This window comes from Peromyscus eremicus, chromosome 10 (genome assembly GCF_949786415.1).
Source record: "Peromyscus eremicus chromosome 10, PerEre_H2_v1, whole genome shotgun sequence".
Classification (NCBI taxonomy): domain Eukaryota; kingdom Metazoa; phylum Chordata; class Mammalia; order Rodentia; family Cricetidae; genus Peromyscus; species Peromyscus eremicus.
The window spans coordinates 93100930-93173018 of record NC_081426.1 but is presented as its reverse complement, the minus strand read 5'-3'; the positions used below and the strand labels follow the sequence as shown (position 1 = coordinate 93173018).

Sequence of the window (72089 nt, the reverse complement as noted above, 5' to 3'; positions counted from 1 at the left end):
TATTCTTCTCCTTCTTCTATCCCTATTATTCTTAGCTTTGGTCTTTTCATGGTGTCCCAAATTTCCTGGACATTTTGGATCATGACTTTGTTGGCTTTAGTGTTTTCTTTGACTGATGAATCTATTTCCTCTATCGTATCTTCAATGCCAGATATCTGCTCTTTCATCTCTTGCATTCTGTTGGTTATGCTTGTATCTGCAGTTCCTGTTCGTTTACTTAGATTTTCCACTTCCAGCATTCCCTCAGTTTGTGTCTTCTTTATTGTCTCGATTTCAGTTTTCAAATCTTGGACTGTTTCCCTCACTTGTTCAATTGCTTGCTCTTGGCTTTCTTTAAGGGATCTACTAATTTCTTCCAATAAATTGTTTGACTTTTCCTTGAATTCTTTAAGGGAATTTTTCATTTCCTCTTTAAAGATCTCTATCATCATCTTAAGTTCATTTTTAAGGTTGATTTCTTCTGTTTCTTCTGTGTTGGGATGTTATGGTCTTGCTGATGTAGGTTCTTATGGAGCCACATTGGTTTTTATGTTGTTGACTGTATTTTTGCACTGGCATCTACCCTTCTCTTTCTCCACTTGGTGCAAGCAATGTCTGTGTCTGAGGGAACCTCTCTTGGTCTCATCAATACTCTTGGTCCAGTGGGAGCTCTTGGTCTAATTGGTGCTTGTAGCTCGAGTTTTCCTGCCTGGCCCACGGTCAGGGCAAATCTCTATCACCTGCCAGTCCCACAGCTACTCAGACCCGACCAAGTAAACACAGAGACTTATATTGGTTTCAAACTGTATGGCCGTGGCAGGCTTCTTGCTAACTGTTCCTATAGCTTAAATTAATCCATTTCCATTAATCTATGCCTTGCCACATGGCTCGTGGCTTACCGGCATCTTCACAAGCTGTTCCTCATCATGGTGGCTGGCAGTGTCTCTCTGACTCAGCCTTCCACTTCCCAGCTTTATTCTCCTCCTTGCCCCGCCTATACTTCCTGCCTAGCCAACGGCCAATCAGTGTTTTATTGATTAATTAGCAACACATTTGCCATACATCCCACAGCAGGTGCTGATGGACTTTTTGTCTCAGGGAGCAGCTCTTAGTCCAATTGGTGCTTGTGGGCCCTGTCTCAGGGAGTGGCTGCAATCTTGGCATGTGGGTGGGTTGGGAGGGGTGGGGCTTGTGGGTTACAGGGTCTGGTGGGGAATGATGGTAATCTGACCTGTTTGCAGTAGGTCTGCCTGTTAAATGGCTTGAAACTGGGAATGCAATGGATGGCGGTGTAGGGGTGCAGGGCTGTGCCCCTGGGCCCAAAGCATAAGGGCTGGGGTGTTCTGGTATGAGGATAAAGACCCACCTCTTAATCTAAGTGGGTGCTGGCAAGCTCTGTCTCAGGGAACAGTTGCAGTCTCAGAGGGTGGGTGGGATTTGGGAGAGGTGGTGCTTGTGGGTTACAGGGTCTGATGGAGGATGGTGGTAGTCTGACCTGTCTGCAGGAGTTCTGCCTGCCAACTGGCCTGAAACTGGGACTGCAATGGGTGGTGGTGTATGGGTGCAAGGTTGTGCCCCTGGACTCCACCTAGACAAAGACTCACCTCTTAGTCCAATCTGGCACTGGCAGGCTCTGTCTCAGGGAACAGTTGCTGTCTGGGAGGGTGGGTGGGATTTGGGGAGGTGGAGCCTGTGGTTTACAGGGTCTGATGGGGGATGGTGGTAGTTTGACCTGTCTGCAGGAGGCCTGTGCATTGGATTGAGACTGGACTGCAATGGATGGTGGTGTGGGGGCACAGGATTGTGCCCTTGGGCCCCACCTAGACAAAGACTCACCTCTTAGTCCAATTAGGCACTGGCAGGCTCTGTCTGAGGAAACAGTTGCAGTCTTGGAGGGTGGGTGGGATTTGGGGGAAGTGGGGCTTGTGGGATACAGGGTCTGATGGGGGATGGTGGTAATCTGACCTGTTTTCAGGAGGTTTGTCTGCCAACTGGCCTGTAACTGGGACTGCAATGGGTAGTGGTATGGGGGCACAAGGTTATGCCCCTGGGCTGGGGTGTTCGGGTATGAGAATAAAGACTCACCTCTTAGTCTAATTGAGTGCCGGTGGGCTCTCTAGTGATACAAATTTAAGGTTATTTTTGTTATATCATACTGTATATATGTTTTGACTCTTGTTTAAGCTATTGTACCTATGCATCTTATTTAAAAATTGTTATTATAAACTATTTAGGATAATTAAGAAATGCAGGTTAGTAGTCAGTCACCCATAAGAATCAAACTTTTAATTGTGTTAGGTATGTTTTTGAGATCAAACAGAGGTATATTTTAGATAGGTAGATGGTCTCGAAACTGCCATTGCCTCGAGTACTGTCCAAATTGGGCAAGCAGGGGACCAAAGAAGGTGACTGCTGAATTTTTCCAGGACAAGGTAGGACAGTCCTTCAAAAACTCCTGCTTCACAGAGAAGTCTGTTAGATATTTTAGGCCAGTAGGCTGAAGATGGATGCCCAAAGTTTGCAGGGGAACCTTGGGTGACTGTCCAGGCTGCCAACTGTTTCTGTCATTTCTACAGCTTTGGAAGTTGTTTGTTTTGCACTTCGTGTTTACTCAGGTAATATTATATCTGTCTCGGCTCTCTTATGGGATTGAAGACTATATAGTTATAGTTGCAGTTTTCCTTGCTACAAAATTCAGAAAAGTATAAGGCTGAGAGACATAAAAGCTTACATTGTATATCTAAGAAAATGTTTTAAGGCCAAAAAAGATATTTTTAGGCTGGTAATACTATTTATGATAGAAAATAGTTTAAGTATAAAACTTTGAACTCACCAAGATAGGATAGATAATAGAGTATTTTCTCCAAATTTGCCAACCACAAATGGATTGGACATTGGGAATGTAATCCATACCTGATAACTGTTCTTATTATGTACAGTTTTACTGTATTAAAGTTAAAGCCCTTTCCTTTTCATTTAGGCAAAAAAGGGGAAATGTTGTGGGACATTTGATTACACTGCATGAAAGGTGCCTTCTGATTGGTTTAATAAAGAGCTGAATGGTCAACAGATAGGCAGGAGAGCATAGTCTGGACTTCCTGGCTGTGAGAGGAACTCAGGGTTATGCATCTAGGTTTGAGAGATGCCAGTGAGACACTGAACAAGTCAAACATACAGAATAGAAGAGAGGTAAAAAGTCATGTGACAGATCATAGATTAACAGAAACAAGATTAATTTAAGTTATCAGAGCTAATTGGGAACAAGACTAAGCTAATAGTCAAGCTTTCATAATTAATAATAAGTCTCCAGTGAAGTGAAAACCCATAGATGTAACATGAATCTTAAAGGTCTTATAATAAAAAACCCAGAGCCAGATATCAGGGTGAAAGCTGAAAGATATGGGAAGCGGAGCAGCCAGCCACTGGTTCTTACTTCTATGAAATGCTCAGTCTAAAGAGACTGAGTTCCTGTTTCCTCACTCCTTATATACTTTTCTCTGCCCAGACATCACTTACAGGGATTAAAGGCATGTATGCTTCCCAAGCAAATTCATAACATCTCAAGTGCTGGGATAAAAGGTGTGTGCAACCACGCCTGGCTCTGTTTCCAGTTTGGCCTTGAACTCCCAGAGATCCAGATGGACCTCTGCCTCCCAAGTGTTAGGATTAAAGGTGTGTGCCACCACTGTCTGGCCTCTATGTCTAATCTAGTGGCTGGCTCTGTCCTCTGGTCCTCAGGCAAGTTTATTTGGGTACACAGTATATCACCACATTTCCCCTTTTTTGTCTAAAATAATAAAAGAAGTTTATAACTAATATAAGAAAAACTATATATACTAAGTATATATAATGAGTGAAGAATTACATTAACAATGTTCAGGCCATTAACATTTGACAAATTCACAGAAAATACTCCATTGTTTATCCTATTTTGGTGAGTCCAAAATGTACCTAATTCACTTTCTATCCTAACATGTATTACCAACTGAAAACTATCTTTTGATGTCTTTCAAACTTATACACTTTACGTTGCCTTAGTGAGTTTCTTTTCTGAATTTGTTAACAAGGAAAACTATAACTATCTAGTCTTCAAATCCCACAGAGATCTGAGAAAGAAATAATATTAACTGAGTAAGCAGCAAGTATAAGCAAGCTACTTACAAATATGTGAGAAATGACAGAAACAAGTGGCTACCTGCATGGTCACCCCAGGTTCTTCTGCAGTGTTGGGGCATCCATCTTCAGCTTACAGGCCTAGCATATCTGACAGACTCATGTGTGAAGCAAGATTTTCTAAAGGGCCTTCTTACCTTTCTTGGCAAGGTTCAGCAATCCTTTCTTTTGTGTCCTGCTTGTCTATTTGGACAGCAGTTGAGGCAAGGGCATTTTCTTGCCCAGTGACTAATTTGCCACAAAGAAAGTAAACTCTATATGGAATTTCTTTAATGCCCATCATCTTCTCTGAAGTGGATTAGTGCTGCCAGGAGCAGACATGTCTCATAGTTACAAAAAAAATCTATGTTATTAAAATATAGTTCTGTTTGACTTTGAAAATGTACATAATATGACTACAAGTTTGATTGCAATGATTAACTATTAACTTGCATTTCTTATATCCCAATTAGTTGGCAATAACTTGCATGGCTTAGCAATTTACATTACATTGTTAAATGAGCTATATAGGTACAATATCTTGAACAAGATTAAAAATATATATATACAGTATTTTCTAAAAAAATCAGTCTCAAATTTGTATCAATATACATAATTTGTATACAATATATAAAAATCCAATCCAATGTAAAATATTTAAAACTAGTAGTTGCTTTTTAAAAGTAGATTCAATAATCTACCTTTTTATCTTATCATAGCTGTATTCTCCCTTTTTTCTTTTCAGAGTAAATTCAATAATCTACCTTTTTTTAAACTATCATTTCTATATCCTTTTAGAGTAGATTCAATAACCTACCTATCATGTATATCTTCTTTTTTCTTTTTCAAACAAGAACCCTGAATCTAATTTTCTTTGTTTAGCTTTTTTCCTGACCATTATCAATTAACAATTTGTAAACAACCATCCTAAACATTGACAATTATCCAAAAGTCATTGAATGACCAAAACCCACCCATCCCACCTCTTGGGAATGTGGGTGTTATGCTCTTAAAATTATTTCCTGCTGTATGGGGGCAAAGGCATCATTAGGGAATACTGAAAAGAAAATTTTTGGATTAATTGTCAAGTCCTGGAAGAGGTAGCTATATTATTTATTTTCCAGTCTCTTATTAATGGAGAAAAAACAGGGCTTATCTGAAGTCCTTGCTCCAGTAGGATGTGAGGATGGATCATCTCAGCCAGCACCTTGAAATTGTCCTGAGCAGTTTGTCATCCAAAGCCAATCTTTGGGTGGTGTTTGTCAGCTTGATGGCTTTAACACAGTCCACGTGGAACCATCATTGTTGAATCCCATCATCTTTTTGTAGACTTCAGAGATCACATTAGGTCAGATTATTCCTTTTCTTGATAATTTTTTTCTGGGTTATTCTTCCTTCTTCTTTAGATGTTTATTTGTCCCAAGGTGTTTAAATTCCTCAAGATGGTTGTTTTTATTTTCCTGAAAAGACAAAAACAAATCCCTTCCCCAACCCTAACTTTGTGGAGTTTCCAAATCAAATCTGTATGATTTTGATTTATGACTTCTCCTTAAATTTTTGTTTTATTTTCTAAAGCTGTTCTATCTTCCAAAACAGTATGGTTTGTTTTGTTTTGTGTTTTGTGTTTTGTTTTTTCAATAGGCATTAGGTCCTTTAATTGCTCTGGGAAGGTGTTTCTTCCACAATGACAGGAAAGGGCTGAACTGAAATGGTCATGGGGGCCTGCTAGAGGCCCCTCAGGGAGTTTCCTGACTTCAAAGGCAAAGGATTACCTTGTCTGTCCCTTGTTGATCTGCATTTGTTAGTCCAATGTTTGTTTTTACCACAACTTCTGCATAATCCAGAAGGGAGGGGTATTCAGTTGGGATTATTCATTGAGAAAACATTATTTCTAGGAACACGTTGTTTATAATCCCTCTTTAGGTGACCTTGTTTTCCACAATTGAAACATCTGACATTACTATTTTTCTTCAAACCTCTGGGAACCACCTCTCCTTTCCAAGTATGACCTTGGCCATTAGATTCAACATTCACTGTATATCAGATCCATTTCTCCAAGGGTGCTGACCTTGCCTTTAATGGCCTAATTACCCTTTTGCCTTGTGCATTAGCATTTTCAAAAGCCAGAGATTCAATATTATCTGTTTAGCTTCTGAATTCAGTATCATTCTATTTACTCCTGAAGACAGCCTTTGTAAGAAATCAGTAAAGGTTTCTTTGGGGTGCTGCATAACTTTTGCGAATGACTCCATTTTCTTTTCTACTTCTTCAGTTCTGTCCCAAACATTCAAGGCTGCCATTTGGCATAAAGCAAGGGTGTGGTCATAAGTTAAAGATTACCTTTCTACATTAGCATAATCTCCCTCTCCAAGAAGTTGATCTTGGGAGATTTCCATACCTCTAGCCCTACTTTGTTGTTCAATGGTCTTAACTGTAGCTAGAGTTTTTTGCCTGGCCCACCTCAGGAGAAATCTCTGTCACCCGCCAGTCCCATAGCCACTCAGACCCAACCAAGTAAACACAGAGACTTATATTGGTTACAAACTGTATGGCCGTGGCAGGCTTCTTGCTAACTGTTCTTACAGCTTAAATTAATCCATTTCTATAAATCTATACCTTGCCACATGGCTCGTGGCTTACCGGGATCTTCACATGTGGCTTGTCATGGTGGCGGCTGGCAGTGTCTCTCTCTCAGCCTTCCACTTCCCAGAATTCTTCTCTTTGTCCCGCCTATACTTCCTGCCTAGCCAATGGCCAATCAGTGATTTATTTACTGACCAATCAGCAACACATTTGACATACAGACCATCCCACAGCACTTCCCCTTTTCTTTTCTTAAAAAGGAAGGTTTTAACCTTTACACATCTCCAAAGTCAGCTTGGTATATTTGGGAATTTGGACATAGCTTCTCTTACTACTTCCTGCTGGAGGGGGGCGCTGTATCTTATGGGGACATAAAGAATATTTTAGGATTATGGAGTAGTCCATGAGGGTGTATCATCTGAGCCAGTTGCCTTGAAACCATTCTGGATGTTGGATCACCTGGGCCATGGTGTCATCAGAGAACTTTCAGGGGGTCTTGGCTGGTCAAACCTGATGTATCTTAATCTGGAACAAATCCATAGCCTCTGGCTTTCTGTGGAAACAAAAGCAGAGCCTCCTTTCCAAAGCAACATATCCTTACATCCAAATTTTGAAGTCAAGGTACCTTTAAAATATACATTTTGGCATAACTCAACAGCTTCTGTAATCAAATGTTTTTCTTCAGTTACGAATATCAAAGAGAACATAATCCAGATTCTCTGTGTGGTAGCCATCTTTATGTGGCTTATTTTTTATACTACCTTTACTGTCTCTTTAAAGACTTTATTTTTAAAAACTATTTATTTCTTTATATAACTGTATATATTCCTTTTTTGTCTCTTTCAAGCCTACGTATACTTTACACACATTGTAAACTATTATATCTGAATCTGTCTTATTGTGAATCTATTGCCTTAAACTGCAGCAGCTGTGGCTGCTGGCTCTGCCCACCTCAGCTTCCCCACATGGCCAAGTTTACCACCAGCTCTGGGAGCTATCCTGGGTCTATGCTTTTATCCAAGCAGCGTATAGCCCAGAAACCTCTTTTTTGTTTTGTACTAGCAAAGGCTAAATCCACCAAGCAGCTTAATGTGCCACTTGCAGAGGCCTCATTCCCGCCATACAGCAGGTCGAGCGTGCAAGCTAGGAACCCACCAGTAGCTCAAACCGGCAGCTGCCGTTCATTTGAGAGAGACAATTAGGAAGCTGTTTTTAGCTCCGTTTTAGAATCTTTTTTTTCAATTTTTAGGTGGAAACTCTTGCCACCACGTTGGATGCCATTTGTAGCTAGAGTTTTCCTGCCTGGCCCACCTCAGGAGAAATCTCTGTCACACAGTCCCACAGCCACTCAGACCCAACCAAGTAAACACAGAGACTTATATTGGTTACAAACTGTATGGCCATGGCAGGCTTCTTGCTAACTGTTCTTACAGCTTAAATTAATCCATTTCTATAAATCTATACCTTGCCACATGGCTCGTGGCTTACCAGGATCTTCACATGTGGCTTGTCATGGTGGCGGCTGGCAGTGTCTCTCTCTCAGCCTTCCACTTCCCAGAATTCTTCTCTTTGTCCCGCCTATACTTCCTGCCTAGCCAATGGCCAATCAGTGATTTATTTACTGACCAATCAGCAACACATTTGACATACAGACCATCCCACAGCACTTAACATCCTCTTTCCACCAGGTCCTCCATTCTAATTGTGGACCAGCTTCTATGACAGCTGTAACCAAATCTCTCCAGTCTTCAGGGAAATTTCTATTACATGTTGACCACGAGTTTAACATCTGCTTCACAAATGGGGAATGCATACCATATGACACTATAGCTTCTTTAAATCTCCTCAAATCTAACATTTGCACAGGAGTCCAGTCAGCTCTTATACAACCTTGAGCATTTGGCAGTTCTTGTAAGGTCACTGGATAGATTAATGTTGGTTGTTTGAAAGACTTAGGCTGTTTTTCAGTTACCATATAATGAATGCATTACTGAGATTGGTTTACCTTTAAATTCTTTTGTCTGGGTCTCAATATCTCTATGATCTGTTTTAACAAGTTTTTCTAAAACTTTTATCTTGGCACTCATATTAACCAACTTTATAAATGATCTAACAAAAAAGATCAAACAAATAATATTTATAATTGACATTACATCTGTCCCATCTACATTAATTATCCTCTCATTTAATTGTGCCATTTTCAAACCATCAATTGTATTATCACATGGAGACCAAATTCCCTCCATTGTAAAAATGTTGTTTCCCATTTTTTAAATGTGGGGGGAAAAAAACTTCTTTTAACTAATTCTTCCCATTAAAAAATCTTAATTGACTCACCAAACCGGCTGACAACAACAACTATGATGACGGTGTGGCAGCAGCCAGAAGAGGAAGCCCAGAGAACGTCAAAAAGAAGAAACTAGAGAGCCAGATATTTGTATATGAGAATGTGCAAAAGCAGATAATTCTGTTGCTTTTTGAGCCTGGGCCTGTGGAGTTTGCTGCAGAGAGGTTACAAAAGAAACTTAGTCAGGCAGTTAGGCACTCCAGCTATGTGTAGTTCAGGTCTACAAGGCCACAGGCAAGTGGTTTTTTCATGAAGTCATGCCCCACAAGTTGGATGCCAAAAGTAACAAGAATATTAAAAAGTCTTATAATAAAAAAAACCCAAAACCCAGAGCTAGATATTGGGGTGGAAGCTGAAAGATCAGAGAAGCAGATCAACTAGCCACTAGCTTACCTCTACAAAATCCTCAGTCTAAAGAGAGTGAGTTCCTGTTTCCTCATGCCTTATATACCTTTCTGTGCCCAGATATCACTTCCTGGGATTAAAGGCATGTGTGCCTCCCAGGCGAAGGCATGAGATCTCAAGTGCTAGGATTAAAGATGTGTCCTACCACTGCCTGGCTCTGTCTCTATCCTATACTGGATTAATCTCATGTAGCCCAGTGTGGCCTTGAACTCCCAGAGATCCAGACAGATATCTGCCTCCCAAGTCATAGGGTGCATGCCACCACTGCCTGGCCTCTATGTCTAATCTAGTGTCTGGCTCTGTTCTCAGATCCTCAGGCAAGTTTTATTGTGGTACACAATAAATCACCACACGTGGAAGTCTGATCAATAATTTACTAATGGGTGAAATGGGAATAACACACTCACAATACAGAATGAGGTGGTGCTGCTGCCTCCTTGTCCACCAGGGAAGGATAGGGAAAACCCTATACCAGCTCACCAATCTGTGGTGTCAGGAAAACGTCCATGTCCCAGAGAGAGAGAGAGAGAGAGAGAGAGAGAGAAAGAGAGAGAGAGAGAGAGAGAACGCAGACCTCTTCCTCAGTTCTTATCCAGTCATGTACCCAGACCAGACCACGCTCTAGGGCTTGTCACCCCAATACCATTGGCTGATTGGATCTAATTCCCACACATTCCATGTCATTATTTGGGGGCTAGAGTTCCAAGAAAATCTGACAAGAAATTCTTACTAACTACACCCATAAAGTCTCATCAACACAACTGCCCAAACATGGGCTGAAGAGGAGGACAGCTGTGAACATTCCAACTGCATGGAGAAAAGTCCAGGAGGTCTCAGCTCTACAGAGAGAACTCCAGGCAGCTGAGGAAAGCTGGGAGTGGGAAACGTGTTCTTCCCAGGGAAGAACACAACAACAGCTGGTCGTCCAGTACCAAATGGTCAGCCCTGAAAACACACATACAAGTAACATTATATGTACTCAACAGGTTATATATACTTTCAATAATAATTTAGGAAAAAAAGAACCTATGCATTTGAAGGAGAGCAGAAGGGCAGGGAGGGCTATATGCGACTGTTTGGAGGGAGGAAAGGGAAGGAGAAATGTTGTAATTAAAATACAATTTCAAAAATAAACAACAGCAAAGTGATAGTTGGTAAAGTTTAAAGACTAACATTATCTAATACCATTTCTTAATAAAATGCTGAGGCATCTGCTGTGGATATCGCTCTGTATAAATAAAACACTGATTGGCCAGTAGCCAGGAAGGAAGTATAGGCAGGACTAACAGAGAGGAGAATTGAGGGAACAGGAAGGCAGGGAGAGAGACAAGGAAGACGTAAGGTACCAGTAAGCCATGAGCCACGCAACAAAGTATAGATTAATAGAAATGGGCTGAATATAAGAGTAAGAGCTAGACAATGATAGGCCTGAGCTAATGGCCAAGCAGTTTAAATAATATAAGTGTCTGTATGTTTATTTTATAAGTGGGCTAAGGGACTGCAAGGGATTGGCAGGACCCATAAAGAAAACTCTCAGTTACAGGCATCAAATCTTAATGCATAAAAAATATCAAAATAGATGTCGCTGGACTTGGAATATGTTCCTATTAACTATGAGAATCAGAAAGTTCCAGAAGATTTTATGGCAAAACTGTCGGGGGTGGGGACTACCAAGGCACAAACAGGAAAAAGGAAACAGTAAGCTTCACTACAACCAGTCCCTTCTCGTGAGCTCCAAGTTTGTTCTGCTTCACAGGGCCCCAGGGTCAGAGTCCTCAGCCTGATAGCCTTAGTCTTCCTGATCCCACCACAATCCTGGCAGTGTAGGAGCATGATTTCAGCAGCCACTCAGACAAATAGCAGAACCCAGGGTGTGCATGGTCCCTGAAGCTTCCAGAAGGTTTCTCTCACTGAAGGGGGGTGTACTCAAGCAGTGTCATGTGTGCTGAACCACTCAAGGAATAGTACACACATCACATGTATAGCTAGGATTCCCACACTAGGGTACAGAGTAAAATGTGGAAATTTCATCACTCAACTATCATGAGTCAGTCAGAGTAACTTCATAAGCAACTACCTGCCTCCTAAATTTACTAAGTACTGTTTTCCAAAACCACAGATTACAGAATATATACATTACTAACAAGAAGAAAGACATTCCAGGAGCTAGAGAGATGGTTCAGTGTCTGGCTGCATTTCCAGAGGACCAAGGTTCAATTCTCAGCACCCACATGGCAGCTCACAACTGTTGTGACTCTGGTTCCAGGGGACTCAACACCCTTTCTTTGGCCTCCACAAGCACCAGAGATGCATGTGATATGCAGACATATATGGAGGCAAACACTTATACACATAAAATAATAAAATAAATTTAAAAAGAAATAAACTCCAACACTGTAGTACCACCATTGAAATAACTTCACTAGAGACAACCGCTCTTATTATAAGTAAATAGGAGTGAAAAGGAAAGAGAATGAAAAAGCAAAGCAAATAATAACACACACACACTCATACACAGACACACAGACATAAACACATACACACACAGACACACACACAGATATACACACAGATACACACACGGACACACACAAACACACAGAATCACACACACACATACACACTCATAGATATATACAGTCACACACTCACACACAAATACACATTGACACTCACACACAGACACAAATATACACACACAGATACACACTCACACACACTCATACACAGATACATTTACATACAGACACACATACAGATACACTCATACAGACACAGACTCACAGTCACACACATACTGACACAGATACACACACACACACACATTCACAGACACACACTTGCATACACACATACTCACTCTACCATGGCAAATCAGGGTCTAGGCCAAGGGCCCTGGGTCAGAGGCAGACTACCAAGGACTCTTCACACACTGCAGAGAAAGCATCAGCACTTACGGCACAGAACAGCAAATATTCATCCACAGACATGACTTCCCTGGTTAAAAATATACCACTAAAGAATATTAAACAACAAATAAAAAACCAAAGTCACCCACCATTATATTATCCAGCTGCATTTGTCTAGTACAGTTTGATTTATGGAGTCTGCTATACTGATTGTCATTACATATACATTTGTAGTCATTTGTGGTGGATTGCTCCAATTACTAATATGTTGTTATCTTTACTTTTCCTGACTTTGGCTGGATATCTGCTTTGTCAGGTAGGAGCATAGCTTTTGGAGTCTGTTTGCTTAAAATGCCGTTTTCCATCCTTGACCTTTCAGTCTCCATATAGGTTGCCAAGCTGGTTGAGTTTCCTGCTGCAATAAACAGTTGGTTATTGTTTTCTGCTTTCAATTTAGCCTGGCAGGTGCATCTTTTACTCCAGAATTGAGACCATTTATATTTAGGTTAGTGTTAAAATGTTTGTACTGGATAAAATCCTATAATTTGGTGGGCTTTTGTTCATCTTTTGATTTTTCATTTTGGCTTAAATTGCTATGTGTTCATTTCTTTCCCTCTCATCTTAGAAGTTTGGTGACTCACTGGCAGTTTGATTTTTATTGCAGTGATAAAACATCATAACCAAAAGCTACTTGGGGAGGAAAAGGTTTATTTGGCTTAAACTTCCACATCACAGTCACCACTGAAAGAAGCCAGGTGGGAACTCAGGCAGGAACTGAATCAGAGACACTGGAGGAACACGGCTTACTAGTTGCTCCTCATGGCTTGCTCAGCCTGTTATCTTAAACATCTCAGGACCTCAAAGTGGTCTTGGCCATCTCATATCAATCATCATTCACGAAAATGCCCCACAGACTTGCCAATCCGATGGAGGCAATTCCTCAGCTGAGGATTCTTCCTCCCAGATGACTCCAGCTTGGGTCAAGCTGACAAAAAGCTAACCAGCACACTTACTGAGTCAGCGCTGTTGATTCCTGAGAACTACAGGAGTTATTTTCTCCTGAGCTCTTGGGATTGTAGCTTTCTGTCTTCTTCCTTTGTGATTTTATTTTCCTGGGAGTGTCTTCCTCACGGCAGCCTCAGTGGTCAGCATTGCTTTAGTTATGTTCATCCTGAAGGTCTTTACAAAGGACAGATTTGCTGTAGACACGCTGGTTGTCAGTTCTTTTCTTTGAGTGCTCAGAATACATAGTTCCACGCTTTGGCCTTTAGCATTTCTGTCAAGGACTGTGCTGTTGTTCTGACTGGTTTGCCAATCAGGTACGTTGTTAGTAACTTGGCTCTTCTCTTAGTGGTTTCCAGAATTCTTTTCTTGTTCTGTACTCTCTGTATTTTACCTTGAGTGAGATATGACAGAATATTTTCTTGTCATATCTGTGTGGTGGTCTAAATTGTCTCTGTACCTGGACGACATCCTAATCTTTCAGTGGATACAGGACATTTTCCGATATAGCTTCAAGGAACAGGTTTTCTGTGTCTTTCATCTCTATTTCAGCATTCTGTTCTAATAAAAACATTCCTGTTTGGTGTGTCTGTCTTGTCCTGGAGGTCATCATAAGTTTTTCTTTATTCCTCTGTGAATGTGGTAATTCATTAACCTTGTCTTTGAAGCTGTGGTATTTTTATCTTTCAGTTAATTAAGTCTGTTGTTGATTCTGTCTCCTGAATTTAAAAAAAAAATTCTGTAAACTTTTCCAAAGTTTCCATTTAAAAAATTCTCTTCATTACTCATACCCTATATTGTTTATCCTTTTTTAATTAAGAAAAAATTTTATTCATTTTACATACCAAAGATCCCCCTCTTCTTTCCTCCTGCCCCTCCAGTACACCCCTCCCAACCCACGCCTAGTCCCTCCTACAAGAAGGCAAGGCCTCCCATGGGGAGTCAGCAGAGCCTGGTACATTTAGTAGAGGCAGGTCCCAGCCTCTCCCCTTGCCTCAAGGCTGTGCGAGGTGTCCCATCATAGAAGTGGGCTCCAAAAGGCCTGCTCATGCTCCAGGGATGGAATCTGATCCTAACAAAACTGGCAAACTCTTAAGGAAGAAATTTAAAAGAGCAGCCACAGATCCACGTGAGGGAAAAGATGGAAAGCTGTGAGGGCCACAGGAGAAACATTGGAGGATGTGTCCTATCTTGAATGGAAACTTCATATTATAAATCCCCAATCTGCCCAAGGATGTCAGTCATCAGTAAGTTAATATATAACTTTGATATAATCAGAATAAAATGTCAGGCTTATCATAATAAAATATCAAGTGAGTCATGAAGAATAAATATATGATGAATGCCAAAATGAAAAATAGTAAGAAGAATTTATTTTAAATAGAACTTACTATATCTAAAGCCATTTGAATCAAATGGATGTAGCATCTGGATAGGTACTGACAATAGACTGCCAGCAAAACACACACACACACACACACACACACACACACACACACACACACCACAAGAAATCAGAGATAGAGCCAAGTAATTATGGAATGGGGAAATTCATTTTGATGAAGGAAATGATTCATCTAGTAACTGATACTGAGAATGTTGTTGTCCACTTGAAATGAAAAAAAAAAATTTGCAAAGAATACCAAGCTAAAATTTGATCTTTAATTCTTTATAGATAAGACAAGAAAATACCCCAAAATTTAAAATTTAGGAACGAATCTGTAATAGTTCAATGTCACAGAGCTTTTTCCAGGCCAAACAGGAAACCAAGGATACACGAAAAGTTTGCTTTGGATAAAAGTCAATGTAGACAGTAAAAAAACCACTAAATGGCAAAGTGGGAGAGTGCTCCCCTCCTCTCTTTCTTTCTGTGTGGTGTGTACATGAATGGAGGTGTGAATCACACAAAGACCTAGTATCTTAATATACTAAAAATTGTTGCTCCTTATTTTCTTCAGTTGTCTCTTTTTGAAGTTGCAATCTTTTTTAGTTAACCTCTTCAATGATTTCTTCAACATTCTACCTAATCATGTTTAGACTCAGTTGCTGACTTGATATGATTTTTTTATTTTTATTTTTTAAAAGATTTATTTATTTATCTATTATGTATTCAGTGTTCTGCCTGTATGCATGCCTGCATGTCAGAAAGAGGGCACCAGATCTCATTATAGATGGTTGTGCGCCACCTTGTGGTTGCTGGGAATTGAACTCAGGACCCCTGGAAGAGCAGTTGGTGCTCTTAACCTCTGAGCCATCTTTCCAACCACATTATGTTCTTTTGAGGAAGTGTAATCTTGTTTATTCACATTCTTGTGTTTCGTTGTTGTGGGTGGTGCACCTGTGGAGTGAATATGTTTTAGACATTGATGTGAGGATGTGCACAGTCAGCATTCATCTGCCAAGAGCTTAATCCTTAGCAGGGTCAGGATGGAGAAAAGGAACCTCAATAACAAGACCAGAACCAGCTTCCCCACAGTTATCATAATGTGTATAGTAAAAGTAATGGGCAAAACTAATTCATAATAAAACATGAAGTTAGAAACTAATAAAGGTGAAAAGAACAATAAAAATCATTGAATAAAGGATGTGTAGAAAGAAAGGTTAGAAAAAAAGAAAAGGAGCAGAAGAGAAAAGAGCAAGAGATTAAAAACAATATAGTTACAAAGTTTAAAACGTGTGAATAAAATTAATAAACTGCAGGCCTACCATCTTGACCCATGGAAGGTGAGGCAGGAGGATCACAAATTTGTGGCAAGTCTGAGTCATCCAATGAAACCCTGCCTCATAGTCAACAACAGTAAGATTAAAGAAACACAAGACAAGGATTTTTTTAAAGATTAAATCTTTTTTAAATCTTATAAGTAATGTACTATATGAAAATTACACATACTGTTTTAGGATCTGGAAGACAGAGACCTGGACGAGCCTCCCTCTTGATGCTCTCATAGAATTTGCCAGGTCTGGGGCATTGGGGTCGTACTCGGTGTGTGCCGTCCCTCTCTGCTGCCGCCTTCCCGGCTGATGCTGTACACAGGACACAGGTGCCTTAAGCACAGAGCATCACTCACTCTAAGACTGACTGTCTTTGTATGTTCTTTGCAACTGCAAGTCCCAGAGGTCATGTGGCCTGTAGTCCAGGTAGACACTTCCGTTTGTGGGTTTGTCTAAATAAAGACATGTCTCCCAGATGCTTTGGGGGAAGTGGGTGTGAAGTTCAATGTGGAGTTCCACAATGGAGAGATGTCCTGGGAGCTGAGCTGTGTGCCTAAGCATTTTCAGATCCTATCCAGCAGCAAACCACCATGCAATAAGGAGGAATCTGTGGAAATTGAGTCATCCTTTCACTGGGGTTCTGAATTCTCAGCCTATGTCTGCTGCACACAAATTGCAGCATGAGGCAGTTTCAGAAACCAAAGAATCTTCCAGCCACCTGCTCAGAACTCTCAGGCTCAGCAGTCATCCACAGGAGCCATGTCATTCCTGGTACAGGAGTCAGGGCTGCCTGTCCTCATGCCTCCATAGCCTGAGCCAGGAGTGTGTCTGTCAGTCACTCCCACCTGCACTACTGTCCCTCATGGCTGCCCATCACCCAGTGCATCCCAGGGAACCATGACATGTGCTTGATGGCTTTGGATCCACATCACAGCTCAAACTCAGAGAACAGAAGCTCCTGGTTCTAGCACGGTGAGAGATGGAGTGTGTTGAGCATGGGTTGTGCCTAGCCGTGTTCCTTTGTATTATATAGGACAGTAGTTTTCAGAGTGTGCCTTGCCCTGAGTGACTCCATTTTGTACCACAAAGGTTTGCTTCATTTTGAAAGCAAATACTGAGCCAAAGTGACTCAGTATTGTGTGTGCAAGTGTCTAGCACAGATAGTAAAACATAGATTGATAAATAACATATTAATACAAATAAATTATCCCTACCTATAAGCATACCAAGCCAGGAACATCTAGACCCATGGATGTTTGAAGACCTTGTCCAAGAAACCAAGCTTGTGTCTTTGTCCAAAACACCAGAGCAATGAGCGCTGTCCTGTCCTCACTTGGATCACACCCACTGAGCCATCATCAGGCCACCTGATGTGTGCATCACTAGACACAAGGTAACAGACTCTCAACTCTGTCTTAGGACCTGTGCTCACCATGATCAGCTGTAAGTGAAGTGGCCCACTTGAGCTCCCCTTTGTTCAGAGGCCTTACACAGGGGGAGGGGGCAAGCTCTGTGCTTTGAACCAATCTTGCCCCTTGAACCATCTCTGTATCTTGAACTGACATGTGTCTTGAACCAACTGAGTAGTTTGGCCACCCTGTTCCAGAAGAGCTCTCTCTACAAGTGTATCTGCTTTGTGATTTTGCCTTCCACAAATTCACATGTCTGCACACCTGTGTATGTGCCCACACCCACACACAGAGGAGATGTGGTAATGGTGGTCATTTATTCTCCCTCTGAACATATATAATATCATAATATGCTTTTGAAGTAAGACAAATCTACCACCTCATCTGTCCCCTTCTTCCTTTATGAATTATGAATAACATTTATACTCTGCTCATTAGGGCTCATTTGTTTACTAGGAATTTGGTGTCTAAGAGGAGTCTATGTACTCAGTTCTGTCTGCTTCTCATTGGGTCTTTAGGTAATCACAGCCATATGGACTGTTAATCAGGAAGGAATCTGCCTATGACTGCACAATTTAGAACAATACTGAAGTGTGCTATTCCATGTAATAATGATGTATGTTTGGACCATCAACTCACTATTGCTGTTCCTTCTACAGGAAGGAAGAACCTCTTGAGATGTCTTCCAATAATGACCCTGTTGCAATCCCGATGATAGAAAGAAATCCCAGTGACCTTCCTGGAATGGACACCAGTGACCCAGACACATTGACTGGAGAGACTGTGTTGAGTTTTCATAACATCAGCTATCGAGAGATGGTGCAGAGTGGCTTTCCATTTCGTAAAAAAACAGAGGTGAAAGAAAGACTATCTAATATCAAGTATGTGCATGAACTAAAGATATCAGCATATTTTATAACTTTTTCAACAAGTTGCCTATTATCAATAAGCTGTATGTGTGTGTGCATGTGTATGTGTTTGTGTGTGTTCAGTGTATATATCTGTTTAGTGTGTGTTTAAGTATATGTGTGTATATGTATATATATATATATATATATGTTTATATGTGTGTATAAGTGTATGTATTTCTATCTGTTTACATGTGTGTTTAAGTGTATGTGTGTATATCTGTTTATATGGGTGTATAAGTGTATGTGCTTATATCTGTTTATATGTGTGTATAAGTGTATATATTTCTATCTGTTTACATGTGTGTGTAAGTGTATATGTGTGTATATGTTCACATGTACACATGTATGCATGCTATGACACACCCATGGCACAAGGCCATCACAGGACAACCTTGAGCACTGGTCTTCACCTTCTACTATGTTGCAGACAGAGTCTCTCACTGTTCACTGCTGGGTACGACAGGCTAGCAGCCTGCAAGAGTCCTGGGATTCTCCTGTCTGTCTCCATCTCTCCATAGAGCATGGAGTTACAGATGCCCACTACTGCACCCAAGGTCATGTGAATTCTGGATGTTTAACTTAGGTCCTCCCCCTCACACAGCAAGTGATTCACCCAATGAAACATCCCCCAGCCTCAGCTTGTCATACATCCAGATAGACTCATGATCATAGTGAAATTAATGAGATGGAGACTAAAGTAACAGCTTAATGGATTAATGACACAAAAAGTTGGTTCTTTGAACACAAACAAGCTGGACAAACCATTAGACATATTACATACACAGAAAAACCAAACCTGAGAAGTGTTTTTAATTCAATAAAATTAAGGATGAAAAAGTAATATAAAAGGCATACTGTTAAAATCAAGGGATATTGAAAATTTAATACCTAGAAATTTGAATATATAAAAGAACTGTATACATGTCTGTACGCACATGCACTCTCATAACTGAACTGAGAGTTTCTAACAGGCTGTCTGGGTCAGTTACAAGTGATGAGATGGAAGCAATGAGGAAGTCCCAACAGCAGAAAGTTTGAGTCCTCGTGTATTTGCTCAAAATTCATTAAGAGCTAAGAAGAGCTAAAACCAACATTCCACACATTGTTCCATAACACAGAGCAGGTGTGCTTCCGACCAAATTCTGAGGACAGAGCACACACACCAAGATTCCCCAGCTCAGTCTGTTTAGACTCTTCCGCCCAACCCCAACCATGGCCTCTGTTCTTGGGCACTGGTCATTTCTGCTCCTCCACCAGAACTTCCATCATTTTCTTACTAAGATGGGAATGGGCAGGGCAAAGGTTTGACACATTGTCTGGATTGAAATAAGAAATGGGGATGTACCTGAGGTTTTCTATAAGAATATGCCTTTTTCAATCTGGATACTCACTACTCTGAATCAATCAGTTTTCTGACATAACTTGTGTTTGTGCTGTACCTATAATCAATGAAGAATGTCCTCTACTTAAGGGATGTCTCCCACTTCTAAACTGAGCATATGCTAATCTCTTTATCAGGGAAGGAAATCATCATTTTATGTGTATATATTTAGCTTTTCTGTTTTGATTAAGGTGGTTTTGTTTTGATGTGTTTGAGTTTTAAACTTGGCAATGCTCTCTTGTCCTCTGGAGTGCTTCTTTTCAGTCTTTGGATTTCTACTCAAGATATATTAATTTTGGTTTGATTCTATTTTAATAGTAATGACACTGCTATTAACATCCCATGATATTGGTTTCTTGTGATAAGGTTTACAAGGCAGCAAGCAGGGCCATATGAAAATACTCATCATCAAACTTTAGTAAGTAGCTGTTATATACTTGACACATAAAGGCTAGATGTGTAATTGAGTCTTCATGAGAATCTGCTACTTGCCTCAAGGAACACTGCACTTAGATGCACCATGTTTCAAAAAAGACATATTCTATAAATAATAAATAAAAGGTGTTTTGTGATATCTGAGGCATTTTTCTGATGAGTCCCCACTAACATTCAACATCTTTCATAAATAACAGACCTTTATTTGTAATGTGAATCATAAAAGGTCTTATAATAAAAAAAATACCCAGAGCCAGATATTAGGGTAAAAACTGAAAAGACCAGAGAAGCAGAACAAGCCATAGTCAACCTCATCTCACCAACTCCCAGCTGATCCTGTTTCCATGAATCCTCAGACTGAAAGCCTCTGAGTCCTCACCCCTGAGGGTCTCTGTTGAACTGCTTAAAAGCCTCTAGTTCCTGGTCCTCATGCTTTATATACCTTTCTGCTTCCTGCCATCACTTCCTGGGATTAAAGGTGTGTGTCCTTCCCAAACAAAGACATGAGATCTCAAGTGCTGGGATAAAGGTGTGTGTCACCACACCTGGCTCTGTTCCCAGTGTGGCCTTGAACTCACAGAGGTCCAGGTGGATCTCTGTCTATGGAGTGATAGGATTAAAGGCGTGTGTGCCACCACTGTCTGGCCTCTATGTCTAATCTAGTAGCTGGCTCTGTCCTCTGATCCCCAGGTAAATTTTATTTGTTAGAGCACAAATAAAATATCACTACATTTTCTCTTTTTTTCTCTAAAATAAAAAAGTTATAACTAATATAAGAAAAACTATATACAATAAGTACAATAAGTATATACAATATGTATAGTGAAGAATTACATTAACAATATCTAGTCCATTAACATTTGAAAAATTCAGACAAAAATTTCATTATTTATCCTATTTTGGTGAGTCCAATAAAAAATTTGTATACAATATACAAAGATCCAATCTAATATAAAATATTTAAAACTAGTAGTTGCATTTTAAAAGTTGATTCAATAATCTACCTTTTTTATCTTATCATATCGATATACTCTCTTTTTTCTTTTCTGAGTAGATTCAATAATTTACCTTTTATCATAATTATATCCTCTTTTTTTCCAGAGTAGATTCCATAATCTTCCCTTTATCCATCATTTCTATATCTTTTTTTAGTAGATTCAATAATCTTCCCTTATCTATCATTTCTATATCTTTTTTTCAGAATAGATTCAATCTACTTCTTATCTATATCCTCTTCTTTACTTTTCCCTTTTTTTTCCAAACAAGAACCCTGAATCTTATCTCCTTTGTTTAGCCTTTTTTTTTTTTTTTGACCATTAACAATGAATAACTTGTAACCAACCATCCTAAACAATGACAATTATCCATAACCCATCAAAAACCACTCCACCTTTTGGGAATGTGTGCGTTGATTTCTTAAAATTACTTCCTGCTGTCTGGGGATGAAGATAACTTTAGGGGATTCTGAAAAGAAAAATTTTGGATCTAGGAAAGATACCTGTATAATTTGTTGCCCAGTCTCTGAATAATTCAAAAACACAGTGCTTGTCTCAAGTCCTTGCTCAAGCAGTCTGTGAGGCTGGATCATCTCAGCTAGCCATCTCAAAATTGTCTTGAGCAGTTTGTAGTCCAAAGTTGATCTTTGGGTGGTATTTGTCAGCTTAGTGGTATTATTATTGTTCTGATGGAATCATTGTTGTGGGGCCCCATAATCTTTTTGGAGACTTAAAATTTGCTGTTAGGCATGGTCATGATTTCCTGCAGAAAAGATACTCAAACACAAAAACATGTATAGGCAGCTACATAAAGCCTTTTTTCTAGGATTAGTTAGTACTCTATATGACCATTAATATCATGACAAAAGTTTAATATATATATATATTATAAAATTAATACCTGAAGAAAAGTTTTAATTAATTATTTATTTATTTATTTATTTTGGTTTTTTGAGACAGGGTTTCTCTGTGTAGCTTTGCACCTTTCCTGGGACTCACTTGGTAGCCCAGGCTGGCCTCGAACTCACAGAGATCCGCCTGGCTCTGCCTCCCGAGTGCTGGGATTAAAGGCGTGCGCCACCACCGCCTGGCTGAAGAAAAGTTTTAAAGAGTCAAAATAGAACCAAAGAATTATGAGATTAGTGGCAATAGAATAGTCCCTTAATTTTGGTTTTTCTTCTGTCCCATATCAGGTGGCTTTTTTAACATGATACAGAGATTTTGCAATTTCTTTTAACAAGCATGCTTAGGTTTAGAGAAGAAGAGAGCCACACTCTAACTCCAAAGCCAGCTTTAATTCTTAATTCAACTGAGACTACCCAAAGACCATTTGTCCTCAGAGGCTTTCAGTCTGAGGATTTGTGGAAACAGGATCGGCTGAGGAGTTGGTGAGGTGAGGTTGTCTGTGCTTTGTTCTGCTTCTTTGATCTTTCAGTTTTCACCCCTATATCTGGCTCTGTTTTTTTTTTTTTTATTAATAAGATTGTTTAGCAATTTGTGTTACATCAATTAGTAATTAAATTTTTTCCTATGACTTTGTACTTATTTTCTATGTACAATTTCATTCAATTTCAACAGAATATACAGTGTAGACACTAAGCTAATGTAACTTCTTTTAAATAGACAAATCAACCAGTATGACTCTGTGTTTACAGTGGGATCATGAGACCTGGCCTCAATGCCATCATGGGACCTGAAGATGGGAGCAGATCATGGTGAGTATAACAGAAAGCACATGAAAGCCCTTTGTGTCCAGTTTCTGTGCTGTAAAATCACTTCCACAGGCATTATTTATGTACTTTGTGATTGTATATGTGTGAGTCTGTAAGTATTGTGTGAGTATACCTGTGAGTGTATATGTGTGAGTCTGGACCCATGTGCTGTGGATAATGTGCAGAATGGTACAAATTTCTACCAAGAACAGAAAGTCTTACTAGGTCTACTTTACTGATAGGAAATGATAGAGTGATCGGCATATGGTGTTGGGTCATATTATTATCTAATGTGGGAAAAATAATATTAAAATTAAAAAGATGAAGCAAAGTTTTCTGGGAACAAGAAATCATCACTAGGCCTAAATCTCAAAATACAGCAACACATTACCAGTTTGAGGCCCCAAGGTCAGATTGCAGGGAGGGATGGTCATGTGGATCATGTCTTGCATTCATAATTCTGGGCTGTATTAGAGCACATAATGAACAGAAAGCAGTGTGTGTGTGTGTGTGTGTGTGTGTGTGTGTGTGTGTGTGTGTGTGTGTGTGATTTCAGTTCACCTTATGATATGCAGAATATTTATTCTGAGTAGCAAAAGGTGATAGCTTTTACTGAAGAGACAAGGTAACTATGTAACATATCTTACCCATTGTAGGTTATTGGATGTCTTAGCTGCAAGGAAAGATCCACGTGGACTGTCAGGAAATATTTTGATAAATGAAAAACCTCGACCTGCTAATTTCAAATGTATTTCTGGTTATGTACCACAAGTAAGTGTTGGTGGGTTTATAACTTTAGATTTCCCCTGCCTCTGTATGGGTAGATACCCAGCTTATAGATTTGTGTGTTTCCAATTAATTATATGACACAATACAGTCCCAACTTTCTCTACACCAGCTTTTCCTAGTGGCTCATTAGCCTGAGGCAGGCATTATTAAATAGGAAGATGGGGAGGGATTGGAGTCTGACATCTGTGGTACAGCATTAGTAACTGCAGCTGTGATTTAATTCTACAAAGACTACTGTTGTCTGACTTTGCCATTCCTTCATCTTTCTCCACTGCTTAGAAGTTGTTTTCTGCAAATAATTGTAGGTAGCAGTCACCAAAATCCCTGTGCTCTACTTAGAAGGCAAGTGGGAGGGAGGTGAAAATGATTACATCAGGCTCTGTAGTTGAGATTAGTAACACTGAAAGCTTATTTTTCAGTAGAGTATTACATTGTGTGTGGTTTATATGAGGATTAGGTCACATTTGTTGGAATGATTGTCTTAGTAATAACTATATTTAATTGAAATACTATTTAACCTTAAGAATGACGTGGTGATGCAAACGGTGACTGTGAGAGACAATATAGAGTTTTCAGCAGCTCTTCGACTCCCAATGACTGTAACAAGAGATGAAAGAAGAAGGCGAATTAAGGAGGTCCTTGAACTTCTGCATCTGGATAAAGTGGCAAATGTCCAGGTAATGTGAAGAAAAATCTTGAAAGACTCAGAGCCAAGAAGAGAGCAAGACAGAGACAGAGACAGAAACAGAAGGACAGATAGACAGCCCCGTGTTGATAATATGTCCTTCCTTCAGCAGTTTCCTATAATGTGTGTGGTCAAGGTGCTGCTCTCTGTATTAATGAGTAAGTGACTGGTTACATGATGTAAAGTGGAGATTGAACTGGGAAGCCTTCTTACAATGGTTAAACCTGGGAATGGAGTGTGATCCAGGAGGGAAAAGTGTTCCTCACATGGCCATTTCCAAGTTTCCTCACATGAGCCTCCTCTTCCTTAGCCTTAAACTCTTGACTCATGGAGAATCTGACAAGGGCTTTCTTCTGTTTATTGTCTCTTTCCCGAGGACTTGTCCCTTTGCTGTTTCAGAATGTTTTCTGGACTCACATATGACCTGGGATTGAGGACTCTGGCTCTGTGTTTCACTCTGCATTTATTTCCTCCAGGGTTGTACTTGGTCTCTTTAGCATTTACTTCTGACTTGTTCAGTGCTTGTTATTTTCTGTAGCCTTTCTGTGTTTTTATCTCATCCTGTCTGTGGCGGCTAGTGTTAACTGTCACCTTGACGCAGTCTGGAGCCACCTGGAATCATCTAGAAGAGAGTCTCAATGAGGGATTGTAGTCAGTTGGCTTGTGGGCATTTCTGAGGTGACTGTCTTGATGTAGTTAAGCGATGTGGAAAGACCCAGCCCACTCAGGCAGCCCCATTCTTTGTGTTTGGGTCCTGGGTGTCATGAGAATGGGGAAAGTGGGTTGAACACTGACAGGCCTGCACGCATTCATCCTCTCTGTGCTCTTGACTGGCTGTAACCAGCTGCATCGGCTTCCTGCCTGGACTTCCCTGCAATGGTTGACTGTACTTCTAAACTGTATGCCAAAATAAAAACCTTTTTTTTTAAAACTTTTTGTAAGACCATTTTATCTTAGTAACTGGATGGAAACCTAGGATAGCCTTTTGCCTTCACTCCCTCCTTTCTTATCCTCTGTCAAAATTTATTACCAGTTCATGTATTATATTTTAATGATACAGCCTTGGGCAAGAGCAACAAAGAATTGACTTGGTGACTCCTATGAGGATTTGTGTAGGATCAGGAGGGGTAATAGATAGGTGGTGAACTTCACAGCTAACTATGTCATAGCTAACTAGTTTCTTACTTACATATTTTAAAAGACTATTATGTAATACTTCATTCCTGAATACTTCATTATTCTTAAGCTTTAACAATTAAAGATACATGCTTATCTTAACAATTCCATTCTTAACTATCAAAATGAATAAAATCTTGATATCTTCAGACCTGTCAGGTTATAACCATTCACATTCCCCAAATGTTTTTTATTATTACATTGTTTATAGAACATGATCAGTTACTGTATTTATTATATGCTTAGAGATTTTATCAAGAATGCTTCCTTCTTCTTGTGTTCTCCAAACCATCCTGTCTCTCACAGTGACATCAACTCATTAAGAGGATTAAATATAGATGTCTGCTGAGCAGATATTTGGTGGTATGGATGGAAATGGGCTCCTCAGAATATGATCCTCATGGATTAACTCCTGTGGTGGTTCCTCCTTAGAGACAGTCAGGAATAGGAAGGTATTGATTGTTGATCCCCATGATACTTTTCCACAGTCATTTATGAGACATTTGTCTTGTTGGGAAGAATAATAAAAAAGCTGACATTCACCATGCTTTCTTTTTTCCTGAGTGATGGAATTTTGTTTGCTTTGACTCTGTTAATTATGTGCTTTTATATTTACAATAAAGTTCTTTCTTTTGTTCTGTTTTTAACAATAATTACTCATTACTTATTTACTTTTTTAAGGAACTACATATAAAGATGTTTATTAACTTCTTGCAGTCATAAAATGTAATAGATTACCAGAACTTTAATATAATATTTTAAAGATAGCTTTCAAAAAAGGTGTGTGCTTGCGTGTGTGCATGAGTGCATGTGTGTGTGTGTGTGTGTGTGTGTGTGTGTGTGTGTGTGTGTCCCTTCCCGAATGCCATAGCACACACATGGAGGTCATAAGGACACCTTTGTCAAGGGTCCATTCTCTCCTCCACCTTGTTTGTAAATCAGGGTTTGTCTTGTTCTACTGATGCCCTGCACACATGCCTGATTCTCCTGATCACATCCCATCTCACTGTAATTACATCTTGGTGGAAATACGAATGTATTCTACCACATACAGCTTTATATATGAGTTCCAGAGATTGAACCCAGGGTTCAGGCTTGTGTGGCTTTGCCCCTGCTTAGACTTCTCTTTAGCCTTTCATAAGATTTTTTTTTTTTTTTTTGGTTTTTCGAGACAGGGTTTCTCTGTGTAGCTTTGCGCCTTTCCTGGGACTCACTTGGTAGTCCAGGCTGGCCTCGAACTCACAGAGATCCGCCTGGCTCTGCCTCCCGAGTGCTGGGATTAAAGGCGTGCGCCACCACCGCCCGGCGCCTTTCATAAGATTTTGATCTAAGAAATGTAGAGGTAATATGTGGTTTTTGTAAAAGTTTGACTCTTGTATAGCCAGTACAATAGTACACTGCTAATACCAGCCTCCTGGTCTTCTTAGTGTTTACAACAGCATACTCACTAAAGCTGTTTCTCACTGCAGCATTTTAAAAGAACATTAAGTGTGGTGATACATTGTTTACTCCAATAAAGCTTGCCTGAGGATAAGAGGACAGAGCTAGCCACTAGATTAGACATAGAGGCCAGACAGTGGTGGCACACATCTTTAATCCTATCACTCAGGAGGCAGAGATCCATCTGGATCTCTGTGAGTTCAGGCCACATTGGAAACAGAGCCAGATAGTGGTGGCACACACTTTTACTCCCAGTACTGAGAAGCACACATGTCTTTAATCCCAGGAAGTGATGTAAGTGATGGCAAGGTGGAGAAAGGTATATAAGGCGTGAGGAAATAGGAACTAAGCAGCAGTTCAGCTTAGACCATTTTGGGTGAGGACTCATAGGCTTTCAGTCTGAGGATTTGTGGAAACAGAAACTCACTTTCTTTAGACTGAGGATTTTTCAGAGGTAAGGACTAGTGGCTGGCTATTCTGTGTCTCTTATCTTTCAGCTTTTACTCCTACATCTTGCTCAGAGTTTTTATGAAAAGACCATCTAAGATTTGAACAACAATTAGGTAGCATCTTACTCTTGAGTATCGGAATTTTTCCCAGGGGCCTGCCCTGAGAAAATCCCTCCCAGGGTCCTGGAGAAGATGCTACATCCAGTGTGGGGTTTGTTGTGGGATGGTCTGTATGTCAAATTGCTCTGATTGGTCAATAAATAAAACACTGATTGGCCAGTGGCTAGGCAGGAAGTGTAGGTGGGACAAGGAGGAGAATAAAGCTGGGAAGTGGAAGGCTGAGTCAAAGAGACACTGCCAGCCGCCATGATGACAAACAGCATGTGAAGATGCCGGTAAGCCACGAGCCACGTGGCAAGGTATAGATTTATAGAAATGGATTAATTTAAGCTGTAAGAACAGTTAGCAAGAAGCCTGCCACGGCCATACAGTTTGTAAGCAATATAAATCTCTGTGTTTACTTGGTTGGGTCTGAGCGGCTGTGGGACTGGCGGGTGAGAGAGATTTGTCCTGACTGTGGGCCAGGCAGGAAAACTTTAGCTACAGGGGTTATCTGAGGAAAAAGAATTTATATACACCATGCTCTCTTATCCATTTACTTTATTTCTCTAAGTCAAAATTCTATCTATACAGATTCAGCTCCATTCTCACATTCAGCTCCTCTCTGTCCCTGCTGCCCTGTCATAGACTTAACTAAGCTCCCATGCTTTCAGCCTCATCTTCGTCCTCTGTTCCTTCATCCTCCATCTTTCCTTCCTTGCTTCTTAATTCTGGCTCTGAGAAACAGAAATTCTCCTTCTTCTCCTTTCCTCTGACCATGAGGCTCTGCCTCCTCTGGAATTCTGCTCCAGTCCTTAGTGCACCTGGTTATGCAAAAAGCCCTATTGTCCTGAGTCAATAGCTCTGTGCTGCTACTAGGCCTGAAGGCAAGGGATGGTCTGAGCTTCATTTGCACAAGAAACAAAGCTATATATCTTCATCCCTCCTGTCTCCTAGGCCCTGCAGGGGTATTAGTTACCTAGTGGATCAGTAGTAGGTCTGAGAAGCTAAACTGTTTGCCAAATGGCCTAGTAGTATATGGGCACCCAGGAATTTTATAGAAGACAGCTGATATATACTAATAAGCTCAATAACACCAAATATTCCTTGATAAATGGCTTCCTCTTGAAGAACACCTTGGTCAGTAAAGGTACAGCTTATTATAAACAGCTAAATCTCTCTAATATATTCCTGTGGCTCACTGCACCTGAGTACTTACTTTTCATCCACAAAATAAGGACATCTGCTTACCTATAAACTCTATTCTTAACTATCAAAATGAATAATTCCTTTATATCCTCAGCCTTGTCATGACCACACTCACCCACATTCCCCAGACATCCTTTGTTGTATGTTGTCAGTAGGGCTTGATCAAGGTTTTTGTTATCTTGTTCGGGGAGAATTGTTCTCTATTTCTGTGTCTCCCTAAACCTTGCTATTCCCTCTCACTTTATATAATGACATTGACTAGCACAAAGACTGTGCTAGTTTGACCTGTAGACTATAAAATCTTTTGGATTCGTCTACAAGCATGAGTCATGAATTCTGTGATGCTCTACAGTGTAAATCATGTCAATTTGCTAAGTCTTAAGGAAGTTAAAAAATGTCCTAATAAGTCAATGTGGAACTTTTGATAAAAAGCAATGTGTGTGTGTGTGTGTGTGTGTGTATGTGTGTGTGTGTTGTAGTGTGTAATATGTGTATTTGAGTGTGTGTGTGTGTTGTGTAGAGTGCCTGTGTTGTGTGTGTCCCTGTGTATATGTGTGTGTTGGGAGTGTGTTAAATGATAACTAAATTACTAGAGATACTCATCTTCTCCTGTCTTGTCTTCCTCCTTCCTTAGACAGAGATCTCACTGTGCCAGTCTTGGAGTGTAATAACTCATTACCCTAGAACATGTGACTTGATAAAGAACAAACAGTAACTGTCATTAACATGGGCTTCATGTCAAGTCTGACCTCAGTCTCTTTCTACTCACTTGGAAAAGAGAAACTGTGATTGAGATATTGTGTAACCTAATAAACTTATCTGGGGGACAGAGACCAGAACAGCCACTTGATTAGACACAGAGGCCAGACAGTGGTGGCACACACACCTTTTATCCTATCCCTTGGGAGGATGAGATCTGTATGGATCTCTATGAGTTCAAGGCCACACTGGAAACAGAGCCATGTAGTGGTGTCACATACATTTAATCCCAGGGCTTGAGGTCTCATGTCTTTGCTTGGGAAAGACACATGCCTTTAATCCCATGAAGTAATATGACAGAACACAGAAAGGTATATAAGGTGTGAGGAAAGAGGAACTTGCTCACTTGGGGCTAAGGACTAGAGGCTTTGAGCAGCAGTTCAGCTGAGACCCATTTGGGTGAGGATTCAGAGGCTTTCAGTCTGAAGAAAAAATCAGCTGAGGAGTTGGCAAGGTGAGGCTGGCTATGGCTTGTTCTGTCTCTCTGATTTTGCAGAATTTGCCCCAATACTTGGCTTTTCTATTAATAAGACTATTTAGAAATTCGTGTTACAAAAAAACTCCTTCTTCTCCCAGGTGCCTATATTTTTGATCCTTAGGATAATGATATAAAAAATTCTTTTATTGCTGAAACAAGCAAGTTCACCAAATGACAATGACTGTGGTTGTTCTTGTTGATAATGATGGTCATTGGTGCTCTAGCCTAGATCTAAGGAGCTCAGGAAAAGGACCAGTATAGCAATGGAGCTGGTCACCAAGCATCCCATTCTGTTCTTGGATGATCCCACCACTGGCTTAGACTTGGTAACTACAATAGATGTCATCTCGGTCCTGAGAAGGTAAGTGCTGAAGGAACATTAAGTTTTATTCACTTAATACTCAGTCACTTGTGTGTATTTTTGGTGCAGGAGATTCAGAAGTAAGCAACAGAATTTCTTCCTTGTTTATTAGAGGGAAACTTCATTTAACAAGGAACACACATCAAGACAATGAGACAAGAGCATAGGGAAAGATGGCTGTGGGGAAGGTGGAGCACTGCTTTAAATAAATGTCCCCATAACCCGCAAGCATGTGACAAGTGAGCTGAGGATGAGTGGGTGAGATCTGAACAGTGTGCTGTATGGAGGGAAAATGAATTTTTTTGGGAAGCAAAGCATGTTCGAGGTGTCTGGAACATTAAATAGCCCAACTTGAACAGACACAGTGGCCTGAGGGGATGGAAAGTTGCTAGTGCACTGTTAGAGATACCACAGACCGGGTGACTTGACAGAAGTTAAATTTATTACAGTTCTGGATCCCAGAAGCCAGATATTAATGTATCCACAGGCTGTGTCTCCTGAGGCCTCGGTCACTGAGTTGTGGATGGTGTCTCCTTTCTCTTCATGTGTTTATGCCCTGATCCCTTAATTGGACACCAGTTACATTAGGACACACTAGTAATTTCATTTAAACCATTTTAAAGACTCTTGTTTCCAATTATAACCACATTCTAAATTCTTAGATGTGAGTCTTCCACAAATGAGTCTTTGGAAAGACACAGTTCAGCCCTCCACATTCACAGTTGAGGTGAGGGGGTTGTTTGGGTTGGATGTAGATTGCCCAGACCACCTGGGCCACTGTAAGGACTAAGGTTTCCATGGCAGGGGATGTGGGAAGGCTTCTGAGTTTAGAGCAGAGCATGCACCATGGAGAAGGTTGTGCAGTTCCACCAAGGTGATATAAAGATGTCAGCAGGAGGTGGAGCTGTGGGGGTTCCTTAGTTAGGAAATGGTGTGTTCTGGGTGTGCTTTGAAAATGGAATAAATAGAATTATCTCAGGGATTGGCCCTGGATTTGATGGCTGAGGGAATGATTCCTAAGGTCTAAGTCCTGAACCTGGGGTAGTATGAGTAAAATAAATGGTATTTCCTTCTCTCAAGAAATGAGTCTTTGGCTGAAATATTTATGGAAAAAAGTGTAAGGGTTAGGTTTTTACATTTTAAAAATTAATAAGAGTTTCAAACTGACTGAATAACCCCAAGAACCGTATAAGGACTGTCCCATTCCCATGACCTGGGCTCCTGGCTGTTGAACTTTACTGCACTCTCTGTCTGTCCTTCCTTCCCTTTGTTCTTTGTTTTGTTCTGACATCATGGTCCATCACCCTAAACACTCCTGCCTGTCCCTCCAAGAACCACATCATCCAGCATTGCACCTTCCCGGTGAGGGAGTCAACACCTGGGGCCTTGTCACCTTCTAGTCTGTAGACTCCTCAGGTGTCACACCTTCCCTGTCTGTTCCCTCTTCTGTCTGCTTCAGGACACTCTAAGATCAAGTTCTTGCTCATATTCCAGTATGGAACGCTTCTCTCTGTCCCTGTGTCTCATGCCATGGCTAGTCTTAGTGCATTGCATGGGGCCATCCTAAGTGTGGTTTCTCCCAGTGTTCTGCAGCAGACTCAGGCCCTGATATGCTGTGTTCTCCTTGGTCTCCAACACTCCTGGAAGTTCATCTTCTGTGATAGGAATATTTAAATTATTTGTATCTATCTATCTATCTATTTTCTTTTGTGTGTATGTATGTGTGTATATATCTGTACAGCATGCATGTAGAGGTTAGAGTAAAACTTCAGGGACTTGACTTTCTCCTTCCACCAAGTAGATTCTGGGAATTAAACTCTTTAGACTCTGCATCAAGTGTCTTTAGCCATTGATCCATCTCACTTCCCTGGCTTTAATCCTGATCATCTATTCATGTTGGTGGTTCTGGGTTATATCACATGAAATTACAATTTTCCCTTTGTGATTACTAACAGTCTAACAGGGAACAGTTGGCTGTCATGGCATCATTCTGCTCCTTATCTCATCTCCACCAACCAGCTGTCCTGTGAATTGGAAATTTCTGCTCTTGTTTTAATCACTTCACCAGCTGACATGACAGTGTCTGTGGAAAGGTTTCTCTCCTCAGTTCCTATGTTGTACTGTAGCTAGAGTTTTCCTGCCTGGCCCACAGTCAGGACAAATCTCTCTCACCTGCCAGTTCCACAGCCACTCAGACCCGACCAAGTAAACACAGAGACTTATATTGCTTACAAACTTAATGGCCATGGCAGGTTTCTTGCTAACTGTTCTTACAGCTTAAATTAATCCATTTCTATAAATCTATACCTTGCCACGTGGCTCGTGGCTTACTGGCATCTTCACATGCTGTTTGTCATTGTGGCGGCTGGCAGTGTCTCTGACTCAGCCTTCCACTTCCCAGCTTTATTCTCCTCCTTATCCCGCCTATACTTCCTGCCTGGCCACTGGCCAATCAGTGATTTATTTACTGACCAATCAGCAACACATTTGACATACAGACCATCCCACAGCACTGTACAATGGGCTGTAATATGTTAATCTTCATTATCCTAAGTATTAAACCAATCCCAATTTGGTTAGTGGAAGCAAGCCCCTTCACTGTGAGGTAGTTTATGTTTTTATTTATTTATTTTGGAAATTTCATACAATCTATTTCAATTTTCTTTCTTTTTATAGGGATTTATATATTTAAAGTAAATATTTTAAAATTAAATTATTTGACAAGAGCTGGAGTGATGAATTAACAGTTAAGAGCATTTGTTGCTCATCCAGAGGACTCAGGTTAAATTCCCAGCATCCACATGGCAGCTCACAACCATCTGCACCTACAGTTCTAGGGGATCTAATATAGTCTTCTCATCTCCACATGTACCAGAGACATGTGGTGTACAGACAGACACTCAAGGGCAAACACCCTGTACAATAAATAAATATTGTTTAAAAAATTATTGACAAGGATATATATTTTTAAAATAAAAATTTACTTTCATGTAAAAAACACCTATTTCTGTAGGTGTGATTCTGTAGGTGTGATCCTGTAGGTGTGATTCTGTAGGTATGATCCTGTAAGTGTGATTTTGTATGTGTGAGACACTGCCCAGGATTCCAAACTAGATGCTGTGAGAGGAGAAATTGAGGCCACAGATCCTAGACCTTACTTTGAGGAAGGCTCTTGTCATATCTACTCTGAGTCTTTGCAAGCTCTCTACTACCATCCACCTAATGATCCAGCTTATGACAGAAGGGGACTTTCCTGAGCCTAAGCTGCTCTTCTTAAAATCCGTTTTAATATTTTAATTCCACACCAGCTATTTATCTTTCTCTGTGTCCTTTTTTATCTATCTCTTTCTTCCTCCCTGTCTCTTCTCCCTGCTTTCTCCCTTTCTCAAACACATTCAGATACACACAATCCTTGCTGTGTAGCAGTGAGCTCCCATTTTTTCCTAGACAGACATTTTAGTTCACACTGTGTACAGCTGGTTTTTTCTCTTCTTAGCTGATGGTACTCTGTTTTACTGGCAGATGGGTTGCAAGTCTGTCTTATTCCTAAGGAATCCTTGTCCACTTCTGTCCAACTGCATTGATATTACTATCTGGCCTGGCTGTCTTTGAGGCTATCTGTCTTTGGATACAGTAACACCTCATAGTATATGCTTATGAGATGCTTTTCTTGAAGTTTCATAGTCGTTCATTTCTCTGTAGCCCAGGCTGATATCACTTTCTTGCCTCTGCCTTCTAAATGCTGGAATTCAAGGTGTGCACTACACTTCACAGCTTTCTCATTCTCTTTTCCTTTTCTCCCTCCCTCCCTCCCTTCCTCCCTCCCTCCCTCCCTGATAATGTGATTCACATTACTAACCATTTGTTCTCCCTGCTAAATCCTTCAGTAAGAACCTCATCTCAATTTTCACAATATTGGCATAAGGCATGTCTAATACAATTTTCATCTCAATTTTCACAATATTGGCATAAGGCATGTCTAATATAATTTGTCCCTCCCTTCCTCCCTCCCTCCCTCCCTCCCTCCTTCCCCCTTCTCTCCCTTCCTTCCTTCCTTCCTTAATCTCTCCTTCCCTCCCTCTCAACCCCTCTCTTTCTTTCATTCTTTCTGTTTGTCTTTTTGAAACAGGGTCTCATGTACCCTAGCTGGGCCTTGAACTCCTGATCCTCCCAAGTGCTGGGATATTACAGATATGCCACCATACCCAGCTTTTATAGAAATATTTTCATATCAGGTTTAAACACTGTTTTTGGTTATTGGTTCTCCTAACAGAAGATATGACTCCCTGAAATGGTAGTTCAGCTTATTTTTTTCATGTTATGGAATTAAACCAATGATCATATCCCAGCTTTGTCACTCACTGTGACCCCTTGGTCTGTTGCTTGACCTTTCAAGCCTTATCAACAGAAAGGGGGGAATTGTATTAGACATGCCTTATGCCAATATTGTGAAAATTGAGATGAGGTTCTTACTGAAGGATTTAGCAGGGAGAACAAATGGTTAGTAATGTGAATCACATTATCAGAACAATGGAAACCAATTCCTGAAGAGGCAGAAAGTGTAAATGATTGAAGGGAATTGTGCATACAATCATAGTTGTAATATTTGCTCTGTCATTGGTTCTCAAGCTTCAGCAAACCTGCCCATCACCTGGGCTGCCTGTTCATGATATGAATTCTTTACACTGACTCCCAGATATTCTGATTCAGTGTCTGAAAGGCTGCCCAGGGATCACATTGTCAGTAACACTCTAGTGGACCCTGAACTACTGACATCCCACACTTTAGAGGTCCTAGTCTTTTAAATAAAAGCTTGGACCTTGTTTTCTCTATCAGGTGCATATGCAAGTGAGGTAAGATGTTTTTTAAGGAAAATTCAAGATGAAATGGGAACAAAGAGTGTAACTTCAGGAATAAAATATTTTGTGGAAAGTCTCAAGGTTCCACTATCCAGTGACTTATGATTTTTCCCTCTTTAAACTTAGGATGTCTATGAGGGGACAGACAATCATCTTCTCCATTAATCAGGCTCAGTACTCCATCTTCCGAATTTTTGATAGCCTCACCTTAGTGGCCTCAGGAAAAGTCATGTATCACGGGCCTGCACAAGAGGCATTGGAGTACTTCACATCCGCAGGTATGGCTGGCTTTTGCTATGAGATCTCCTTCATTCTCAGGATCTGGGAAGAGAAAAGGGCTTCCCAGGAGTACTGCTTGACCCTAGTGTAGACTTACTGTGTGTGGGTTTCTCCATTTTAAATACCTTTGGTTAATTTGATGACAAGACTCTGTTAGTTGTGCAGCACAGGCTTGTTGTTCTGATCTCTTTTCTTTCTGCTGTCCTGTGTCATGCCTGTGTTACAGTATTTTTCCTGAGCTTCATGTTCTGCTTCCCAGTTGTGGTGACCCTCTTAATTAACGTGCCAGCCTCAGGCCCAGTTATCTGTCATTGGAACAGCTTTGGGAAGGTCCAGCATCATCCTGTTCTTGCTCAGGTAGCAGATGGTGTTTTTCAGTTTTCCCCTATTCTGATCTGACTCTGAGGAGCTGTGGAGACCTTACTTAACTTAGCAATAACTTTGTGTTTCAGGTATAGGCAATGTTTGGGGCCTGTAGTGGCTTAAGTCTCTGGATTCTGTGGACTCATGTTTTTGTTCTGTCTGATTTTTTCAGAGTCAGATTAGATGATGAAGTATTTTATAATGATTCATGATGTCAGTTTCATTTTAGTGAAACATGAATATACTTATAGATGATTCTCTCTCTCCAAATATAGGATTAAATACTTACTTTCACTACTTTTTTTTTTTTTTTTTTTTTTTTTTTTTTTTTTTTTGGTTTTTCAAGACAGGGTTTCTCTATGTAGCTTAGTCCCTTTCCTGGAACTCACTCTGTAGCCCAGGCTGGCCTCGAACTCACAGAGATCCTCCTGGCTCTGCCTCCCAAGTGCTGGGATTATATGCCACCACCACCCGGCAACTACTTGTTTTTGATTAATCTTTGTCATTTAAAAATGTGTAAGCATTTATGAGACTTTGGAGTCCAATAAAAATGTAGGCCAAATTCAAATGATTGTTTCATAGGAAGAATTCATATGTATATGTATAACATACACATAAATATATGTATATATTCATAAATGTGTACATACATATATATATTAGACTAGGAAGTAGATATTGTTGAAATACTATAAATGTATATATATATATATGAAGAAAGAATAAATTAGTGGGGGAGGGGGCAAGAAGAGGAAGAAGTTCTTAGATTCTGTCTCCCCTCCCCATCCCACTCTCTGAAAGAGAGTCCTCAAATTTGTGTTCATGGCCAACTTCTTTGTAGGTTACGAATATGATTCCCACAACAACCCTGCAGACTTCTTCCTGGACATCATTAATGGAGGTTTCTCTGCTATATTAGACACAGAGGAAGACAGCCACGATGGTATGTGAGTCTTCTAGAGTCACAGGTTTTTGCTTAACTGATTTCATTAAAACACAACCATGAGTCTCATTAGAATAATATATATATATTCTAATATATAATATAATATATATATAATATATATATTCTAATATATATATTAGAATAATATAACTTGTAATGTTAAATAACTGTCCTAAAATTAGCTAATAGACATTGCCATCAGTTAGTGCTGTGGTTCTTTAATTTAATTTATCAAAGACCATTTATATGGTATTGTCAGTTCTAAAGGAAATTTCTGTTAGAAAGTAAATGTACTTATTGTTTGTCATATTATTCTTGCTATTATTTTAGATGCAGTTTGCTTATGTAGCCAGACTGGCCTTAAATGTGGGCTCTTTCTACCTCACCTCCCAAGTGTAGGTATTACAGGGTATATTGGTTAGTTTTATGTCAATTTGTCACAAGCTGAAGTCCTGAGAGGAAGGAACCTCTGTTAAGGAAATGTTTTCATGAGACTGGGTTCTAGGCAAGCCTGTAGGGCATTTTCTTGATTGGGGAGGGCCCAGCCCATGTGTGGGGCCATTCCTGGGGCTAGTGATCCTGATTCTATAAGAAAGCAGGCAGAGCAAGCCACAGGGAGCAAGCCAGTAAGCAGCACCCCTCCATGGCCTCTACATCAGCTCCTGCCTCCAGATTCTTGTCCTGTTTGAGTTCCTGTCCTGACTTCCATCAGTGATGGACCACCATGTTGAAGTGTAAGTCAAACACTCCTCCCCACACACACACACACTTGGTTTTTGGTCATGGTGTTTCATCACAGCAATAGAAACCGTAACTAAGACACAGAGATATGTCATCATGCCTGGCTTTGTTTATAACATTTTAAAAACATGATACTTGGCACTTTATACATTTGTGTATAATTTGCATATACATTTACATGTGGCAGATAGCAGAGACCAGTCTTTTATGTTACAAAGTATAGATCCATAAGAGAAGGAAGACTTTGTTAAGAATTGGAGTCCAGATGGGAAGAAGTCATTCAGTTTGCTGTATCCACGGGATAATGACAGTAGTCAGGTCAGTTAGGGACACTCTTCTAATCTGTTAAGGAATTACACAGGAGTAATTTTGTTATGCTCAAGATGTGGTGGGCTGAAGATGTAAGTCAGCTGGTGGAGTCCTTGCCTCAGATGCACCAAGCCTGGAGTTTGGTTGTAGCAGCACATAACTGTGTGTGCAGTGCATGCCTGTCATCACAGCACCTGAGACAGACACAGGAGGACCTGGAGAAGTTAAGGTCACTCTTGGCTTCATAGCAAATTTGAGGCCGGTCTGGGGTACATGAGACTGTCTCAGAAAAAAAAACAAAAACAAAACTGACACATAATTTATGTTATTCATGAAAAGTGTCTCAGGAAAATCAGTTTAATTATTTTCTGTTTCTTGTCTTTCTCCATTTTTATCCCAAAGCCAACAAATATACAGAGCTTTCTGAGAGACGGCACCAAGTCACAGAAAAATTAGGCAATATGTATACCAAGTCCTCCTTATACAGAGAAATGAGAACTGAACTGGATCCACTTTTAAGGGAACAGAAGACAGAGAGGAGCTCAGCCTTGGAGGAGATCATGTGTATCACCCCTTTCTGGCATCAGCTCAGATGGAATATCTCTCATTCACTCAAAAATATCCAGGATTTTGCACGGATAATTCGGGTAATCTGATGAACTATTTGAATTGTATTGTGAAAAATTTGAGTGGTGAGGTTGACCAGCTCCCTCTTTTTCCCCCAGGGTACTCTTGAGCAGGGAGAAGTGAGAAGTAAGTAGATAGGAGTATAGAGGAGAGAGACAGTTAGAAACACAGGATAGCTCGGGAGGGCCTGGGTCAAAACACACCAGCCCCTTCTTTCACTACTAAAGGGCTTTTAAAGGAATGCCAAGGGGTGGAGCAAAAGACCTCCCCCAGCACAGCCAAGTGCAGACCATCCCAGACACCTGGTAACCACACATGTAGCCAAGCCATCCCCTAATGCAGGCTTGCTGTGTAAAACAAGCACAGATCTCACTAGGAAGCTTTGTGGGCTACCACAAAGTGGGAACAATTTGTTTCTGAGTCTGTCTACTTCAGGGTCACATTTATCTTCTACTTCCTTCCATGTATTTGTCATTCCCACTCAGCATATAGAAATAGTCAATAAAGCAAGTAGAATGTGATTAGCTTTTTATTTACAGAGAATATATTTAGTCGTTGTTTTTTATTTAGAGGAAGTATAATGACTAATCCCAGTAGGAAACTTAATTCAGGGAAGGCAACAAGAAATTCAACACACCTGGGAGTTCCTCACACCTGTCTAATTCACCAGTGCATTGAACAAGCTTATGTCCAGGAATGAGAAAGGAAGTCAAAGGCTTTTTCCTGCTGTAACTTTTCATGTTGATGGATGGATGGTAATGAATAAACAGATACAGTTGCAGCATGTCAGATGACAGAATGGACTTTGGAGAAAGTCTAAGTAGGAAGGGTGGAGGTGACTGGGGAGGGAAAGGGGGTTGATCTGTAGTTGAAATCATGGGATGAGGAAACAGGGCCATTGATCCCCTCTGAGGAGCCTGTGCATGCACTGCCTGAGAGATGAGCCCAGTGCAGAGTGCTGTTCCTTATTGGAGTCCAGGGTGAGAACAGAAGCCACTCAGAGTGCAGTTCACACACAGATAGTGACTGGACTGAACAGTGCTCTTCCCTGTCAGCTGACTGGGAACTGGGAGGAAGTGAGGTTCCACTTTTCTTTAAACCAGCTCTGTAACAAGGATCGTCATGCCTTAAGATTTTCTGTTATTTTAATATGAACGTCACACATAAATGTGGTTCTTCCAGCTCATTGGGCCATCACTTATTCATTCATATTTATTTCATGATGTTGAGAATTCTGCTGTGTTAGTGTTTGATCCTGGGGCCTCAGCCATGAAAGGACAATCACTCTACCATGGACCTACCTCCCTGTCCCTGTCCAACCAGAACTTATAGTCAGTTCTGTTGTTAGTGTGTTGTTATTTACTCTCAGGAATTTAGTTTCTGTTGAACACTGAAAGGTCATGTGTTGTTGGCTGTAATAAAGCACCACTTACTTCCTAACATGTGTGCTGCCCTTTTCAGATTTCAATGTTGATTCCTTCTCTGCGTGTATGTGAATATTCTTACCATTTGAGTTGTACTGTCATTTGTTCCAACTGGTATTTGCTTATTTACTTGGGATTTTATGTCATAAAAGAGGCATTTTTAAGTCCATTGTTTTTGGGAAAAAAAGATTTAATAGGATTGGAAAAAAGTGAGTTACATTCATCAAATGGGATTACTCATTGTTCAACAGTGAGACAATATCATGAGGTAAGAAGTGTGTGTGTGTGTGTGTGTGTGTGTGTGTGTGTGTGTGTGTGTGTGTGTGTGTTCCTAACCATGCTAGGAATTGAGGACACATTTTAAAATTTTTAAATTTATTTTTTTAATGTATGGATATTTTGCCTGCATGTATATCTGTGCATCATGTGCATGCCTATGGAGGCCAGAAAAAGGCACCAGATCCTCTGAAACTGGAGTTACAGAAGGTTGTATGGGCCATTTAGGTGCTGGGAACTGAATCTCAGGTCCTCTGCAAGAGCAGCAAGTGCTCTTAACTGCTGAGCCTTATCTCCAAGCCCTGGGAATTTGGTTTCTAATTTATCAAGTTATGTGGTAGGATACTTTCCCTTAGATCATAAAATTCTACTTTTAAAACATCAGACGAATAATAGATTTGTTCATATAAGTTACAGCAGTATGTAGCCTTACTCCTTTGTTAAGTGAAGCACCTTTTAAAGCCATTTTAGCCCCAAACCAAAGCAGTGCAGGTCCTTGTGACTGTCTGCACAGACTGAGTGGATGGAGGTGGATGAGGGTCTGCAGGAGTTGGCAGCTTAGATGAGACTTGAGCACAGGCCGCTCTGGCTGAGGCTGATGGAGCAGCAGTGACAGAGATGAGGGGCAATGGGGCATCAGGTGACCCAGAGGACGCTGTCTGAACACTGTGGTGACAGCAATAGTGCTCGTTCCCACACAGGCACAGACTTCCCAGAGGTGACACAGTGAGGACCAGCTCCCCCCTTCTTAGCACACAAGATCCCACTGCTAGGAACTGGGTTGTGAATCATCTCCAGTTTTGTTATTTGGTTTGCAGTTGAGGGGATCAGGGCCAGGTCTAGTGTATGTTGTGCAGGGCTCTGCCACGGAGCTGTCCCCTGGCCTGGGGTGAACTTGTTTCTAACTGAAGAGTAAAGAAAGCCCGAGTTCTTTAAACCACTTGAAGTAGAAACTGCACATGTTCGCTGTACCAGAGCTGAGGTCTCAGTTTAGGTGAACACTTTTGTCACTTACTTTGGTTCGTCCCCAGCCTCCCCAGGTGCCTGCATCCTCTCCACCCTGTGTCATCCATGTTTCAGTACCTGAACTGAGCCCTTCACTGGCTGTTCCTGGTGGAGCACTGGGTGAAGTGTTAGCTTTTCCAGGTCTGTGCTCTCAGAGCCTCAGATTGCAGAGACCTTAATCTTCAGTTTAACACACAAGCAGTCTATTAACATGTGTGTTAATATTCTTCCAGGGACTCTGGCCAAAATGTAGTGTTTCTCTCACTGTAGAGATCTGAATATGAAGCCACATATCTTAAAATAATTGACAATGTGTAGAATACTTTGGACTCCTAATGGAATTTGTTTTCTTTTCCTCATTTTCTTTTTGAAAGCTAATTATCACAGCCATACTGGCTGTGTTTGTGGGTACTACTTTCCGTGGCCTAAGAAATGATTGTGCAGAAGTCCAGGCCAGGTAAGCCAATTTGGGTCCCTATTTTGAGAAAATGATCTCACTTTGTTCAAGTTTATCTAAATCCATTAAGAATTGGAATCTGTGACAAGAACAGAGTAAACATTTTATCATGTGATAGAGTGTGTTGTTACATTGAACGCTGAGTGGAAGAACTCACTTTTTCACATGTGTTTGTGTGTAGACAGCATGAAGCTCTACACAGCACACATTCACATTTTACCAGTTTTAGGGTATAGAGTAAATTCGTGTTATGTGACTATCACCACACTCTAAATGTAAGGCATTTAAAAAAAATCTTCCTGAAGGGAATTCTGTAGTACTGAAAGAAAACTCTACATACTACCCACTCCCGATTCCTGGCATCAACCATTCTACTTTCCGTCACTGAATGTGAGTAATGGCGAACCCTGAATTGGAGTCATACAAGCATCTGGGTTTTGGTGTTGTTTGGGTTTTGTTCTTTTTTGTTTTGGCTGGCTTGTTTCCATTGGTGTGACGTCTTTGGGTTCATCAAAGTGTGGCACATGTGGGAATATTTTGGGCTCTGTAAGGCAGAATAATAGTCCATTGTGTGTGTGTGCTGTGTTGCTTCCCATTCATCTGTGTCTGGAAATGTGGTTTGCTCTCACCTTTGGCTACTAAGAACCGTGCTGTTGAGTATGCAAGTACATCTATTTGAGCTCTGGACTTTTGCACTTTAAGGTAGAAAGCTTGAGTTGCCAAATCATAGGCCATAGGGTTAATTGTTTGAGGAACTGCTGTCCTGTCTCCAACTTCACTGAATTGTTTTATATCCTCACCAGCACAGCACAATTGTTCCAGTATGTCTACATCCTCACCCAGACTTAGGTTATTTCTTGTTTTTAATAAGTTATTTAAGAAAAAATAAATCACAATTCATTGGATATTTTATGAAGTGACTACAATTTCTCCTTTTAAATTGGAATGTTTTCTTTTCACTCCAAAATTATTCATTTCTTTACTTAATGTGTGAGGGCATGTGTGACCTACAGCATGCATGTGGAGGTCAGAAGACAGTTTACAAGAGCTGATCCCTCCACCACATGGGTTTCAGGATTGTACTCAAGGTCATCAAGAATGGCGGCAGTCATCTTATCTGCTGAACCATCTTACTGGCCCTTAAGTTTTCCTTGCTGTTGAGTTACAGTTATTTTTGTTTCTGAGATGTGAGTCCCCCACCAGAAACATGATCCACATACATTTCTTCCCTTCTGTGTATTGCCTTTTTATTTTGTTTATAATGCCTTGGTACATAAATGTTTTTAGTTTACCTATTTATTCATATTTTGTTGCTCTGGTGCCAATTTTCTTGAACATATTTGCTTTGTTTGAATGTGAGTGTGGAGTAATAGGATGGGACTCAATTTTTCCTGACTTGTCTTATAGATGTCACTATTGTGGTCCTTGTCTAATTTGAGCTATAATGTGGCTTTTAAGATATCCTTTCATATTAAATCTTTTTAATGACTACAGCATGTTCCAGATGTAGTTTCTTATCAGGATCACAATTTTCAGAGTTTTCATTGTAATTTATGAGTGGCACACCAGTGTTTCTCAACTGGGTTCTCTGCTTGACACCCACAGCCTCAGGGCTCCTCCCAGTGGCCAGAGAGACTTGACCATGAAGTTCTGTTGGCTTAGTGTTTGTATGAATGTATGTGTGTGTGCATGTGTGTAAGTGAGTGTGTATATATGTGTGTGTTGTTTGTTATATGTCCAGGTTTGTGTGGGGTGCTCTCATGTGTATGTGAATGTGTACATGTGCATGTTGGTGAGCATACATGTGTCTCCAAGGGAGGTCAGAAGTTGATGCCAGGTTTTCCTCGATGACCCTCCACTTTCTTTTTCCAGGCAGGTCCCTCACTGGATCTAGAGCTCCTTGACTTGGCCAGACTGGCTGGCTAATGAGCTCCAAGCATCCATCTCTGTACCCTTTATCACTGGATTTACAGATGAGAAGTACTGTGCATGGGTACTTTTATATGTGTTCTAGGCATTTGAACTCAGATCCTCACAGCTGCATGGCAGACACATTGCTGAATGGGCCATCTCCATAGCCACACAAATCTGTTTTGATGTGTGGGAAACAGCGATTAATTTTGAAGAAAAGAATAAACATAAGAATTACTTCTATGAATTGCTTTCTGTGTGGATCAGAAGTTAGTCTGCAGTGAGGTGACTGATCCATCTGTTTCCATCTGTCCTCTTTTCACCTTCCTGAAGACCAAGGTCTGGATGCTTTCCAAATCTGCTTGTTTGTGCCCTGTGTAGATGGCACATCCTAACCCAGCAGAGCACAGACAAGACAGACAGTGTAGACACTGTCACAGGAAGCTTTCAGACATAAACTCTGAAAAACCTGATGTGCAAATGTTATTGGAAAATGCAGACATAAAAAAAGATGTATTAGCCATTTTGTCCTATTATTTTTATAAATTGTGAAATGCCCTTAATTTGTATTTTTCACTTCCTCTGCTACCAGTACTTTATAAGAAGTTGGACTTGTGACAATGGCCTTTGTATGTGGTTTATTTCTGTTGTCCTGAGTAGTGGTTGATTCTTTTGGTTAGTGTGCTGGTTAGTTTTTGTCAGGTTGGCACCAGTCAGAGTCCTGTGGGAAGAAGGAACCACAATTAAGGAAATTCATCTATCAGGTTGGCTTGTAGGCAAGTCTGTGGGACATTTTCTTGATTAGTGATGGATGTTGGAGGGGCCAGCTTGCTCCCCATGGCTTGCTTATCCTGCTTTCTTATAAAAATTAGGACTACCAGCTCAGGGATTCACGACCCACAATGGGCTGGGCCCTCCTTCATCCATCATTAATTAAGAAAATGCCTTACAACTGGATCTAATGGAGGCATTTTCTCAATTGAGGTTCCTTCCTCTCAGATAATCCTAGCTTGTGTCAAGTTGACATAAAACTAACCAGCACAGCCTGCCCTTGAACTCGACTGACAGATGGTTTTGATCCACCATGTGGGTGCTGCCAACCAAACTTGGGTCCTTTGCAAAAGCAACAAACACTCTTTACTGCTGAGCCATATTTCTAATACTGCTTTTTTTTTTTTAAAAAAAAAAAAAAAAAGAATAGATATGTGTAATGTTATTTAATCTACCAAACAAGGTGTATTGGAAAAAAAAAAAAACCATCATAATGTTGAGTTTACTGTTGCTTTTGCCTCATTCTCTCCTGGCAGAGCTGGCCTGCTCTTCATGGTCACCACCTTCCAGTGTATCTCAAGTGTGTCTTCCGGAGAGCTCTTCATGGCTGACAGGGATCGCTTTCTGTGAGTAACCCCTGCTCTAGAAGCAGGCATCAGGTTGTGGGTGATCAAGTTAATTATATTCATAGATGGGCCTAGAATGTTATCTCATGAATTACCAGTAATCCTCCTTTTTTTCTTGTTTATTTAGTTGAAATAAGCAAATTATGAAATTTTGTGTTTATCATGTGGTATCATGATTTGAAGTATGTAAAGAGATTGTTAATATTAGCTGAAAATGGATGGGAAATCAAGAGCAGAGGTGTCTGCTGCTTAGAGAGTTTCAATATTGGGGTGAGATCATCAGATCTCAGTGCTGTAGACAATACAGTAGTAGAGGGCTGAACATAACAGGAAATTCATGACCCCTCCCCAAAGAAAAAAGTCAGGGTTTCATAGAGCTTATGTGTACTGGGTTCAGCAGCACATTGGAGTTGGAGAGGTACAGCTGCACAAGAATGAGAGTCTCCTCTTGATGGAGGGCTGGAAAGAGCCAGACAGTAGCTGTGTAGAAAAGGGCTGTTTATCTCCTGTGTTTTTTAAACAGGGAAGAACCTTTTCCCTGTTGGCCTATATTTCAGATTCAATGCTCTCAAAGATGGCCAAGATTTGTCTCCAAGTACATGCCCAGGAGAGGAGTCACAAGAGATAAGCTGATGGCCTTACTTAGTAGTCAGAGCACTTGCTTTGTGTGCCTGAAACTCTTTGTTAGATTCACAGTATCATAAAACCCTGAGCATGGCTGTTTTTCTGTAATCCCAGCATTTGGGGCCAGGGTAGAGGCAGGAGGATGGTCATTCTTGTCTACATATGGAATTTAAGGTCCCTTGCACTGGTGATCCTTTTATCAAAAAAATGTCAGAGATGAAGACACTGGGAAGGCAAGAACTTAGGATCTTGAAGGTCTGGAAGGGAAAGGATTAGGTTTGGTATCTGGTAAAGATTCACAGTTGTAAAGAGAGATTATTGAAGAAATATATCTGTATGTAGATTTAACAGTCTTATTAAATAAGAAACACAGAGCCAAATGCAGAGTTAAAAGCCCAAGAGGTCAGAGCAGTAGCTAAGAGCTGACACTAAAACCATTTCTTACTCCTCGCTGCCAATGCTGTTCTTCCCCCCAGAAAGAGACCTACTTCTTGTGTGTCTGTCTTTTTATTGACTTTCTGTTCTGCCTTCTCATTGGTTGTAAACCCAACCACATGACGTCCTCAGCACTGCCTGTCTGTACAGACCTCCAGGTCTTCTATGGTTGGTATTGAGATTAAAAGCGTGTGTCTCCATGCTGGTGGTATCCTTGAACACACAGAGATCTGCCTGTCATGTGATTGGGATTAAAGGTATGCGCCACCACTGCCCAGCTCTTGCTATGGCTTGCTATTAGCTCTGACCCCCAGGCAAATTTATTTATTAACATACAAATAAAACCACATTTCAGTACAAATAAAATATCACCATATTTCCCCTTTTCTATTTTAATAAAAAGAAAAAAGGAAAAAAGTTGTAACTAATATAAGAAAAACTATATACAAAAGTACAATAACTATATACCATATAAACAAGCAATAAATACCTAAACAATGTCTAGTCCACTTGCATTTGACAAATTCAGAGAAAATAATTCCATTATCTATCCTATTTTGCTAAGTCCAAAATGTACCTGATTCACTTTCTATCCTAACTTATATTACTAACAGAACTATCTTATAATGTCTTTCAAATTTATACACTTACTCTTTAGTGAGTTTCTTTTCTAAAATTCTTAACAAGGAAAACTATAACTATCTAAACTTTAACTACCTAATCTCCAACTCCCTCAGAGACTCAAAAAGGAAATAATATTACCTAACAAAAATAAAAACAGGAAGTGCACACAAGCAGCTTCCAAAAAAAAAAATGTGAGTTGACAGAAACAGCCAGCTGCCTGGACAGTCACCTGAGGTTTCTCCACAGTGTTGGGGCATCATCTTCAGCCTATAGGCTTAGCGTATCTGACAGATTTTTTTGTGAACTAGGATGTACACAAGGTTAACAGTTTGACCTCACATTTAGTGAGAGCAGTCCATGTACCAGAAACACATGAATTCCACTAGTGTCCTGTCATGACTCAGGATTTTAAATTCTGGAAATTGTTGATGTTTTTTGAATTCAGCTGTCCATTCTTCTTGGCTGTGTGTGTGTGTGTGTGTGTGTGTGTGTGTGTGTGTGTGTGTGTGTGGTGTGGCTTCATCTCGGCATCCTGTTCTTCTCCATATCCCTCTATTAAATGCTAGTCTACCATTGAGAGGTTAGACTCTGTCATCTTAGTTACACTTCAAGAACAATTGTTTCAGCTGCTGTTCCACTGCACATCAGAAGCCATCGGACCACTGCCTGTTCAGCTGCCTTCGAAAAAAAGGGCACTATACTTTTCCACATAGCAAAGGCCACTTCAGGGATGGTGCCATACTGTCCTGGCCTCAGAAGATGCTTTTTGATAAAACCACAACCACACTTGTCTTGGCAAGAATCGGTAGTCCTTTGTTTCGTGTCCTGTCTGTCCATTTTGTCTTGTTTGTCAGCAGTTGATTTGAGGATACTTTGTTGTCCAGTGGCTAACTTTTGCCACAATGAAAGTTAACTCCATATGCAGTTTCTTCAATGTCCATATTTTCTCTGAAGTAGATTTGTACTGCCAGGAGCTGACACGTCTCATAGTCATAACAAAAAAGAAAAATTTTCTAACTTATTAAAACATTTTAAATGCCGTATTCTGTAGATCTCTGAAGGGTTTGAAGATGACTTGTCCATCTGAAATATATCTGCTCAATCTTGAAAACATACCTAATATGACTACAAGTTCTATTGTCATGTCTAATTACTAACTTTCATTTCTTTATATCCTAATAGTTGGTAATAATAACATTCAAGGATCAGCAAATTTCATTACATTGTTAAATGAATGGTGTAAGTACAATATCTTGAATGAGATTAGAAATATATGTATGGCATTTTCTAACAATATCAATCTCAATATATATAATTTGCATACAATATAAAACAATCCAATCCAATGTAAAGTATTTAAAACTAGTAATTGTCTTTTTTTTTAAACATGAACCTTAAATCTAATCTCCTTTGCTTATCCCTTTTCCTAACCCTTAACAACAACTTGTAACCAACCCTGCTAAACAATGAAAATTATCCCAGACCCAAAACCCATTAAAAAGCCAAAAATGATCTGCCCCACACCACCTCTTTGGGAAGGTGGGCTTCGTATTCTTAAAATTGCTTCCTGCTGGGGATGGGCGAAGGTATCTTTATTCTGAAAAAAAATTTTTGGGTTAATTGTCAAATTCTAGGAAAGGTAGGTATATCTTTTGTTATCCAGTCTGTGCATAATGCCAAAGTTCAGGGTTTATCTCAAGTCCTTATTCAAGTAGTCTTTGAAACTGGATCATCTCAGCTAGCCCTCTCAAAATTGCTCTGAGCACTTTGTAGTCCAAAGCTGATCTGTAGATGGTGGTTGTCAGCTTAGTGATATTATTATTGTCCACGTGGAATTATTGTTGTTGTGGGGCCCCATCTTCTTCCTTGAGACTTCAGTTGATGTTTGGACTGGCTGTGATTTCCTGCAGAAAACCGATAAGAGACTCGAACACAAAAACATGTATAGGCAGCTAATTGAAGCCTTTTTTTTTTTAGAATTAGTATTCTATATGACCATTATTATCTTAACAAAGTTTAAAATGTATATATACATATATATTAATCATGTAAATTTTGATATAAAATTCATGCTTTAAGAAAACTTTAAAGAATCAGAATAGAATAAGTGAATTGAGATTAGTAGTAATAGAATAGTCCCTTAATTAATTTGGTTTTTCTCCTGTCCCATATCAGAAGATGGCTCTTTCTTGTGCATGATACAACATGTTTGAATTTAAAGAAGGAGAGAGCCATTCTCCAACTCCAAAGCCAGCTTTAAATTTTAATTGAACTGGGACTACAAGAAGACCAATAGTGTTAAATTTCTTTAGAGAAGAGCAGAAACAAACATTTAGGAAGACTTAAGAAATTTTGTAGATGATATACGAATAGGCCATTTTACTCTTTTTCTTGGGACAGATGATTTGTCCTTTTTCTTCAGTTGTCTCATTTGTCCAGTGTTCTTCAGATTCCTTAGCCTTCATTCTCTTAAAAGACAAAAACAAAAACCTTTACCCAAAACTAATTTTTGGGAGGTTCCCTTTTGGCAAGTTATAGCTGATTAAATGAAAAGCATGTGTTACTGGTATAAGTTAGTTTAAATTGAATGGTCACACTGGTTGATGAACTATCACCTCTTCTAATTAAGAGGTCTCTCTTGTTCAAATCAAACCTTTATCAATTTTGATGGTATCCACAGCTTATCTTCTCCTGGAGAAACAAAAGCAAAACCTCGTCCCCAATGTAACACATATCCTGGTTTCCATTCTGAAGTCAGCACTTCCTTATAGTATATAGGCTGATTTAATTCTGTAGTTTTTCTATTATCCAATGTCTCTCTGCAGCTGCTGTTCCTTTCTCATTGGCATTGAGAAAATTCAAAGTTAATAGAGCATTATGCAGTCTATTTCTGGGGGCTTTTGTCACCCCTTTCTGTTTATTTAGCATATCTTTTAGAGTTCTGTTTGATCTTTCTATAACTGCTTGGCCTGTAGGATTATGTGGTATACCTGTAATATGCTTTATATTGTAATAAGCAAAAAAACTGTTTCATTTAAACAGAGACATATGCTAGAGCATTGTCAGTTTTAATTTGTGCAGGTATACCCATGATGGCCATAACTTCTAGCAAATGAGTGATTACAGAATCAGCTTTTTCAGAACTCAAAGCAGTTGCTCATTGGAATCCTGAATAAGTATCAATGGTATGGTGTACATATTTCAATTTTCCAAATTCTGAAAAGTGAAACACATCCGTCTGCCAGATTTCATTCCTCTGAGTACCCTTTGGGTTACATCCTGTTGGCAATGGCATCTGATTGTAAAAGAAACAAGTAGGACATTTCCTTCCAATTTCCTTGGCTTATTGCCAGGTTATGGAAAAATACTTTTTTAAACCTTTACTATTGACATGATGTTTTTTATGAAATTCTGAGGCTTCCAGCACATTTCCTATCAATAATTTATCAATCTCATCATTACCTTGTGCTAGAGGGCCTGGCAGACCCATATGGGATCGGATGTGAGTTATATATAAAGGATGACTCCTTTTCCTGATTGTATTTTGTAACTGAATAAATAGTGAAGCTAATTCTGATGCATCAGGGATAAATTCTGCAGTCTCAATATGTAATACCAATCTTTTAGCATACTGAGAGTCAGTTACTATGTTGAGAGGTTCTGAAAAATCCATTAATACCAACAGAATAGCATACAATTCCGATTTTTGAACTGAATTATAATGAGTTTGAACCACTTTACTTAAATTTTCTGATTTATAACCTGCCTTTCCTTGTTTGTTTGCATCTGTATAAAATGTATGAACTCCAGATATAGGTTTTCCCCCTACAATTTGAAGCAAAATCCAATCAGCTCTCTTTATAAGATCAATTCTAGTGCTTTTGGGATATTTACTGTTAATTTCTCCAAAAAAAAATTACTGCAAGCTCTTTGCCAAGGTTCACTTTCTGTCCATAATTTTTCAGTGTCCTGCTTAGTTAAAGGTACAACAATTTCTGCTGGGTCTATTCCTGCTAATTGACAAAGTCTCAATTTTCCTTTCAAAATTAAGTCAGAGATTTTTTCCACATAATTTTTAAATTTTTTATTCGGTTTATTTAGTAAAAAATATCTATTCCAATATAATATCTTCCCTCTGCATTAAAATTCCTGTAGGAGAATGCCTAGATGGTAAAATAACCAAAATGCAATCAAGCTTTGGATCGATACTATCTATGTGTCCTTTGTGTACTTTCTTTTCTACCAAGGCCAATTCTTTCTCAGCTTCAGGTGATAATTCTCTTGGACTATTTAAGTCCTTGTCACCTTCTAAGTAAGGTTTTGAACAAATTATTCAGTTCATCATTCTTTACCCCAACAATAGTTTGTAGATGAGAAATGTCTCCAAATAATCTTTGAAAGTCATTAAGAGTCTGTAGTCGATCTCTCCTAATTTGCATCTTTTGGGGTATAATTTTTTTGTAGCTCTATTTTATATCCTAAATAGTTAATAGATTCTCTTCTTTGTATCTTTTCAGGAGCAATTTGTAATCCCCAGCAAGGCAAATTTTTCTTCTTCAAACATTCTTTCTAAAGTATCTGCATTTGAGTCAGCTAGTAAAATATCATCCATATAATGATAAATTATAGATTCAGGAAATTTTTTACGTATCACTTCCAATGGCTGTTGTACAAAATGTTGGCGCAAGGTTCAACATTCCCTATGGGAGGACCCTCCATAGGGAATCTCTTAACTGGTTGAGAATTATTATAAGTAGGCACTGTGAAAGCAAATCTTTCTCTGTCTTTTTCTTGTAAGGGTATTGAAAAGAAACAGTCTTTTAAATCAATAATTATGAGAGGCCATCCTTTTGGTAACAGAGTAAGTAAAGGAATTGCGGATTGTAGAGAGCCCATTAGCTGAATTACTTTGTTAATTGCTCTAAGGTCTGTTATTAGTCTCCATTTACTGGATTTCTTTTTAATAACAAATACAGGAGAATTCCAAGGGCTGGTTGATTCTTCAATATGCTGAGCATTTAACTGTTCTTCTACCAGCTCTTCTAAAGCCTGGAGTTTCTCTGTTGTTAAAGGCCATTGATGAACCCATGCAGACTTGTCTGTTAACCATTTTAAATGTAGAGCTGTTGGTGTCTTTGGAAGATCATCAGTTGTTGTGCCCTGTTCTTGTATAATATGGATGGCTGGTGACCACACATTAGAATAATATCTTCTAATATTTCTCTCAGAAACATGTGCTAGTTTATTGTAGCTTAAGTTTTCCTGCCTGGCCCACAGTCAGGATATATCTCTTTCACCTGCCAGTCCCACAGCCTCTCAGACCCGACCAAGTAAACACAGAGACTTATGTTGCTTTCAAACTGTATGGCCGTGGCAGGCTTCTTGCTAACTGTTCTTATAGCTTAAATTAATCCATTTCCTTTAATCTATACCTTGCCACATGGCTCGTGGCTTACCGGCATCTTCACAAGCTGTTTCTCATCATGGCGACTGGCAGTGTCTCTCTGACTCAGCCTTTCACTTCCCAGCTTTATTCTCCTCCTTGCCCCGCCTATACTTCCTGCCTAGCCAACGGCCAATCAGTGTTTTATTGATTAATTAGCAACACATTTGCCATACATCCCACAGCACTTCCACCTTTTTTTTTTTTTCAAAAAGGAAGGTTTTAACCTTAACAAAGTAAAATTACATATAATTTGGGAATTTGGGCGTAGCTTCTCTTACTACTTCCTGCTGGAAGGGGGTGCTGTATCTTATGGGGAAACAAAGAAAATTTTAGAATTATGTAATAGTCCATGAGGCTGTATCGTCTGAGCCAGATGCCTTCAAACCATTCTGGATGTTGGATCATCTGGGCCATGGTGTCATTGGAGACCTTCAGGGGGTCTTGGCTGGTCAAACCTGAAGTATCTTAATCTTGAACAAATCCATAGCCTCTGGCTTTCTGTGGAAACAAAAGAGACTCTTTTCCAAAGCAACATATCCTTATATCCAAATTTTGAAGTCAAGGTATCTTTAAAATATACATTTTGGCATAACTCAACAGCTTTTACAATCAAATGTTTTTCTGCAGTTAAAAATCCCAAAGACAACACAATCCAGATTCTCTGTGTAATAGTCATCTTCACATGGCTTATTTTTTATATTAATTTTACTGTCTCTTTAAAGACTTTATTTTTTAAAACTATGTATTTGTTTATATAACTGTATATATTCCTTTTTCTCTCTCTTTCAAGCCTATGTACATTTTTACACACATTGTAAACTATTACATCTGAATCTGTCTTATTGTGAATCTATTGCTTTAAACTGTAGCAGCTGTGGCTGCTGGCTCTGCCCACCTCAGCTTCCCAACATGGCTACGTTTACCACCAGCTCTGGGAGCTATCGTGGGTCTATGCTTTTATCCAAGCAGCTTGTAGTCCAGAAACCTCTTTTTTTTTTTTTGTTTTGTACTAGCAAAGTCTAAATCCACCATGCAGCTTAGTGTGCCACTTGCAGAGGCCTCATTTCCGTCCTACTGCAGATCAAGCACACGTGCTAGGAACCCGCCAATAGCTCAAACCAGCAGCTGCCGCTCATTTGAGAGAGACAATTAGGAAGCTGTTTTTAGCTCCGTTTTAGAATCTTTTTTCAGGTTTTAGGTGGAAACTCTTGCCCCACGTTGGGCGCCATTTGTAGCTTAAGTTTTCCTGCCTGGCCCACAGTCAGGATATATCTCTTTCACCTGCCAGTCCCACAGCCTCTCAGACCCGACCAAGTAAACACAGAGACTTATGTTGCTTTCAAACTGTATGGCCGTGGCAGGCTTCTTGCTAACTGTTCTTATAGCTTAAATTAATCCATTTCCTTTAGTCTATACCTTGCCACATGGCTCGTGGCTTACCGGCATCTTCACAAGCTGTTTCTCATCATGGCGACTGGCAGTGTCTCTCTGACTCAGCCTTCCACTTCCCAGCTTTATTCTCCTCCTTGCCCCGCCTATACTTCCTGCCTAGCCAACGGCCAATCAGTGTTTTATTGATTAATTAGCAACACATTTGCCATACATCCCACAGCAGTTTATGATTTGTTTCTGAGGTTGGAGGGATGTTAATCTGAGTATTCCATTGTTGTAACAGGTCTCGACAGGTTCACAGCTATGTTAGCCACATATGGTTTTAATTTTCCTCTCTGTCCTTCTGGACCTATACATTTGAGCCATCTTGCACTATGTTTTACTTGAGATAATGTTCCAATTCCTAACAGTTGAACATTTACCTCTTGAAGAGGCTAAGTTGGATGCCAAAATTCTGATGCAATCATGGTCACATCAGCACCTGTGTCTACCAGACCACACAACAAAACACCATTTATTCTTATTGTTAATTTTGGTCTTTGTTCATTTATAGATGTTTGCCAAAAATTTTTCTTTATGTTTTCTTCTGAATTTTCTGTTCTCTCTGTTTCATCATCGCGATCAGCCTGGTTTATTCCAATAGGCATTTGGTTATTTAATTGCTCTGTGTAGGGGTTTCCTCTATGACTGCAGGAAAGGTCTGAACTGGATTTGCTGTGGGGACCTGCCTGAGGCCCTTCTGGGAGTTTCCTGAAGACTGAGGCAAAGTATTACTTTGCCTGTCCCTTGTTGATCTACATTCATTGGTCCAGTGTTTTCCCTTACCACACCTTCTGCATACTCCAGAAGGAAGGGGCATTCTGTTGCCATTGTTCCTTGAAGAAATATTGTTTCTAGGAATGTACTGTTTATAGTCCCTTTTCAAATGTCCTTGCTTTCCACATCCAAAACATCTGACATTCCTCAAACCTCTTGAAATTGCTTCTCCTATCCACATAGCATCATGGTCATGAGCTTCAACAATAAACGCGTCTCTAATCCAATCTTCCAAGGGTGCAGATCTTGCCTTTAATGGTCTGATTATTCTCTTGCATGCTACATTCATGTTCTCAAAAGCAAAAAATTTGATTATTATCTGACTAGCTTCTGAATTCGGGACCATTTTCTTTACTGCTGAAGTCAGTCTTTGTAAGAAATCTGTGAAGGATTCTTTTGGGCCCTGTATAACTTTTGTAAATGTCTCAGTTTTCTTTCCTGGTTCCTCAACTCTGTCCCATGCATTCAAGGCTGCTATTCAACATAGAATTAGGGTTTGGATATCATATGAACATTGTGTTTGTACTGAAGCATATTGGCCTTCTCCAATAAGCTGATCCTGGGAGATTTGTATACCTTTAGCCCTCCATTGATTTTCTGTTTTTCGCTTCCTCTTTGAATCACACGCACCACTGCAGCTGTGCCCCAGGTTCCAGAACAGCATTTACCAGCTCTCGCCAGTCCTGTGGTATAATATTATTATTAGTTGACCAGGAGTGTAATATTTGCTTTACAAATGGGGAATGCATGCCATAAGATACTATTGCCTCCTTAAACCTTCGTAAATCTAAAATTTCAATTGGAGTACAAATATTTTGTGCATTCATTTGACCAGGTAGTTGCTGTATGGTTACCGGATAAATTAAGGGTGATTGTGTGAAAACAGGCTTTCTTTCTGTAACCTTATAATCTAATCCTGAAACAATTTCACTGTTAATTTCTTCTCCCTGAATCTGAATTTTTCTATAATTCATTTTAATAGGTTTAACAGGTTTTTCTAAAGCTTTTATCCTGGCACTTAAATTGACTATCTTTTTAAATAGTAAAATAAGGAGAAGGAAAGTAATAATGTGCATAACCCCAACAACATTGATCTTCTCATATAGTTGTTCCACTTTTAGACTGCCTAATATTTTATCAAACAAAGCCCAATTTTCTTCCAATGTACACATAATAACCATTTTTTTTAATGTGGAATTTTTTTCTTTTAAATAGTTTTTACCTTTAAAATATCTGATATCTTAATTGACTTACCAAGTCTGCATAGAACAGTAGAAATCTGAGGGAATTTCAAAAGAACTACCTAGCGTCCGAGGTGGGAATTCAGAGAGAGAGAGAGAGAGAGAGAGAGAGAGAGAGAGAGAGAGAAAGAAAGAGAAAGAAAGAAAGAAAGAAAGAAAGAAAGAAAGAAAGAAAGAAAGGAAGGAAGGAAGGGTAGCCACAAGTTCTGGCTAAAAGCTTAAATCTAGCCACGTGTTTCCGATTGAGCCAAGTCGAGCCTGGGCTCTGGCTTCCATAAGCTCTGACCACGTGCATTGGCGTTTTGGCCAAAAGCAGCTCTATCTGTGGTTGCAGTCGAGTGCAGCTGACTGGTATCTCTGGCAGGCCTGAGTTGTTCATAGCACCAGTTTTTTTTTTTTTTTTAAATCCGGCTGCAAGTAGCTCCAGCTGCGGGTAACCATGTGTAGCTACGGTCGGTCGGGTCTGGGGCCTAGGCCAAGCTAGGCCCAGGCAGGGAGCTGGGCCCGCCGGTTTTTAATGAATTCTTGCCACATGGGCACCAAATGTAGATGTAACAGTCTTATTAAATAAGAAACACAGAGCCAAATACAGAGTTAAAAGCCTAAGAGGTCAGAACAGTTACTAAGAGCTGAGACTAAAACTGCCTTCTGCCTACTTTAGTCCTGCCGCTGCCATCCTTCCCCTCAGAAAGAGACCTACTTCCTGTGAATCTGTCTTTTTATTGACTTTCTGTTCTGCCTTCTCATTAGTTGTAAACCCAACCACATAACCTCCTCATCACTGCCTGTCTATACAGACCACCAGGTCTTCTATGGTTGGTATTGAGATTAAAGGCGTGTGTCTTCATGCTGGCTGTATCCTTGAACACACAGAGATCTGCCTGTCATGTGATTGGGATTAAAGGTGTGCGCCACCACTGCCCGGCTCTTGCTATGGCTTGCTATTAGCTCTGACCCCTAGGCAACTTTATTTATTAACATACAAATAAAATCACATTTCAGTACAAATAAAATATCACCATATCTGTCCTAAAGTGAGAGTAGCTGGAGAGAAGGAGGTAGTGTCCTGAAGCTGCACTGTGACCTCAGAGTGACAGTGTCACCTTCATGAGAACTGGAAGGAGAGAAGTCCCCATGACCACTGTCTGAGGTGAGGTAGGAATGAGCTGCTCCTCAGGGAACCAGCTTCAGAGGGGCAGAGACTCTGAGGAGAGGCACATGGAGCTGCTTCCCTGGAGGGGCTGTTGTGTGACCAGAGTGGACAAAACAAGGGAGAGTTTCTGATGGGGAGAATCCTAGTGAGAATGTCATCAGGATGCTGGCCTAGGGATGCTGGTCCCTAAGATGGGGATGTGTATGGGAGTCAGCCTGGAACACAGGGGACACTGTCCTGTTAGGCTCCCTGTGGTAGCAGAAGTCAGCTTAGCCAGCATCTCACCTGTGTCTTCTGGACTAATCTAAGGATGTTTAACATTATATTTGTCTCTCCAGACATGAGCATACCAGTGGATACTACAGAGTGTCACCATATTTTCTTGGGAAATTGCTGGGTGAGCTGGTACCCAGGAGGTTTTTGACAAGTACTATATTTACTGTTATAGTATTCAGCATAGCAGGTAAGTGACAAAGCAAGAGAGTGTGTCTTTACTCTTAGGGGAGTGTGTTTTGGTTTGTACAACTGTGGCAAGTCTAAAGTAGAAAAGCATGAGTAGAAAAGCACGTCTCCACTGTGTGCCATCTAAAACAGGTGTTCAGTGTGAGGAAAGTCTCCAAGACTTGTTCACAAAATACTATAAGAGCTGTTTGTGAAACTGTGTTTTTACTAGAGATTCTGTGTATTATAATGAATGTAGACATAATGTACCCATTTGAGACAGTGCCAATGGAGCAAGATCAATTATTAGATGCCTATCCATAGGTATTGTAAAAGATTTATTTTTTCTTTACATTTTTGTCTCTGTGTGTGTGTGTGTGTGTGTGTGTGTGTGTGTGTGTGTGTGTGTACTAAGTGAATGCAGTGCCTGGGGAGGTCCAAAGAGGACATCAGACCCCCTTGAACTGCAGTTTCAGAATGTGAGCCACCATGTGGGTGCTGGGAATGGAATCCAGGGCTTTTACAATAACAGCACATGCTTCTAATCAGTGAGCCATGTCTCTAGCCCAGCTACATATTTTTCTTTGTGTTTCTGTATAAGTGACTCCATATGTAAACAAGATATAAAAATGTGGATAATATGTTATACAAATGTATGTGTGCAAAAGAACTTAAATGCATATAGTGTCTTGTGGTACCTAATCTGACAAAGAGAGATGATACTGAATTTGAGGTTTCTTGAAATTATATAATACAATTATTTGAAATATATGCATAGATTCATTTGTGTATTATGGTTAAGCTTCACCCTAGACTAATTGTTCAGAATTTCCATACTTTTTACACACACACATACTCACACTCACACACACATTCACACATACACGGACATGAACACACGTGGACACACAAACACAGACACATACACACATATACACTCACACACATACACACTCACACACACAGAGAAAGATAAGCATTGATAAAGCTTAGACTTTTTTATAAGACAATTCATTCAGAACCGGTCATTTAGACCATGGATTGGTTATGGGAAATGTACTTGTCCTGCAAGCCTGACAACCTGAATTTGATCCTCAGAATCCACAATGGAAGAGAGAATCACTGGAGAAATTTGTCCTTCAAATCCACATGTACACCATGATACATGCACACCATGGCACATGTACACCATGGCACATGTACACCATGGCACATGTACACCATAGTACATGTACATTATGATATATACACACTATGGTACATGGACATTATGATACATGCAGACCCATAATCATACATGCATTATACACACCATGATAATCATAACAATAACTTTTTAAATAATTAGGCATGGAACTCAGCTCCCAGACTCTAACTGTGTCCTTGTAATATTATAAAAACACAATACTCTGTATGACTCATAGCATTAGGTTGAGAAAGATTACAAATCAGCTTATGGAACCCATTGCCTTCCTGCATAGCAGTTACAAGGTGATTTCCTAGGGAAAACTAAAGTTGGAGGCACCCTCCTGTCCTCTAGATATTAAAACCACTGCAAGGTTGTTTAATCCTTGCCTGAGGTTTTTGTCCCGTGATGAAAATAACCAACTCAAGAGGAAAGGGTTTATTTCATCTTACAGTTCAATGTACTTCAAGAAGGGAAGTCAGGTCAGGAACTCAGGGCAGGAACATGGAGGCAGGAAATGAAGTAGGGGCCATGGAGGAGTCATGCTTACTGGCTTGTTCCCTATGATTTGTTCAGACTGCTTTCTTATAAAATCCAGGATCACTTGCGTAGGGATGGCATTATCCACATTTGTCTAAGCCGTAAATCGTTCTTCAGGAAAATGCCCCCACTGGCCTGACAACAGACCAGTCTAATACAAACAACTTCTTAGTTGAGCTTGCCTCTTCCCATATGACCCTAGCTTGTGTTAAATTGACAAAAACTAACCAGCATAGTCCTGATACCAGTTTCATTACTAGTGCAATTATAATAAACACAGGGTAATGTGGATGTGAACGTGTTCTATTGCTGATTCTCCTGTGAGAGAATTTGGTAACATTTTTATTAGTTGTGTTGTCTGTGGCTCTCCATGTCAGGATCTCATAAATTGTCCATAATTATATATAGAGGAGAACAGGTATTATATGGAAAGGTATTTTGTGGGAAATATAAAAATAAAGCCACATGATGGGGTTGGAGTGAGGCTCATTTGTTAAGAGTACTTGCTGCTTCTCTAAAGTCCCTCAAGTTTTTCCCCAGCATCCATATGATCAGATAGCAGTTGGAAACCCAGGGAAACTGGGTGACTGTGAAGCTGTTACTAGTTTTATTGGTTATTAAAGTATTGCTTTAAATATGTAAAATTCTCTTGATTTATGTAGATGAACTGACCCCACTTTTTTCTTTCTAAGGAGTAAACACAGATGTGAAGGATTTCTTTGCTATGTCATTTACCATCATGATGTTGGCTTATTCTGCCAGTTCCCTGTCACTGTCTATAGGGGCAGGGGAGAGAGCAGTGGCTGTACCAACACTGCTTATGACCATCTACTTTGTATGCATGCTGGTGAGTGTGAATTGTGTTTTTCTGAAAGGATAATTTTCCTTGTGTTCCTTCTTGAACATGTACATGCTTGACACATCAGTACTTGGGACATGAGGCCTTATGATAAAGCTTATTATGGTCTGTAGGAGAGAAGGAGCCACCTTTCCACCTAGGCTTTGTGGCTACTGCTCTGATGTCAGTTCTATGATGTGGTTAACATGCCCTTTCCAGTGAGCTCTTACCAGACATTTCTTAGAGTAATATTACAAACTATAATAACTTGGAACTTCAAGAAAGTGGTATGATTGGGTGATTCCCCCCACAACAAGACAGATTGCAGCCTTCCTTTCATGCTGGTGTGAGAGACTTGCCTGCTGTTTTAACCACAGCAAGGTGATTTGGTTTATTCGGTCATCTCTAATGGGAAAGGAAGGGTCATGATCTGCAGTTGGTTGTTTTTTTACTCTTACTCTTTGCTCTGTTGGTGGCCCACCATGCAGCTCCCAAATAAATCACACTGAATCTTATTATTACTTATAAATTCCCGGCCTTAGTTTGGCTTCTTTCTAGCCAGCTTTTCTTAATGTAATGATCTCACCTACTTTTTCTTTTGCCTCTGGGCTTTTTTCTTTTCTTCTGTGTATCTTACATTTACTCTTACTCTGTGACTGGCTGGATACATGGCCTCTAGAGTCCTCCTCTTCTCCTTTTCTTGCTCCTCCATCCTCTCAGATTTCTCCTCCCATTTATTCTCTCTGCCTGCCAGCCCCACCTCTCCTTTCTCCTGCTGTTCAGCTCTTAATTAGACCAATCATGTGTTTTAGACAGGCAAAGTATTACAGCTTCACAGTTAAACAAATGTAACTTAAAAGAATAAAACACATCTTTGTTCCACAGCATAAACAAGTATAACACACCTTAAAATAATATTCTACAACAATGGTCAATGTAAGTGCTCAACAGGAGGAGTGTATCTCAGGGCTTACTTGTATTCTGAAAAGTATTAAAAATAGTGGAAGATTCTAGACTCCTAAGTACTAATCAGTCTCCTGAATTAGCATACTTCTGCTTCTCTTTCTGTAATTGATTACCCCATCTTAGTCTTTCATACCCATAAAATATACATTATTGTAAATAAATCAACTGATAAATGGAGCCAGACCCACATTTCCCCCCAAAAGCATATCAAGTAAATAGAACAATTGATTTAGTGTGTTAGTATTCATATCCTTTCTGCTGGTACAAGAGCATACTGTAGCTTGGCAATGACAGATGCATGTCAGTAAGAACGAGCTAAGTTTTGTTTTTATTTCCTATATATATGGCCATATATGTATAGCCATCCAGTAATATAAATCTTCAATAAATCTGTTACTAATTAATTTTTGTTTGAGAGATTCTTAAACATACATAAGGTGTTTTGATAAAGTCCATGCCATTTTCTCCCTCCAAAATCCTTCCCTGTGGACTTTTGAATGAGAAATGTCCCTTAAGGCTCAGGGACTTGGAGACTTGGTTCACAGTTGGTGGTGCTGTTGGAGAAGTTCTGGAACCATTGGGAGGTAGAGATTTGATGGGGAAAGTCTGTCCCTGGGTGAGGGGAGGGGCTTGGGTGTTTATAGTCCTGTCCCCTTCCTGTTCCCTCCTGCTTTGCACTGTCAATGAAGATTTGAACATTCAGCTTCCTCTCCCACTTCCTAGCCCGCTGCCTGCTGCCATGCCTGCCTGCCAAGATGGCCTCTTCTCACTCTGGAAAACTTAGGCCAAAGGAACTCTCTCTTCTACAAGTTTCCTGATCATGGTGTTGTGTCACAGCAACAGGAAAGTGACAGCTGCATTTCCTGTCACTCTCTCCATTCTCCCCTCCCTGTCTTATGCTTTGTTCTGCTTTCTGTAAACCCCTGGGTCTACCTAGCACTGCTCATATGTGCCGGTGTTTAGGGTCATCTACTGCAGCATGGGAAGGCTCTCAGGGGCCATATCCTTAAAGAAAATTGGCTCCACCTCCCAGCAGCCATCAACTGCCAGTAGCTCCTCAGGTGGGTGTCAGAGGTCATATCCGCCTCTCCCCTCCATGCAGGGATCTTCTCTGTCTTGATCTTGTACAGGTGTTCCCATGTTGTCACACTGCACTGCATTCCTATGTGTCACTGCCCAATAGTGACAGGAGAACCCTGTTTTGTTGTAGTTGTCCACAGCCTCTGGCTCTTACAATCCCTCTACCCTCTTACATCCTGATCCTTGATCCTTGGGAGGAGGGGTGTGATACACAGATGTCCCATTCAGGGCTGGATCCTCTGTAGTCTCTCTTCTCTGTATGTTGACCTGTGGTGGGTCTGTGTTAATCACCGTCTCCTGCAAAAGGAAGCTTCTCTGTTGAAGGTCTGAGATGTCCTAATCTATGGGTGTCACAACTCATTAGAAGAAAGTTTAATACCACATCCATTCAGAAGAACAACAGTAAATTCTTCTCTGGGCCCTGTGACCCCACAAGCCACAGCATCAGAAATGATTTCCATCTTGTAGAGCAGGCCATGAATACAATCAGAACATGAATGGTCGGTCACTGCCATTGTTGTAGTCTGTCCAGTGTTCACCTTGTATTGCTTTCACCTCAAGAGAAAGAAAAGCAGAAAACATCCAGGTAGGATGGTCAGTGTCCTTGAGCATAGTTGTATCTTCACCCCATGTCTCCTGGAATCCTCTCCCACATATTTCAGCATTTCTAGCTCACTGCCCATAGTTAAAGCACCCAATAAAGTTGTAAGTCACTACATACAGGAGACAAAGAAAAATTGATGGAGTGTTCTGCCCTATCATATTAAGGATTGGACTCACAGCACTGTGCAAGCCTGCTGACCTGGGTTGTAGACTACAGACTTCCTTTTTGTAAAGGCCTAAAAACCTGTAACATTCCTGGGCATTCCTTTTGGGGTACGGTGATGGTGTTTTCACCTCCCTCATTGCTGGGTTGCTGGACTCCCAGGGCTTGGGGCAGTAGACAAACATGGTACTGTGGACCAGTCGATCGGTAGGAGATGGGCTCTGCTGCCATCCCAGAACAGGGACCCCACAGCACAGAGGAAAGAACAAGGCCTAGGATCCATGTCAAGGAGTTCTCCCCTTGTTGATTCCTGTCCTTCTAACCCAGAGTATAGAAAGGAAACTAGTTACCTTCCAGAGCCCAGAACTGCCTGAGCATTGTTATAGAAGATTTAAAAAAGTGAAATGCGGTTTACAGTGACTCCAGTGCATTGGGTGGAGGGTTAAAAAGGATTGAATGTGTACATATAAATAAGGTGGACAGAGCCTGTGTGACCCTTCCCATTTTCCCTTCTCATGAGTGATTATATATTTAAGGGGGAGAATGTGGGTGCACAGTAGAGAAGTTTGAAGAGGTGGGACACTTTACACTGAAGTACAAGGCTGCTGACATCATTGCCCAGGGAAATACACAATCTCAACACAAGGAAAACCTTTAAAATTTGTATTTAAAAGTCTTGTTTATTATTTTTTAACATGAGCCTTTCTAACAAATCATTTTCATGTGCGTCTAATTTTACCCTTTCCTAAAAAAAACAAAACAAATAAACAGAACACTTTCTCTGATGGGCAAGTACATGTGTCCCAAATTGTCTCCTTTGGTTCATCCAGGCAGTCTTTAAAATTAATTCTCAAAAGTAACCTAACAATACCTCATTACCTAAAAGATATGTTGGTGGAGTTCACTTTGTTTTTACTTTTGATAATGTGCTTATAAAACTGATATAGAGAATTGAATACTCTGGTGAACTGTATTAACTGCACAGCGCATGTGCCCAAGGAGTGATTGCTATAATTGTGTGGCAGGACATCCCCAGGATCAAGTATCCTTTTCCTTTGATTGGGACCCTGGTTCTACCAGAGCAAATGGCATGTTGTCCTCTTTATGAGAGAGGGACACATGGGGTGGTAAAATTTGCCACAGTCTGTTGCTCTTGTTCCCAGATGTGCAGACAGGCCCACAGAATGCCTCTTATCAATAGAGAAGATGAATTATTCCTCACACAATACAGGGATGGATTATTTCACCAGTGGGTGGTGATACCTCTGTCAGTTTTATTGTTATTGTTCAAGATTGTCCCCCTAACCTTGGTCTTTTTTATTTCCATGTATAACTTTATATTATTTTTTTCAGTTTCTGTGAATTGCATTGAAATTATGATGGGGATTACATTGACTCTATTGATTGCTTTTGGTAGGATGGATATTATAATTTTTATCCTATGAATCTATAAACATGAGAGGTCTGTCTATCTTGTATTTTTCTCAATTTTTTCAGTGTCTTAAACTTTTTATTGTACAAGTATTTCATTTGTTTAGATTTATTCCAAGATTCCCCACCCATCCACTCATTCCCTTTTTCTGAGGATTTTGTGAATGAGACTATTACCCTCATTTTTTCCCATTATATTTGTAATTTGTACTTAGAAAAGCTCCTGACTTTTCTATGTTTGTCATGGTGTTTTATCACAGCCACAGGAGAGGAACTAAGACAACTGGTTATTGTATAAAGTTTCTATGTGGGACTTTAAAACTAGTTATGAAGCCCATTGTTGCATTTTCTATAGAGCATTTGTTCAGGTGCAGTCTGAATGCACACACACAGTTGTTGTTTTGCATATCCTACTGTACATTAGACTAGATAGGGCAAGTTTTAGGTGAACTTCAGAGCTGTCTCTTGTTCATCCTTGTTCATCATTCATAATATCTATATAAATTAGATATTACAAGGAATCTAAAAAGAATTTTAAATATGGGATGAGGGTATTTAAAGTTTAAAGAATATTTATAGCTTGCAGGCCATTTTAAAGATGAAACAATATCTATAGGATTTGACTTCTGCAGAGCTGGAGGGCAAGTCCTTATTTTAAAAACCATGAAGAGCCTTGGCTTTGCAAAGAGTGAAGAATTCTGTTTAGAGTTAACTGAAAGAATGTTTTAAAGAGCTGGTCTGAGCAGAAATGGTCAGAAGGATGAAGGAGTCTTGAAGAGGGAGCATCTTGCCTAGAATTCTTAGTCAATAGACTGGATTGAATTCATGGTTCTGTTCTTTGTAGTATATCTCAGGTCTATCACTACAATACACTGACTTCATGCAAGACCCTGGATGGATTCAGTACTTCAACATTCCTCATTATGGATATACAGTAAGTTGTCCTGTCTGTCACTGTCCTTGGGGTCTCCAACTGTAGCAACTGAAATGAATCTCAACCAAGTACTTCCCCCACCTGTAATTTCTAACCAGCTGCTCCCCAGGATTTTCCTTCCAGGAGCAAAAGATGAGAACTTTCCTGTTAATTCTAGCCAAAGGTCAGTGAGTCATCTGGGGTTTTCCCCAGTCACATTTTTTTAAGCACACACACACACACACACACACACACACACACACACACACACACACCATGTATTTTTATCATAATGATCCCCATTCCTTGAAGGCAACTCCTTCCAAATCTCTCTCACCTTCCACTCCCTCCCAACTTCATGTCTCTCTCTTTTTTTTTTTTTTTTTTTTTTTTTTTTTTTTTTTTTTTGTAGATACTATCAAAGTCCAACTTGGTGAACCAGTGAGTTTCATTAGGATTACTTACAAGAGCACTAATGACTCACACACAGCTGCATCACCAAAAGCCCACCCCTAGCATGAGTGACAGCTCTCAGAAACTGGAAACCTGGAGCACACTGCACAGCTTGCTAACATACTGGAGACTAGTTCTGCCAGGCAGCTCAGCTGACCAGAGCCTCTCCCACAGCTTGTCATATTTAACAGAGTCTCTCAGCCATCCTTACTACTTAGGTAGGCTTGGGACAGGAGAGGCCTGGTCAGTCTGCTCAGTTTCAGGGACTTCCTGAAGCTGTTTTGAGTTGTTTACTTTCAGAGTTTAAGGAGGTTCCCTGCAAGATGGTCTGTTTGGCTTCCCTTAGCATGCCTGTTGTTTTACCTCCCTTGGACACCTTGGTGCAGGGGGAGGGGCCTGGACCTGACTCAGCTGAATGTGCCAGACCCTGCTGACTCCCCAATGGGAGAACTTGCCTTGGAGGAGGTGGGAACGGGGGGGTGGGTTATAGCGGACGGCAGGGGTGAGAGGAGGGAGGAGAGGGGAATCTGAGGTAGGCATGTAAAATGAAAATCTCTTAATAATAGAAATCTCTTAATAATAAAAAAAGGAAAAAAAAAGAAAAATCAAGGACATTAAATTAAGACTATTACCTGAAAGTTATGTATGTTCACAAGCTTAAAAATAAAAACAAAAAAATATGATTAAAAACAAAAAGATACAGTGTGAAATGGGCCCCAGTCACATGTTGTTTAAGGGAAATCAAGAGTGAGAAAAATCCCAGAGTAAAGAGGAAAGATAGATGATATGATGAAAAGCAAACAGTTGTGATTATACCCAAAAAGGAAATAATGAAAAGATCAGGGACTAAGATAAATAGTTTATATCAAGAAATTAAAAGAAATGGAAATCATGTGATATCATAGTCATATTGGCTTGCCAAGCTTTTACTGCAGTTAAAGTGTGTCTTAACAGACTTTCTTACTCTCATAATCACAACTGGTTTTGATGAAAAGAAGCAAGAAATATTGTTACTATAAATCAATAGTATTGTTTTAATTACAGTGTTTACATGGTTATGGGCTGGGCCGAGAAGGAGGTGCCTGAGGTAATCTGGTTAGAGAGTCCACCTCTTAGTAGTTGGGAAGAACCATCATTTCAATCCTAAACCTCCTGAGTGTGAGGGAGGGATACTGCTTTGCTGGGCAGAATGAACTTGATAGGGTTTTGTTTGTTTAAAGTATTTTTGGAAATAGGCAGGTGGTGGTGGTACACACCTTTAATCCCAGCACTCGGGAGGCAGAGCCAGGCAGATCTCTGTGGGTTTGAAGTGAGCCTGGTCTGCAGAGAGAGATCCAGGACAGGCACCAAAACTACACAGAGAGACCCTGTCTTGCAAACAACAACAACATTTTTTTTTTTTTGAAATTGCAGTCAAGATTGAACTTGAAGTTATAGCTGTGTTTAATTTTTGGAAACTTATATAAATTAAACTATTTCCCTCTCCCTATTCCTGTTTTTGTTACAGGCTTTGCAGCACAATGAATTCCTGGGACAAAACTTCTGTCCAGAACATAACACAGCAGAAATCAGTAAATGTCAGAACTATATAATGTAAGCTTGAGTTCAGTGTCACAATGGGGACACAGAATGCTCCTGAACTTGGAGGGGAAACTCATCCTTTCAGGATTAACACTGTCCTCTGCCAGTTACCCAGAGAGAATCATTGTACCCAGTGCACATGTGGATGTGTTTTGATCCTACTGCTCCTTGGTGTAGATAATGCTTTAAAAATGGTTTTGGTGTCTTGATTGTGGACTTGAGTTCCTTGTTTCAGAACATTTGAGTTTGACATAGTCTGCTCTGATAGTCTGGGAAGGACATAAGTTTCTACATGTATAGATCATGGTACCTGTGAGCAGAGCCTGAGAATGTCAGGGCAACAAGGCTAAAATGAGTAAGCTTTGCCTTTGCCTGACAGATTTCAGAGTCTTTCCTCTGCCTCACACTCTGGAAGAATTTAGAAAGTCAAAGGATGGTACGTGTATGTGTGTGTGTGTGTGTGTGTGTGTGTGTGTGTGTGTGTGTGTGTGTATGCATGTGTATGTAGGATATAGGTAAAATCTCCTATCAGAAGACTTGTCCTGCAATGAAAAACACACGTTTTACTGTGTTGAGAAGGAAATATCATTTTTGTCTAATGCCAGGAAAATACCTTTGCTTTCTATGTTTTTTCTCTTTGATTTGATTTTGATATATAAATTGGAGAGTAATATGATGATATATTAAATTTCCCATGAATGCTCAAAATAATAATGACTAACAGTAACACAAATTATGTTTGAATTACTGATAAGAAAACAAGTATGGGGGGATATTGTATTTCCTACATCTCCTTTCTCCTGGTTTGGTCTGGTCTCTTTCTAATACAAATTCCTTACTGGTTAATGGTCAGGAGGACTTAGATGTATAAAGTGAAACCAGAAGAGGGCTGTCCACAGACCTCATGTTCACGAAAGGATTGTCTTTACAAGAGGAAGAAGAAATCTGTCCTGTCTGTAGATTTGGGAACTTTTAAATCCTAAGAGATACACAGAGATGGAGACACACAGGGATGGAGACACACAGGGATGGAGACACACAGAGATGGAGACACACAGAGATGGAGACACACAGGAATGGAGACACACAGAGATGGAGACAAACAGAGATGGAGACACACACAGGGATGGAGACACACAGGGATGGAGACACACAGGGATGGAGACACACAGGGATGGAGACACACAGGGATGGAGACACACAGGGATGGAGACAAACAGAGATGGAGACACAGGGATGGAGACACACAGGGATGGAGACACACAGAGATGGAGACACACAGAGATGGAGACACACAGATATGGAGACACACAGGGATGGAGACACACAGGGATGGAGACACACAGGGATGGAGACACACAGGGATGGAGACAGACACACAGGGATGGAGACAAACAGAGATGGAGACACAGGGATGGAGACACACAGGGATGGAGACACACAGGGATGGAGACACACAGAGATGGAGACACACAGAGATGGAGACACACAGGAATGGAGACACACAGATATGGAGACAAACAGGGATGGAGACACACAGGGATGGAAGCACACAGGGATGGAGACACACAGGGATGGAGACACACAGGGATGGAGACACACAGGGATGGAGACACACAGGGATGGAGACAGACACACAGGGATGGAGACAAACAGAGATGGAGACACAGGGATGGAGACACACAGGGATGGAGACAGACACACAGGGATGGAGACACACAGAGATGGAGACACACAGAGATGGAGACACACAGGAATGGAGACACACAGAGATGGAGACACACAGAGATGGAGACACACACAGGGATGGAGACACACAGGGATGGAGACACACAGGGATGGAGACACACAGGGATGGAAGCACACAGGGATGGAGACAAACAGAGATGGAGACACAGGGATGGAGACACACAGGGATGGAAGCACACAGGTAGTAATTGTATATTCAGAACTTTTAGCAGCAGCTGCTTTTCTAACCTGTCAGGGCCCCTGCTGTGCTCCAGCTGCTACCCAGGCTCTGTCTGTAGCCATGGGCTGCTGGGGATGTTTCATAGATGAGCATCTGTGATTGCCATTGTTGTCTTGGAACAGGAGCTGACAGGAATTGACTGACTCCTGTCAGGAACCCTTAGTCTCTCTGGTCCTCGGTCTAGAATTTGATGCTGTGTTTATTGCATGAATGTCTACTGAGTCAGCAGAATTGCACAAAGCTTTGATCTCTTAGAGTGTCTGTGTGTCATTAGGAAGCTGAGGTTTTTCACTTCAGGAGAAAGAAGTCCTTTATCCACGCCTTTGCCCTTTGAGGAGAGGGCAGCATTGTAGATTTAGAAATGAATGACACAGTGAAGACTACAAAGTTGGATCTTAGTGTGACTCTCTAAACTGGGCCTAGTTTACTGAGCCTACTTCCTTTATGCTTTTAAATAGATGTGATAGCTATGCCTCTTTGGATGGTTTTTGAAATTAACTAAGGGACCTGATTCAAGTAGTTTATATTGACATAATATACAACAAAGTTGTAAGTACAACCTTACTACTACCAATTAAATATAAAGATGAAATTTTTAATGATGTGTTGAATCTATGAGTTCTTAAAAGGGAGGAACAGTGAATGTACTGAATAAACTTTGACATTATTTTTATGTGTGTTGAATTACAGATGTACCGGTGAAGAATTCTTGACAATCCAGGGCATCAATCTCTCATCATGGGGCTTCTGGAAGAATCACGTGGCCTTAGCTTGTATAATGATTATCTTCTTATCAATTACCTATGTGCAGCTATTATCGCTTGAGAAAAAGAGATGTTTTAAAATCACCCTTCCACTTTCTTTGAATTAGACTGACATTAAAAGAAATTAAAACTTTACCTGTCAGTGGCCATGTCAGTGGAGCAGCAGGTAGCATTTGGATTTCAGGAGTTCAGTCACCAGAGTGCAAGGCAATGGTGGGTGAATCCTGGATAGGCAAGACCGGAGAACTTGAGTTTTAAATGTCTCTTGCTAGTGCTGTGCCATTACATGTTTGCCAATGCCACTTTTCTCTGGTATCTGGCATGGTATGAATGGGTGTGGGGGATTCCCACTGCCTTTAATGTAGTGTGATTATCTCATAAAAATATCATGGTTTACTAGACATTTTTTATCTGTGGATTATTATGAAGTTGATTTCCTCTTAGCCTGTACTGTTTAATTGAAGTAATGATTTTATAATAGTAGTGATAGTTTTAATAGGATTTTGATGATTAAGGACTTTTAAGAAATATAGTAAGGGATTGTGATAGAGGTTAGTTTGGTGGGGAAATTAATATAGGTAAAGTTAGGATATCATGTTGCCCCCACCTCTGAGAAAGCAGGGGCTGCAGAGAGTGGAAAATAGGACCAAGGAAGTGTTATGCATTAGGACTTATGACTTTCTCTTGAGAAGCTGTTTAGACTGTGGTTTAGATTAATTATTAAGGAAAACAATCAAGTCCCAGAAATTAGCTCAAGTTCTTTTTGATGTTGGGAAATGTGTTCATAGGTTTCAGTGTGCATCATAGCTTTAAACAATTGACTTCATGTAACTAGAGAACAAAGAATTAGATGGTTAGTTAAGATATTTGGACAGGACTCTAAAATATGAAAAGTGAAATCAGTAATCCATTTTTCTGGCAATTATAAAAATGATTGCCTATGTAAATGATTGTGACTGAAAGTCTCCAGATCTATAAGTCTAAAATATAAATGTTTAACTGTATTGGGTGCTGGGGATAATTTGTGTTTTACCTGTAATATGTAAAATGTTTACTCTTGTAAGGGAAATGGCAAACATGTTTTTTTACTTGTATTCATTGTAATCATTTGCTTAAAAATAGAATGTAACAATATTGTAATTTTTATATTGTTTGAAAAATTCTGCAGGGGTACATAAGCTGTAATGGAAAAATAAAGAAGTCAGATGTCCATCAACTGATGAATGGATACTGAAAATGTGGTACATTTAAACAATGGAACATTATTCAGCTGTTGAATGCATCTAGAATCACTTATTCTGAGTGAGCTAACCAAGAACCCAAAAGACAAATACTGCATGGTTTATCTTACATGTGGATGTTGGCTTTTAAGCTCTAGGCATGTGTACTTCAGTCTGAATACATAGAGGTTAGGCAGCTAGTAAGGGACCAGGGAGGACAAGAGGATCCAAGGAAGAAGAAATAAGAGTACAATATTATAAAGAGATAAATGGAAAACTAGACTAGGATTCAATGGGAGGGTATGTGAGGGCAAGGTATATGAGGGAATAAAAGGAAGGGCAATTACACAAAGGCTATATGGAAACTTACTATTGTAGAAGCACTCTATAAATATGTATATATGAAAGGAATAATAATGAAGTCACCATATAATAGACAAGACAATGCTCTAGAAAGACATCTTATGTCACCAAGTAAATCTCAAGTGCCAGGAATGGATTACATCATGTTCAGTCACTGGCCAAAGGAGTTCCTATAGATCTCCCAAACATCACAGACTATTGCCAAGGCTATTGGTTGCTATCCATAACCTGATAGTAGGAACCTATTGCTGAAGACCCCACTTATTTATGTCATTAACACAAGAAATGAAGCAGGTACACATTGGAGGCTTCACCACTACTCCTAGCATTCATGGTGCTGGGAGGTTCTTTGATGCTCCCACAGGAGAATAGTAATCAACAGTATCCCCTAGTCATGAGCTCTGTGACCTCCAGCAGTAACATGCCTGCAGAACATTTTGGCACAATAGTGGCACAAATGTTATGGGAACAACCAATCAATTTTTAAATTTGGGCTTAAGTTCCACAACCTGAAATGAAGCCTATACCTGACACTGTGAAGTGGCCATGAACCTGAAACTAGACAGGTCCTGAGCCTGGGGGGAAACCTACCGCTACTATTTGTCCAAGGAATCATAGCATACAGTGATTTCTGATCACATATTGCTATACCTATAGACCAGAACATTGCTCAATCCTCATTAGAGAAGCTTCTTCTTGGTAGTTTGGTAATTTGCAAAGAGGTCCACAACTGGACAATGTAGAGAGACTAGGAAGCTTTGTAGCACATATCCCGACATGGGATGTCTTCATCAAACTCCTCCCATTGACACTCAGAGGTCTATGCAGAAGGGGAGGTAAAAAGGTTATAAGAGCTGGAGGTGGTGGATGCCTCCA

The 72089-nt window shown here is 40.1% G+C and overlaps 1 protein-coding gene across 1 annotated transcript; it reads left to right on the top strand.

Moving 5' to 3' along the window:
* The first annotated feature begins 18174 nt into the window (after positions 1-18174).
* On the top strand, positions 18175-69745 carry LOC131920854 (ATP-binding cassette sub-family G member 3-like). The gene is made up of 15 exons (XM_059275314.1): positions 18175-18379; positions 22876-22935; positions 23589-23703; positions 24246-24398; positions 30241-30377; positions 35363-35514; positions 36720-36821; positions 38277-38521; positions 41581-41663; positions 44882-44971; positions 57041-57165; positions 59562-59716; positions 64795-64884; positions 66824-66909; positions 69557-69745. Exons 1-15 carry the CDS (start codon positions 18177-18179, stop codon positions 69735-69737), a joined length of 1977 nt encoding a protein of 658 aa, XP_059131297.1. The 5' UTR covers positions 18175-18176; the 3' UTR covers positions 69738-69745.
* The last annotated feature ends 2344 nt before the right edge of the window (positions 69746-72089 follow it).

What these genes read in the sequence shown, in the direction of transcription:
- LOC131920854 (XM_059275314.1), top strand. Translation starts at nt 18,177, where the DNA reads ATGTCTTCCAATAATGACCCTGTTGCAATCCCGATGATAGAAAGAAAT. An exon ending in AGAGGAAGACAGCCACGATG is followed by an intron (nt 36,822 to 38,276) that starts GTATGTGAGTCT and finishes TTTATCCCAAAG; the next exon opens with CCAACAAATATACAGAGCTT. An exon ending in GCTGACAGGGATCGCTTTCT is followed by an intron (nt 44,972 to 57,040) that starts GTGAGTAACCCC and finishes TTGTCTCTCCAG; the next exon opens with ACATGAGCATACCAGTGGAT.